Source organism: Scyliorhinus torazame, unplaced genomic scaffold (assembly GCF_047496885.1).
Source record: "Scyliorhinus torazame isolate Kashiwa2021f unplaced genomic scaffold, sScyTor2.1 scaffold_305, whole genome shotgun sequence".
NCBI classification, from domain to species: Eukaryota; Metazoa; Chordata; class Chondrichthyes; order Carcharhiniformes; family Scyliorhinidae; genus Scyliorhinus; species Scyliorhinus torazame.
This window is the reverse complement of record NW_027308032.1, coordinates 92,703-164,791: the sequence shown is the minus strand read 5'-3', so window position 1 is coordinate 164,791 and position 72,089 is coordinate 92,703.

The following is a 72,089-nucleotide window of genomic DNA, read 5'->3' as shown; positions in this document are numbered from 1 at the left end:
CATAAACAGTGACTCTGTACAGGTACAGTGAGTGATCCTCACCCTGCTGAATAAACAGTGACTCTGTACAGTTACACAGTGAGTGATCCTCACCCTGCTGAATAAACAGTGACTCTGACAGTTACACAGTGAGTGATCCTCACCCTGAATAAACAGTGACTCTGTACAGTTACACAGTGAGTGATCCTCACCCTGCTGAATAAACAGTGACTCTGTACAGTTACACAGTGAGTGATCCTCACCCTGCTGAATAAACAGTGACTCTGTACAGTTACACAGTGAGTGACCCTCACCCTGCTGAATAAACAGTGACTCTGTACAGTTACACAGTGAGTGATCCTCACCCTGCTGAATAAACAGTGACTCTGTACAGTTGCACAGTGAGTGATCCTCACCCTGAATAAACAGTGACTCTGTGCAGTTACACAGTGAGTGACCCTCACCCTGAATAAACAGTGACTCTGTACAGTTACACAGTGAGTGATCCTCACACTGCTGAATAAACAGTGACTCTGTACAGTTACACAGTGAGTGATCCTCACCCTGCTGAATAAACAGTGACTCTGTACAGTTACACAGTGAGTGACCCTCACCCTGCTGAATAAACAGTTACTCTGTACAGTTACACAGTGAGTGATCCTCACCCTGCTGAATAAAAAGTGACTCTGTACAGTTACACAGTGAGTGATCCTCACCCTGAATAAACAGTGACTCTGTACAGTTACACAGTGAGTGATCCTCACCCTGCTGAATAAACTGTGACTCTGTACAGTTATACAGTGAGAGATCCTCACCCTGAATAAACAGTGACTCTGTACAGTTACACAGTGAGTGATCCTCACCCTGAATAAACAGTGACTCTGTACAGTTACACAGTGAGTGATCCTCACCCTGCTGAATAAACAGTGACTCTGTACAGTTACACAGTGAGTGATCCTCACCCTGAATAAACAGTGACTCTGTACAGTTACACAGTGAGTGATCCTCGCCCTGCTGAATAAACAGTGACTCTGTACAGTTACACAGTGAATGATCCTCACCCTGAATAAACAGTGACTCTGTACAATTACACAGTGAGTGATCCTCACCCTGCTGAGTAAACAGTGACTCTACAGTTACACAGTGAGTTATCCTCATCCTGAATAAACAGTGACTCTGTCCAGTTGCACAGTGAGTGATTCTCACACTGAATAAGCAGTGACTCTGTACAGTTACACAGTGAGTGATCCTCATCCTGAATAAACAGTGACTCTGTACAGTTACACAGTGAGTGACCCTCACCCTGAATAAACAGTGACTCTGTACAATTACACAGTGAGTGATCCTCACCCTGCTGAGTAAACAGTGACTCTACAGTTACACAGTGAGTGATCCTCACCCTGCTGAATAAACAGTGACTCTGTACAGTTACACAGTGAGTGATCCTCATCCTGAATAAACAGTGACTCTGTCCAGTTACACAGTGAGTGATTCTCACACTGAATAAGCAGTGACTCTACAGTTACACAGTGAGTGATCCTCACCCTGCTGAATAAACAGTGACTCTGTACAGTTACACAGTGAGTGATCCTCACTCTACAGAATAAACAGTGACTCTGTACAGTGACACAGTGAGTGACCCTGACCCTGCTGAATAAACAGTGACTCTGTACAGTTACACAGTGAGTGATCCTCACCCTGAATAAACAGTGACTCTGTACAGTTACACAGTGAGTGACCCTCACCCTGAATAAACAGTGACTCTGTACAGTTACACAGTGAGTGACCCTCACCCTGAATAAACAGTGACTCTGTACAGTTACACAGTGAGTGACCCTCACCCTGAATAAACAGTGACTCTGTACAATTACACAGTGAGTGATCCTCACCCTGCTGAATAAACAGTGACTCTGTACAGTTACACAGTGAGTGATCCTCACCCTGCTGAATAAACAGTGACTCTGTACAGTTACACAGTGAGTGATCCTCACCCTGAATAAACAGTGACTCTGTACAGTGACACAGTGAGTGATCCTCACTCTGAATAAACAGTGACTCTGTACAGTTACACAGTGAGTGATCCTCACCCTGAATAAACAGTGACTCTGTACAATTACACAGTGAGTCATCCTCACCCTGCTGAGTAAACAGTGAATCTACAGTCACACAGTGAGTGATCCCCACCCTGCTGAATAAACAGTGACTGTACAGTTACACAGTGAGTGATCCTCATCCTGAATAAACAGTGACTCTGTACAGTTACACAGTGAGTGATTCTCACACTGAATAAGCAGTGACTCTGTACAGTTACACAGTGAGTGATCCTCACCCTGCTGAATAAACAGTGACTCTGTACAGTTACACAGTGAGTGATCCTCACCCTGCTGAATAAACAGTGACTCTGTACAGTTACACAGTGAGTGATCCTCACACTGAATAAACAGTGACTCTGTACAGTTACACAGTGAGTGACCCTCACCCTGCTGAATAAACAGTGACTCTGTACAGTTACACAGTGAGTGATCCTCACCCTGCTGAATAAACAGTGACTCTGTACAGTTACACAGTGAGTGACCGTCACCCTGAATAAACAGTGACTCTGTACAGTTACACAGTGAGTGATCCTCACACTGCTGAATAAACAGTGACTCTGTACAGTTACACAGTGAGTGATCCTCACCCTGCTGAATAAACAGTGACTCTGTACAGTTACACAGTGAGTGACCCTCACCCTGCTGAATAAACAGTTACTCTGTACAGTTACACAGTGAGTGATCCTCACCCTGCTGAATAAACAGTGACTCTGTACAGTTACACAGTGAGTGATCCTCACCCTGCTGAATAAACTGTGACTCTGTACAGTTATACAGTGAGTGATCCTCACCCTGAATAAACAGTGACTCTGTACAGTTACACAGTGAGTGATCCTCTCCAAAATAAACAGTGACTCTGTACAGTTACACAGTGAGTGATCCTCACCCTGCTGAATAAACAGTGACTCTGTACAGTTACACAGTGAGTGATCCTCACCCTGAATAAACAGTGACTCTGTACAGTTACACAGTGAGTGATCCTGACGCTGCTCAATACACAGTGACTCTGTACAGTTACACAGTGAGTGATCCTCACCCTGCTGCATAAACAGTGACTCTGTACAGGTACAGTGAGTGATCCTCACCCTGCTGAATAAACAGTGACTCTGTACAGTTACACAGTGAGTGATCCTCACCCTGCTGAATAAACAGTGACTCTGACAGTTACACAGTGAGTGATCCTCACCCTGAATAAACAGTGACTCTGTACAGTTACACAGTGAGTGATCCTCACCCTGCTGAATAAACAGTGACTCTGTACAGTTACACAGTGAGTGATCCTCACCCTGCTGAATAAACAGTGACTCTGTACAGTTACACAGTGAGTAATCCTCACCCTGCTGAATAAACAGTGACTCTGTACAGTTACACAGTGAGTGATCCTCACCCTGCTGAATAAACAGTGACTCTGTACAGTTACACAGTGAGTGATCCTCACCCTGAATAAACAGTGACTCCGTACAGTTACACAGTGAGTGATTCTCACCCTGAATAAACAGTGACTCTGTACAGTTACACAGTGAGTGATCCTCACCCTGAATAAACAGTGACTCTGTACAGTTACACAGTGAGTGATCCTCACCCTGCTGAATAAACAGTGACTCTGTACAGTTACACAGTGAGTGATCCTCACCCTGAATAAACAGTGACTCTGTACAGTAACACAGTGAGTGATCCTCACTCTGAATAAACAGTGACTCTGTACAGTTACACAGTGAGTGATCCTCACCCTGAATAAACAGTGACTCTGTACAATTACACAGTGAGTGATCCTCACCCTGCTGAGTAAACAGTGACTCTACAGTCACACAGTGAGTGATCCTCACCCTGCTGAATAAACAGTGACTGTACAGTTACACAGTGAGTGATCCTCATCCTGAATAAACAGTGACTCTGTACAGTTACACAGTGAGTGATTCTCACACTGAATAAGCAGTGACTCTGTACAGTTACACAGTGAGTGATCCTCACCCTGCTGAATAAACAGTGACTCTGTACAGTTACACACTGAGTGATCCTCACCCTGCTGAATAAACAGTGACTCTGTACAGTTACACAGTGAGTGATCCTCACACTGAATAAACAGTGACTCTGTACAGTTACACAGTGAGTGACCCTCACCCTGCTGAATAAACAGTGACTCTGTACAGTTACACAGTGAGTGATCCTCACCCTGCTGAATAAACAGTGACTCTGTACAGTTACACAGTGAATGACCCTCACCCTGAATAAACAGTGACTCTGTACAGTTACACAGTGAGTGATCCTCACACTGCTGAATAAACAGTGACTCTGTACAGTTACACAGTGAGTGATCCTCACCCTGCTGAATAAACAGTGACTCTGTACAGTTACACAGTGAGTGACCCTCACCCTGCTGAATAAACAGTTACTCTGTACAGTTACACAGTGAGTGATCCTCACCCTGCTGAATAAACAGTGACTCTGTACAGTTACACAGTGAGTGATCCTCACCCTGCTGAATAAACTGTGACTCTGTACAGTTATACAGTGAGTGATCCTCACCCTGAATAAACAGTGACTCTGTACAGTTACACAGTGAGTGATCCTCACCCTGCTGAATAAACAGTGACTCTGTACAGTTACACAGTGAGTGACCCTCACCCTGCTGAATAAACAGTGACTCTGTACAGTTACACAGTGAGTGACCCTCACCCTGCTGAATAAACAGTGACTCTGTACAGTTACTCAGTGAGTGACCCTCACCCTGAATAAACAGTGACTCTGTACAGTTACACAGTGAGTGATCCTCACTCTGCTGAATAAACAGTGACTCTGTACAGTTACACAGTGAGTGATCCTCACCCTGTATAAACAGTGACTCTGTACAGTTACACAGTGAGTGATCCTCACCCTGCTGAATAAACAGTGACTCTGTACAGTTACACAGTGAGTGATCCTCACCCTGCTGAATAAACAGTGACTCTGTACAGTTACACAGTGAGTGATCCTCACCCTGAATAAACAGTGACTCTGTACAGTTACACAGTGACTGATCCTCACCCTGAATAAACAGTGACTCTGTACAGTTACACAGTGAGTGACCCTCACCCTGCCGAATAAACACTGACTCTGTACAGTTACACAGAGAGTGATCCTCACCCTGCTGAATAAACAGTGACTCTGTGGAGTTACACAGTGAGTGACCCTCACCCTGAATAAACAGTGACTCTGTACAGTTACACAGTGAGTGATCCTCACCCTGCTGAATAAACAGTGACTCTGTACAGTTACACAGTGAGTGACCCTCACCCTGAATAAACAGTGACTCTGTTCAGTTACACAGTGAGTGATCCTCGCCCTGCTGAATAAACAGTGACTCTGAACAGTTACACAGTGAGTGATCCTCACCCTGCTGAATAAACAGTGACTCTGTACAGTTACACAGTGAGTGATCCTCACCCTGCTGAATAAACAGTGACTCTGTACAGTGACACAGTGAGTGATCCTCGCCCTGCTGAATAAACAGTGACTCTGTACAGTTACACAGTGAGTGACCCTCACCCTGAATAAACAGTGACTCTGTACAGTTACACAGTGAGTGACCATCACCCTGCTGAATAAACAGTGACTCTGTACAGTTACACAGTGAGTGATCCTCTCCCTGCTGAATAAACAGTGACTCTGTACAGTTACACAGTGAGTGATCCTCACGCTGAATAAACAGTGACTCTGTGCAGTTACACAGTGAGTGACCCTCACCCTGCTGAATAAAAAGTGACTCTGTGCAGTGACACAGTGAGTGACCCTCACCCTGCTGAATAAACAGTGACTCTGTACAGTTACACAGTGAGTGATCCTCACCCTGAATAAACAGTGACTCTGTACAGTTACACAGTGAGTGACCCTCACCCTGAATAAACAGTGACTCTGTACAGTTACACAGTGAGTGACCCTCACCCTGCTGAATAAACAGTGACTCTGGACAGTTACACAATGAGTGATCCTCTCCCTGCTGAATAAACAGTGACTCTGTACAGTTACACAGTGAGTGATCCTCACCCTGAATAAACAGTGACTGTGTACAGTTACACAGTGAGTGACCCTCACCCTGAATAAACAGTGACTCTGTACAGTTACACAGTGAGTGACCCTCACCCTGCTGAATAAACAGTGACTCTGTACAGTTACACAGTGAGAGATCCTCACCCTGCTGAATAAACAGTGACTGTACAGTTACACAGTGAGTGATCCTCACCCTGCAGAATAAACAGTGACTCTGTACAGTTACACAGTGAGTGATCCTCACCCTGAATAAACAGTGACTCTGTACAGTTACACAGTGAGTGACCCTCACCCTGAATAAACAGTGACTCTGTACAGTTACACAGTGAGTGATCCTCACCCTGCTGAATAAACAGTGACTCTGTACAGTTACACACTGAGTGTTCCTCACCCTGAATAAACAGTGACTCTGTACAGTTACACAGTGAGTGATCCTCACCCTGAATAAACAGTGACTCTGTACAGTTACACAGTGAGTGATCCTCACCCTGAATAAACAGTGACTCTGTACAGTGACATAGTGAGTGATCCTCACCCTGAATAAACAGTGACTCTGTACAGTTACACAGTGAGTGATCCTCACCCTGAATAAACAGTGACTCTGTATAGTTACCCAGTGAGTGATGCTCACCCTGCTGAATAAACAGTGACTCTGTACAGTGACACAGTGAGTGATCCTCACCCTGAATAAACAGTGACTCTGTACAGTTATTCAGTGAGTGACCCTCACCCTGCTGAATAAACAGTGACTCTGTACAGTTACACAGTGAGTGATCCTTACCCTGAATAAACAGTGACTCTGTACAGTTACACAGTGAGTGACCCTCACCCTGCTGAATAAACAGTGACTCTGTACAGTTACACAGTGAGTGACCCTCACCCTGCTGAATAAACAGTGACTCTGTACAGTTACACAGTGAGTGATCCTCACCCTGAATAAACAGTGACTCTGTACAGTTAAACAGTGAGTGATCCTCACCCTGCTGAATAAACAGTGTCTCTGTACAGTTACACAGCGAGTGTTCCTCACCCTGCCGAATAAACAGTGACTCTGTACAGTTAAACAGTGAGTGATCCTCACCCTGAATAAACAGTGACTCTGTACAGTTACACAGTGAGTGATCCTCACCCTGAATAAACAGTGACTCTGTACAGTTACACAGTGAGTGACCCTCACCCTGCTGAATAAACAGTGACTCTGTACAGTTACACACTGAGTGATCCTCACCCTGCTGAATAAACAGTGACTCTGTACAGTGACACAGTGAGTGATCCTCACCCTGAATAAACAGTGACTCTGTACAGTTATTCAGTGAGTGACCCTCACCCTGCTGAATAAACAGTGACTCTGTACAGTTACACAGTGAGTGATCCTTACCCTGAATAAACAGTGACTCTGTACAGTTACACAGTGAGTGATCCTCACCCTGCTGAATAAACAGTGACTCTGTACAGTTACACACTGAGTGATCGTCACCCTGCTGAATAAACAGTGACTCTGTACAGTTACACAGTGAGTGATCCTCACTCTGCTGAATAAACAGTGACTCTGTACAGTTACACAGTGAGTGATCCTCACCTTGAATAAACAGTGACTCTGTACAGTTACACAGTGAGTGATCCTCACCCTGCTGAATAAACAGTGACTCTGTACAGTTACACAGTGAGTGATCCTCACCCTGCTGAATAAACAGTGACTCTGTACAGTTACACAGTGAGTGATCCTCACCCTGAATAAACTGTGACTCTGTACAGTTACACAGTGAGTGATCCTCACCCTGCTGAATAAACAGTGACTCTGTACAGTTACACAGTGTGTGATCCTCACCCTGAATAAACAGTGACTCTGTACAATTACACAGTGAGTGATCCTCACCCTGCTGAGTAAACAGTGACTCTACAGTTACACAGTGAGTGATCCTCACCCTGCTGAATAAACAGTGACTCTGTACAGTTACACAGTGAGTGATCCTCATCCTGAATAAACAGTGACTCTGTCCAGTTACACAGTGAGTGATTCTCACACTGAATAAGCAGTGACTCTACAGTTACACAGTGAGTGATCCTCACCCTGCTGAATAAACAGTGACTCTGTACAGTTACACAGTGAGTGATCCTCACTCTACAGAATAAACAGTGACTCTGTACAGTGACACAGTGAGTGACCCTGACCCTGCTGAATAAACAGTGACTCTGTACAGTTACACAGTGAGTGATCCTCACCCTGAATAAACAGTGACTCTGTACAGTTACACAGTGAGTGACCCTCACCCTGAATAAACAGTGACTCTGTACAGTTACACAGTGAGTGACCCTCACCCTGAATAAACAGTGACTCTGTACAGTTACACAGTGAGTGACCCTCACCCTGAATAAACAGTGACTCTGTACAATTACACAGTGAGTGATCCTCACCCTGCTGAATAAACAGTGACTCTGTACAGTTACACAGTGAGTGATCCTCACCCTGCTGAATAAACAGTGACTCTGTACAGTTACACAGTGAGTGATCCTCACCCTGAATAAACAGTGACTCTGTACAGTGACACAGTGAGTGATCCTCACTCTGAATAAACAGTGACTCTGTACAGTTACACAGTGAGTGATCCTCACCCTGAATAAACAGTGACTCTGTACAATTACACAGTGAGTCATCCTCACCCTGCTGAGTAAACAGTGAATCTACAGTCACACAGTGAGTGATCCCCACCCTGCTGAATAAACAGTGACTGTACAGTTACACAGTGAGTGATCCTCATCCTGAATAAACAGTGACTCTGTACAGTTACACAGTGAGTGATTCTCACACTGAATAAGCAGTGACTCTGTACAGTTACACAGTGAGTGATCCTCACCCTGCTGAATAAACAGTGACTCTGTACAGTTACACACTGAGTGATCCTCACCCTGCTGAATAAACAGTGACTCTGTACAGTTACACAGTGAGTGATCCTCACACTGAATAAACAGTGACTCTGTACAGTTACACAGTGAGTGACCCTCACCCTGCTGAATAAACAGTGACTCTGTACAGTTACACAGTGAGTGATCCTCACCCTGCTGAATAAACAGTGACTCTGTACAGTTACACAGTGAGTGACCGTCACCCTGAATAAACAGTGACTCTGTACAGTTACACAGTGAGTGATCCTCACACTGCTGAATAAACAGTGACTCTGTACAGTTACACAGTGAGTGATCCTCACCCTGCTGAATAAACAGTGACTCTGTACAGTTACACAGTGAGTGACCCTCACCCTGCTGAATAAACAGTTACTCTGTACAGTTACACAGTGAGTGATCCTCACCCTGCTGAATAAACAGTGACTCTGTACAGTTACACAGTGAGTGATCCTCACCCTGCTGAATAAACTGTGACTCTGTACAGTTATACAGTGAGTGATCCTCACCCTGAATAAACAGTGACTCTGTACAGTTACACAGTGAGTGATCCTCTCCAAAATAAACAGTGACTCTGTACAGTTACACAGTGAGTGATCCTCACCCTGCTGAATAAACAGTGACTCTGTACAGTTACACAGTGAGTGATCCTCACCCTGAATAAACAGTGACTCTGTACAGTTACACAGTGAGTGATCCTGACGCTGCTCAATACACAGTGACTCTGTACAGTTACACAGTGAGTGATCCTCACCCTGCTGCATAAACAGTGACTCTGTACAGGTACAGTGAGTGATCCTCACCCTGCTGAATAAACAGTGACTCTGTACAGTTACACAGTGAGTGATCCTCACCCTGCTGAATAAACAGTGACTCTGACAGTTACACAGTGAGTGATCCTCACCCTGAATAAACAGTGACTCTGTACAGTTACACAGTGAGTGATCCTCACCCTGCTGAATAAACAGTGACTCTGTACAGTTACACAGTGAGTGATCCTCACCCTGCTGAATAAACAGTGACTCTGTACAGTTACACAGTGAGTAATCCTCACCCTGCTGAATAAACAGTGACTCTGTACAGTTACACAGTGAGTGATCCTCACCCTGCTGAATAAACAGTGACTCTGTACAGTTACACAGTGAGTGATCCTCACCCTGAATAAACAGTGACTCCGTACAGTTACACAGTGAGTGATTCTCACCCTGAATAAACAGTGACTCTGTACAGTTACACAGTGAGTGATCCTCACCCTGAATAAACAGTGACTCTGTACAGTTACACAGTGAGTGATCCTCACCCTGCTGAATAAACAGTGACTCTGTACAGTTACACAGTGAGTGATCCTCACCCTGAATAAACAGTGACTCTGTACAGTAACACAGTGAGTGATCCTCACTCTGAATAAACAGTGACTCTGTACAGTTACACAGTGAGTGATCCTCACCCTGAATAAACAGTGACTCTGTACAATTACACAGTGAGTGATCCTCACCCTGCTGAGTAAACAGTGACTCTACAGTCACACAGTGAGTGATCCTCACCCTGCTGAATAAACAGTGACTGTACAGTTACACAGTGAGTGATCCTCATCCTGAATAAACAGTGACTCTGTACAGTTACACAGTGAGTGATTCTCACACTGAATAAGCAGTGACTCTGTACAGTTACACAGTGAGTGATCCTCACCCTGCTGAATAAACAGTGACTCTGTACAGTTACACACTGAGTGATCCTCACCCTGCTGAATAAACAGTGACTCTGTACAGTTACACAGTGAGTGATCCTCACACTGAATAAACAGTGACTCTGTACAGTTACACAGTGAGTGACCCTCACCCTGCTGAATAAACAGTGACTCTGTACAGTTACACAGTGAGTGATCCTCACCCTGCTGAATAAACAGTGACTCTGTACAGTTACACAGTGAATGACCCTCACCCTGAATAAACAGTGACTCTGTACAGTTACACAGTGAGTGATCCTCACACTGCTGAATAAACAGTGACTCTGTACAGTTACACAGTGAGTGATCCTCACCCTGCTGAATAAACAGTGACTCTGTACAGTTACACAGTGAGTGACCCTCACCCTGCTGAATAAACAGTTACTCTGTACAGTTACACAGTGAGTGATCCTCACCCTGCTGAATAAACAGTGACTCTGTACAGTTACACAGTGAGTGATCCTCACCCTGCTGAATAAACTGTGACTCTGTACAGTTATACAGTGAGTGATCCTCACCCTGAATAAACAGTGACTCTGTACAGTTACACAGTGAGTGATCCTCACCCTGCTGAATAAACAGTGACTCTGTACAGTTACACAGTGAGTGACCCTCACCCTGCTGAATAAACAGTGACTCTGTACAGTTACACAGTGAGTGACCCTCACCCTGCTGAATAAACAGTGACTCTGTACAGTTACTCAGTGAGTGACCCTCACCCTGAATAAACAGTGACTCTGTACAGTTACACAGTGAGTGATCCTCACTCTGCTGAATAAACAGTGACTCTGTACAGTTACACAGTGAGTGATCCTCACCCTGTATAAACAGTGACTCTGTACAGTTACACAGTGAGTGATCCTCACCCTGCTGAATAAACAGTGACTCTGTACAGTTACACAGTGAGTGATCCTCACCCTGCTGAATAAACAGTGACTCTGTACAGTTACACAGTGAGTGATCCTCACCCTGAATAAACAGTGACTCTGTACAGTTACACAGTGACTGATCCTCACCCTGAATAAACAGTGACTCTGTACAGTTACACAGTGAGTGACCCTCACCCTGCCGAATAAACACTGACTCTGTACAGTTACACAGAGAGTGATCCTCACCCTGCTGAATAAACAGTGACTCTGTGGAGTTACACAGTGAGTGACCCTCACCCTGAATAAACAGTGACTCTGTACAGTTACACAGTGAGTGATCCTCACCCTGCTGAATAAACAGTGACTCTGTACAGTTACACAGTGAGTGACCCTCACCCTGAATAAACAGTGACTCTGTTCAGTTACACAGTGAGTGATCCTCGCCCTGCTGAATAAACAGTGACTCTGAACAGTTACACAGTGAGTGATCCTCACCCTGCTGAATAAACAGTGACTCTGTACAGTTACACAGTGAGTGATCCTCACCCTGCTGAATAAACAGTGACTCTGTACAGTGACACAGTGAGTGATCCTCGCCCTGCTGAATAAACAGTGACTCTGTACAGTTACACAGTGAGTGACCCTCACCCTGAATAAACAGTGACTCTGTACAGTTACACAGTGAGTGACCATCACCCTGCTGAATAAACAGTGACTCTGTACAGTTACACAGTGAGTGATCCTCTCCCTGCTGAATAAACAGTGACTCTGTACAGTTACACAGTGAGTGATCCTCACGCTGAATAAACAGTGACTCTGTGCAGTTACACAGTGAGTGACCCTCACCCTGCTGAATAAAAAGTGACTCTGTGCAGTGACACAGTGAGTGACCCTCACCCTGCTGAATAAACAGTGACTCTGTACAGTTACACAGTGAGTGATCCTCACCCTGAATAAACAGTGACTCTGTACAGTTACACAGTGAGTGACCCTCACCCTGAATAAACAGTGACTCTGTACAGTTACACAGTGAGTGACCCTCACCCTGCTGAATAAACAGTGACTCTGGACAGTTACACAATGAGTGATCCTCTCCCTGCTGAATAAACAGTGACTCTGTACAGTTACACAGTGAGTGATCCTCACCCTGAATAAACAGTGACTGTGTACAGTTACACAGTGAGTGACCCTCACCCTGAATAAACAGTGACTCTGTACAGTTACACAGTGAGTGACCCTCACCCTGCTGAATAAACAGTGACTCTGTACAGTTACACAGTGAGAGATCCTCACCCTGCTGAATAAACAGTGACTGTACAGTTACACAGTGAGTGATCCTCACCCTGCAGAATAAACAGTGACTCTGTACAGTTACACAGTGAGTGATCCTCACCCTGAATAAACAGTGACTCTGTACAGTTACACAGTGAGTGACCCTCACCCTGAATAAACAGTGACTCTGTACAGTTACACAGTGAGTGATCCTCACCCTGCTGAATAAACAGTGACTCTGTACAGTTACACACTGAGTGTTCCTCACCCTGAATAAACAGTGACTCTGTACAGTTACACAGTGAGTGATCCTCACCCTGAATAAACAGTGACTCTGTACAGTTACACAGTGAGTGATCCTCACCCTGAATAAACAGTGACTCTGTACAGTGACATAGTGAGTGATCCTCACCCTGAATAAACAGTGACTCTGTACAGTTACACAGTGAGTGATCCTCACCCTGAATAAACAGTGACTCTGTATAGTTACCCAGTGAGTGATGCTCACCCTGCTGAATAAACAGTGACTCTGTACAGTGACACAGTGAGTGATCCTCACCCTGAATAAACAGTGACTCTGTACAGTTATTCAGTGAGTGACCCTCACCCTGCTGAATAAACAGTGACTCTGTACAGTTACACAGTGAGTGATCCTTACCCTGAATAAACAGTGACTCTGTACAGTTACACAGTGAGTGACCCTCACCCTGCTGAATAAACAGTGACTCTGTACAGTTACACAGTGAGTGACCCTCACCCTGCTGAATAAACAGTGACTCTGTACAGTTACACAGTGAGTGATCCTCACCCTGAATAAACAGTGACTCTGTACAGTTAAACAGTGAGTGATCCTCACCCTGCTGAATAAACAGTGTCTCTGTACAGTTACACAGCGAGTGTTCCTCACCCTGCCGAATAAACAGTGACTCTGTACAGTTAAACAGTGAGTGATCCTCACCCTGAATAAACAGTGACTCTGTACAGTTACACAGTGAGTGATCCTCACCCTGAATAAACAGTGACTCTGTACAGTTACACAGTGAGTGACCCTCACCCTGCTGAATAAACAGTGACTCTGTACAGTTACACACTGAGTGATCCTCACCCTGCTGAATAAACAGTGACTCTGTACAGTGACACAGTGAGTGATCCTCACCCTGAATAAACAGTGACTCTGTACAGTTATTCAGTGAGTGACCCTCACCCTGCTGAATAAACAGTGACTCTGTACAGTTACACAGTGAGTGATCCTTACCCTGAATAAACAGTGACTCTGTACAGTTACACAGTGAGTGATCCTCACCCTGCTGAATAAACAGTGACTCTGTACAGTTACACACTGAGTGATCGTCACCCTGCTGAATAAACAGTGACTCTGTACAGTTACACAGTGAGTGATCCTCACTCTGCTGAATAAACAGTGACTCTGTACAGTTACACAGTGAGTGATCCTCACCTTGAATAAACAGTGACTCTGTACAGTTACACAGTGAGTGATCCTCACCCTGCTGAATAAACAGTGACTCTGTACAGTTACACAGTGAGTGATCCTCACCCTGCTGAATAAACAGTGACTCTGTACAGTTACACAGTGAGTGATCCTCACCCTGAATAAACTGTGACTCTGTACAGTTACACAGTGAGTGATCCTCACCCTGCTGAATAAACAGTGACTCTGTACAGTTACACAGTGTGTGATCCTCACCCTGAATAAACAGTGACTCTGTACAGTTACACAGTGAGTGATCCTCACCCTGAATAAACAGTGACTCTGTACAGTTACACAGTGTGTGATCCTCACCCTGAATAAACAGTGACTCTGTACAGTTACACAGTGAGTGATCCTCACCCTGCTGAATAAACAGTGACTCTGTACAGTTACACAGTGAGTGATCCTCACCCTGAATAAACAGTGACTCTGTACAGTTACACAGTGAGTGATCCTGACCCTGCTCAATAAACAGTGACTCTGTACAGTTACACAGTGAGTGATCCTCACCCTGCTGCATAAACAGTGACTCTGTACAGGTACAGTGAGTGATCCTCACCCTGCTGAATAAACAGTGACTCTGTACAGTTACACAGTGAGTGATCCTCACCCTGCTGAATAAACAGTGACTCTGACAGTTACACAGTGAGTGATCCTCACCCTGAATAAACAGTGACTCTGTACAGTTACACAGTGAGTGATCCTCACCCTGCTGAATAAACAGTGACTCTGTACAGTTACACAGTGAGTGATCCTCACCCTGCTGAATAAACAGTGACTCTGTACAGTTACACAGTGAGTGACCCTCACCCTGCTGAATAAACAGTGACTCTGTACAGTTACACAGTGAGTGATCCTCACCCTGAATAAACAGTGACTCTGTACAGTTACACAGTGAGTGACCCTCGACCTGAATAAACAGTGACTCTGTACAGTTACACAGTGAGTGATCCTCACCCTGAATAAACAGTGACTGTACAGTTAAACAGTGAGTGATCCTCACCCTGAATAAACAGTGACTCTGTACAGTTACATAGTGAGTGGCCCTCACCCTGCTGAATAAACAGTGACTCTGTACAGTTACACAGTGAGTGATCCTCACCCTGAATAAACAGTGACTCTGTACAGTTAAACAGTGAGTGATCCTCACCCTGCTGAATAAACAGTGTCTCTGTACAGTTACACAGCGAGTGTTCCTCACCCTGCCGAATAAACAGTGACTCTGTACAGTTAAACAGTGAGTGATCCTCACCCTGAATAAACAGTGACTCTGTACAGTTATACACTGAGTGACCCTCACCCTGCTGAATAAACAGTGACTCTGTACAGTTACACACTGAGTGATCCTCACCCTGCTGAATAAACAGTGACTCTGTACAGTGACACAGTGAGTGATCCTCACCCTGAATAAACAGTGACTCTGTACAGTTATTCAGTGAGTGACCCTCACCCTGCTGAATAAACAGTGACTCTGTACAGTTACACAGTGAGTGATCCTTACCCTGAATAAACAGTGACTCTGTACAGTTACACAGTGAGTGATCCTCACCCTGCTGAATAAACAGTGACTCTGTACAGTTACACACTGAGTGATCCTCACCCTGCTGAATAAACAGTGACTCTGTACAGTTACACAGTGAGTGATCCTCACTCTGCTGAATAAACAGTGACTCTGTACAGTTACACAGTGAGTGATCCTCACCTTGAATAAACAGTGACTCTGTACAGTTACACAGTGAGTGATCCTCACCCTGCTGAATAAACAGTGACTCTGTACAGTTACACAGTGAGTGATCCTCACCCTGCTGAATAAACAGTGACTCTGTACAGTTACACAGTGAGTGATCCTCACCCTGAATAAACAGTGACTCTGTACAGTTACACAGTGAGTGATCCTCACCCTGAATAAACTGTGACTCTGTACAGTTACACAGTGAGTGATCCTCACCCTGCTGAATAAACAGTGACTCTGTACAGTTACACAGTGTGTGATCCTCACCCTAAATAAACAGTGACTCTGTACAGTTACACAGTGAGTGATCCTCACCCTGAATAAACAGTGACTCTGTACAGTTACACAGTGTGTGATCCTCACCCTGAATAAACAGTGACTCTGTACAGTTACACAGTGAGTGATCCTCACCCTGCTGAATAAACAGTGACTCTGTACAGTTACACAGTGAGTGATCCTCACCCTGAATAAACAGTGACTCTGTACAGTTACACAGTGAGTGATCCTGACCCTGCTCAATAAACAGTGACTCTGTACAGTTACACAGTGAGTGATCCTCACCCTGCTGCATAAACAGTGACTCTGTACAGGTACAGTGAGTGATCATCACCCTGCTGAATAAACAGTGACTCTGTACAGTTACACAGTGAGTGATCCTCACCCTGCTGAATAAACAGTGACTCTGACAGTTACACAGTGAGTGATCCTCACCCTGAATAAACAGTGACTCTGTACAGTTACACAGTGAGTGATCCTCACCCTGCTGAATAAACAGTGACTCTGTACAGTTACACAGTGAGTGATCCTCACCCTGCTGAATAAACAGTGACTCTGTACAGTTACACAGTGAGTGACCCTCGCCCTGAATAAACAGTGACTCTGTACAGTTACACAGTGAGTGATCCTCACCCTGAATAAACAGTGACTGTACAGTTAAACAGTGAGTGATCCTCACCCTGAATAAACAGTGACTCTGTACAGTTACATAGTGAGTGGCCCTCACCCTGCTGAATAAACAGTGACTGTACAGTTACACAGTGAGTGACCCTCACCCTGAATAAACAGTGACTCTGTACAGTTACACAGTGAGTGATCCTCACCCTGCTGAATAAACAGTGACTCTGTACAGTTACACAGTGAGTGATCCTCACCCTGCTGAATAAACAGTGACTCTGTACAGTTACACACTGAGTGATCCTCACCCTGAATAAACAGTGACTCTGTACAGTTACACAGTGAGTGATCCTCACCCTGAATAAACAGTGACTCTGTACAGTTACACAGCGAGTGTTCCTCACCCTGCCGAATAAACAGTGACTCTGTACAGTTAAACAGTGAGTGATCCTCACCCTGAATAAACAGTGACTCTGTACAGTTATACACTGAGTGACCCTCACCCTGCTGAATAAACAGTGACTCTGTACAGTTACACACTGAGTGATCCTCACCCTGCTGAATAAACAGTGACTCTGTACAGTGACACAGTGAGTGATCCTCACCCTGAATAAACAGTGACTCTGTACAGTTATTCAGTGAGTGACCCTCACCCTGCTGAATAAACAGTGACTCTGTACAGTTACACAGTGAGTGATCCTTACCCTGAATAAACAGTGACTCTGTACAGTTACACAGTGAGTGATCCTCACCCTGCTGAATAAACAGTGACTCTGTACAGTTACACACTGAGTGATCCTCACCCTGCTGAATAAACAGTGACTCTGTACAGTTACACAGTGAGTGATCCTCACTCTGCTGAATAAACAGTGACTCTGTACAGTTACACAGTGAGTGATCCTCACCTTGAATAAACAGTGACTCTGTACAGTTACACAGTGAGTGATCCTCACCCTGCTGAATAAACAGTGACTCTGTACAGTTACACAGTGAGTGATCCTCACCCTGCTGAATAAACAGTGACTCTGTACAGTTACACAGTGAGTGATCCTCACCCTGAATAAACAGTGACTCTGTACAGTTACACAGTGAGTGATCCTCACCCTGAATAAACTGTGACTCTGTACAGTTACACAGTGAGTGATCCTCACCCTGCTGAATAAACAGTGACTCTGTACAGTTACACAGTGTGTGATCCTCACCCTAAATAAACAGTGACTCTGTACAGTTACACAGTGAGTGATCCTCACCCTGAATAAACAGTGACTCTGTACAGTTACACAGTGTGTGATCCTCACCCTGAATAAACAGTGACTCTGTACAGTTACACAGTGAGTGATCCTCACCCTGCTGAATAAACAGTGACTCTGTACAGTTACACAGTGAGTGATCCTCACCCTGAATAAACAGTGACTCTGTACAGTTACACAGTGAGTGATCCTGACCCTGCTCAATAAACAGTGACTCTGTACAGTTACACAGTGAGTGATCCTCACCCTGCTGCATAAACAGTGACTCTGTACAGGTACAGTGAGTGATCATCACCCTGCTGAATAAACAGTGACTCTGTACAGTTACACAGTGAGTGATCCTCACCCTGCTGAATAAACAGTGACTCTGACAGTTACACAGTGAGTGATCCTCACCCTGAATAAACAGTGACTCTGTACAGTTACACAGTGAGTGATCCTCACCCTGCTGAATAAACAGTGACTCTGTACAGTTACACAGTGAGTGATCCTCACCCTGCTGAATAAACAGTGACTCTGTACAGTTACACAGTGAGTGACCCTCGCCCTGAATAAACAGTGACTCTGTACAGTTACACAGTGAGTGATCCTCACCCTGAATAAACAGTGACTGTACAGTTAAACAGTGAGTGATCCTCACCCTGAATAAACAGTGACTCTGTACAGTTACATAGTGAGTGGCCCTCACCCTGCTGAATAAACAGTGACTGTACAGTTACACAGTGAGTGACCCTCACCCTGAATAAACAGTGACTCTGTACAGTTACACAGTGAGTGATCCTCACCCTGCTGAATAAACAGTGACTCTGTACAGTTACACAGTGAGTGATCCTCACCCTGCTGAATAAACAGTGACTCTGTACAGTTACACACTGAGTGATCCTCACCCTGAATAAACAGTGACTCTGTACAGTTACACAGTGAGTGATCCTCACCCTGAATAAACAGTGACTCTGTACAGTTACACAGTGAGTGATCCTCACCCTGAATAAACAGTGACTCTGTACAGTTACACAGTGAGTGATCCTCACCCTGCTGAATTAACAGTGACTCTGTACAGTTACACAGTGAGTGATCCTCACTCTGCTGAAGAAACAGTGACTCTGTACAGTTACACAGTGAGTGATCCTCACACTGAATAAACAGTGACTCTGTACAGTTACACAGTGAGTGATCCTCACCCTGCTGAATAAACAGTGACTCTGTACAGTTACACAGTGAGTGACCCTCACCCTGCTGAATAAACAGTGACTGTACAGTTACACAGTGAGTGACCCTCACCCTGCTGAATAAACAGTGACTCTGTACAGTTACTCAGTGAGTGACCCTCACCCTGAATAAACAGTGACTCTGTACAGTTACACAGTGAGTGATCCTCACTCTGCTGAGTAAACAGTGACTCTGTACAGTTACACAGTGAGTGATCCTCACCCTGCTGAATAAACAGTGACTCTGTACAGTTACACAGTGAGTGATCCTCACCCTGAATAAACAGTGACTCTGTACAGTTACACAGTGACTGATCCTCACCCTGAATAAACAGTGACTCTGTACAGTTACACAGTGAGTGATCCTCACCCTGCTGAATAAACAGTTACTCTGTGGAGTTACACAGTGAGTGACCCTCACCCTGAATAAACAGTGACTCTGTACAGTTACACAGTGAGTGATCCTCACCCTGCTGAATAAACAGTGACTCTGTACAGTTACACAGTGAGTGACCCTCACCCTGAATAAACAGTGACTCTGTTCAGTTACACAGTGAGTGACCCTCACCCTGCCGAATAAACACTGACTCTGTACAGTTACACAGAGAGTGATCCTCACCCTGCTGAATAAACAGTGACTCTGTGGAGTTACACAGTGAGTGACCCTCACCCTGAATAAACAGTGACTCTGTACAGTTACACAGTGAGTGATCCTCACCCTGCTGAATAAACAGTGACTCTGTACAGTTACACAGTGAGTGACCCTCACCCTGAATAAACAGTGATTCTGTTCAGTTACACAGTGAGTGATCCTCGCCCTGCTGAATAAACAGTGACTCTGTGGAGTTACACAGTGAGTGACCCTCACCCTGAATAAACAGTGACTCTGTACAGTTACACAGTGAGTGATCCTCACCCTGCTGAATAAACAGTGACTCTGTACAGTTACACAGTGAGTGACCCTCACCCTGAATAAACAGTGACTCTGTACAGTTACACAGTGAGTGATCCTCACCCTGCTGAATAAACAGTGACTCTGTACAGTTACACAGTGAGTGATCCTCACCCTGCTGAATAAACAGTGACTCTGTACAGTTACACAGTGAGTGACCCTCACCCTGCTGAATAAACAGTGACTCTGTACAGTTACACAGTGAGTGATCCTCTCCCTGCTGAATAAACAGTGACTCTGTACAGTTACACAGTGAGTGATCCTCAGGCTGAATAAACAGTGACTCTGTGCAGTTACACAGTGAGTGACCCTCACCCTGCTGAATAAAAAGTGACTCTGTACAGTGACACAGTGAGTGACCCTCACCCTGCTGAATAAACAGTGACTCTGTACAGTTACACAGTGAGTGATCCTCACCCTGAATAAACAGTGACTCTGTACAGTTACACAGTGAGTGACCCTCACCCTGAATAAACAGTGACTCTGTACAGTTACACAGTGAGTGACCCTCACCCTGCTGAATAAACAGTGACTCTGTACAGTTACACAGTGAGTGATCCTCTCCCTGCTGAATAAACAGTGACTCTGTACAGTTACACAGTGAGTGATCCTCACCCTGAATAAACAGTGACTCTGTACAGTTACACAGTGAGTGACCCTCACCCTGAATAAACAGTGACTCTGTACAGTTACACAGTGAGTGACCCTCACCCTGCTGAATAAACAGTGACTCTGTACAGTTACACAGTGAGTGATCCTCACCCTGCTGAATAAACAGTGACTGTACAGTTACACAGTGAGTGATCCTCACCCTGCAGAATAAACAGTGACTCTGTACAGTTACACAGTGTGTGATCCTCACCCTGAATAAACAGTGACTCTGTACAGTTACACAGTGAGTGACCCTCACCCTGAATAAACAGTGACTCTGTACAGTTACACAGTGAGTGATCCTCACCCTGCTGAATAAACAGTGACTCTGTACAGTTACACACTGAGTGTTCCTCACCCTGAATAAACAGTGACTCTGTACAGTTACACAGTGAGTGATCCTCACCCTGAATAAACAGTGACTCTGTACAGTTACACAGTGAGTGATCCTCACCCTGAATAAACAGTGACTCTGTACAGTGACACAGTGAGTGATCCTCACCCTGAATAAACAGTGACTCTGTACAGTTACACAGTGAGTGATCCTCACCCTGAATAAACAGTGACTCTGTATAGTTACACAGTGAGTGATGCTCACCCTGCTGAATAAACAGTGACTCTGTACAGTGACACAGTGAGTGATCCTCACCCTGAATAAACAGTGACTCTGTACAGTTATTCAGTGAATGACCCTCACCCTGCTGAATAAACAGTGACTCTGTACAGTTACACAGTGAGTGATCCTTACCCTGAATAAACAGTGACTCTGTACAGTTACACAGTGAGTGACCCTCACCCTGCTGAATAAACAGTGACTCTGTACAGTTACACAGTGAGTGACCCTCACCCTGCTGAATAAACAGTGACTCTGTACAGTTACACAGTGAGTGATCCTCACCCTGAATAAACAGTGACTCTGTACAGTTAAACAGTGAGTGATCCTCACCCTGCTGAATAAACAGTGTCTCTGTACAGTTACACAGCGAGTGTTCCTCACCCTGCCGAATAAACAGTGACTCTGTACAGTTAAACAGTGAGTGATCCTCACCCTGAATAAACAGTGACTCTGTACAGTTATACACTGAGTGACCCTCACCCTGCTGAATAAACAGTGACTCTGTACAGTTACACACTGAGTGATCCTCACCCTGCTGAATAAACAGTGACTCTGTACAGTGACACAGTGAGTGATCCTCACCCTGAATAAACAGTGACTCTGTACAGTTATTCAGTGAGTGACCCTCACCCTGCTGAATAAACAGTGACTCTGTACAGTTACACAGTGAGTGATCCTTACCCTGAATAAACAGTGACTCTGTACAGTTACACAGTGAGTGATCCTCACCCTGCTGAATAAACAGTGACTCTGTACAGTTACACACTGAGTGATCCTCACCCTGCTGAATAAACAGTGACTCTGTACAGTTACACAGTGAGTGATCCTCACTCTGCTGAATAAACAGTGACTCTGTACAGTTACACAGTGAGTGATCCTCACCTTGAATAAACAGTGACTCTGTACAGTTACACAGTGAGTGATCCTCACCCTGCTGAATAAACAGTGACTCTGTACAGTTACACAGTGAGTGATCCTCACCCTGCTGAATAAACAGTGACTCTGTACAGTTACACAGTGAGTGATCCTCACCCTGAATAAACAGTGACTCTGTACAGTTACACAGTGAGTGATCCTCACCCTGAATAAACTGTGACTCTGTACAGTTACACAGTGACTGATCCTCACCCTGCTGAATAAACAGTGACTCTGTACAGTTACACAGTGTGTGATCCTCACCCTGAATAAACAGTGACTCTGTACAGTTACACAGTGAGTGATCCTCACCCTGAATAAACAGTGACTCTGTACAGTTACACAGTGTGTGATCCTCACCCTGAATAAACAGTGACTCTGTACAGTTACACAGTGAGTGATCCTCACCCTGCTGAATAAACAGTGACTCTGTACAGTTACACAGTGAGTGATCCTCACCCTGCTGAATAAACAGTGACTCTGTACAGTTACACAGTGAGTGATCCTCACCCTGCTGAATAAACAGTGACTCTGTACAGTTACACAGTGAGCGATCCTCACGCTGCTGAATAAACAGTGTCTCTGTACAGTTACACAGTGAGTGATCCTCACCCTGAATAAACAGTGACTCTGTACAGTTACACAGTGAGTGATCCTCACCCTGCTGAATAAACAGTGACTCTTTACAGTTACACAGTGAGTGATCCTCACCCTGCTGAATAAACAGTGACTCTGTACAGTTACACAGTGAGTGATCCTCACCCTGCTGAATAAACAGTGACTCTGTACAGTTACACAGTGAGTGACCCTCACCCTGAATAAACAGTGACTCTGTACAGTTACACAGTGAGTGATCCTCACCCTGCTGAATAAACAGTGACTCTGTACAGTTACACAGTGAGTGACCCTCACCCTGAATAAACAGTGTCTCTGTACAGTTACACAGTGAGTGATCCTCACCCTGAATAAACAGTGTCTCTGTACAGTTACACAGTGAGTGATCCTCACCCTGAATAAACAGTGACTCTGTACAGTTACACAGTGAGTGATCCTCACCCTGAATAAACAGTGTCTCTGTACAGTTACACAGTGAGTGATCCTCACCCTGAATAAACAGTGACTCTGTACAGTTACACAGTGAGTGACCCTCACCCTGAATAAACAGTGTCTCTGTACAGTTACACACTGAGTGATCCTCACCCTGAATAAACAGTGACTCTGTACAGTTACACAGTGAGTGATCCTCACCCTGAATAAACAGTGACTCTGTACAGTTACACAGTGAGTGATCCTCACCCTGAATAAACAGTGACTCTGTACAGTTACACAGTGAGTGATCCTCACCCTGCTGAATTAACAGTGACTCTGTACAGTTACACAGTGAGTGATCCTCACTCTGCTGAAGAAACAGTGACTCTGTACAGTTACACAGTGAGTGATCCTCACACTGAATAAACAGTGACTCTGTACAGTTACACAGTGAGTGATCCTCACCCTGCTGAATAAACAGTGACTCTGTACAGTTACACAGTGAGTGACCCTCACCCTGCTGAATAAACAGTGACTGTACAGTTACACAGTGAGTGACCCTCACCCTGCTGAATAAACAGTGACTCTGTACAGTTACTCAGTGAGTGACCCTCACCCTGAATAAACAGTGACTCTGTACAGTTACACAGTGAGTGATCCTCACTCTGCTGAATAAACAGTGACTCTGTACAGTTACACAGTGAGTGATCCTCACCCTGCTGAATAAACAGTGACTCTGTACAGTTACACAGTGAGTGATCCTCACACTGAATAAACAGTGACTCTGTACAGTTACACAGTGACTGATCCTCACCCTGAATAAACAGTGACTCTGTACAGTTACACAGTGAGTGATCCTCACCCTGCTGAATAAACAGTTACTCTGTGGAGTTACACAGTGAGTGACCCTCACCCTGAATAAACAGTGACTCTGTACAGTTACACAGTGAGTGATCCTCACCCTGCTGAATAAACAGTGACTCTGTACAGTTACACAGTGAGTGACCCTCACCCTGAATAAACAGTGACTCTGTTCAGTTACACAGTGAGTGACCCTCACCCTGCCGAATAAACACTGACTCTGTACAGTTACACAGAGAGTGATCCTCACCCTGCTGAATAAACAGTGACTCTGTGGAGTTACACAGTGAGTGACCCTCACCCTGAATAAACAGTGACTCTGTACAGTTACACAGTGAGTGATCCTCACCCTGAATAAACAGTGACTCTGTACAGTTACACAGTGAGTGATCCTCACCCTGCTGAATAAACAGTGACTCTGTACAGTTACACAGTGAGTGATCCTCACCCTGAATAAACAGTGACTCTGTACAGTTACACAGTGAGTGATCCTCACCCTGAATAAACACTGACTCTGTACAGTTACACAGTGAGTGATCCTCACCCTGCTGAATAAACAGTGACTCTGTACAGTTACACAGTGAGTGACCCTCACCCTGAATAAACAGTGACTCTGTTCAGTTACACAGTGAGTGATCCTCGCCCTGCTGAATAAACAGTGACTCTGAACAGTTACACAGTGAGTGATCCTCACCCTGCTGAATAAACAGTGACTCTGTACAGTTACACAGTGAGTGATCCTCACCCTGCTGAATAAACAGTGACTCTGTACAGTTACACAGTGAGTGATCCTCACCCTGCTGAATAAACACTGACTCTGTACAGTTACACAGCGAGTGACCCTCACCCTGAATAAACAGTGACTCTGTACAGTTACACAGTGAGTGATCCTCACCCTGAATAAACAGTGACTCTGTACAGTTACACAGTGAGTGCTCCTCACCCTGCTGAATAAACAGTGACTCTGTACAGTTACACAGTGAGTGATCCTCACCCTGCTGAATAAACAGTGACTCTGTACAGTTACACAGTGAGTGATCCTCACCCTGAATAAACAGTGACTCTGTACAGTTACACACTGAGTGATCCTCACCCTGCTGAATAAACAGTGACTCTGTACAGTTACACAGTGAGTGATCCTCACCCTGAATAAACAGTGACTCTGTACAGTGACACAGTGAGTGATCCTCACCCTGCTGATTAAACAGTGACTCTGTACAGTTACACAGTGAGTGATCCTCACCCTGAATAAACAGTGACTCTGTACAGTTACACAGTGAGTGACCCTCACCCTGAATAAACAGTGACTCTGTACAGTTACACAGTGAGTGATCCTCACCCTGCTGAATAAACAGTGACTCTGTACAGTTACACAGTGAGTGACCCTCACCCTGCTGAATAAACAGTGACTCTGTACAGTTACACAGTGAGTGACCCTCACCCTGAATAAACAGTGACTCTGTACAGTTACACAGTGAGTGACCCTCACCCTGCTGAATAAACAGTGACTCTGTACAGTTACACAGTGAGTGATCCTCACTCTGAATAAACAGTGACTCTGTACAGTTACACAGTGAGTGATCCTCACCCTGCTGAATAAACAGTGACTCTGTACAGTTACACAGTGAGTGATCCTCACTCTGCTGAATAAACAGTGACTCTGTACAGTTACACAGTGAATGACACTCACCCTGCTGAATAAACAGTGACTCTGTACAGTTACACAGTGAGTGATCCTCACCCTGAATAAACAGTGACTGTACAGTTACACAGTGAGTGATCCGCACTCTGAATAAACAGTGACTCTGTACAGTTACACAGTGAGTGATCCTCACCCTGCTGAATAAACAGTGACTCTGTACAGTTACACAGTGAATGACACTCACCCTGCTGAATAAACAGTGACTCTGTACAGTTACACAGTGAGTGACCCTCACCCTGAGTAAACAGTGACTCTGTACAGTTACACAGTGAGTGATCCTCACCCTGCTGAATAAACAGTGACTCTGTACAGTTACACAGTGAGTGACCCTCACCCTGCTGAATAAACCGTGACTCTGTACAGTTACACAGTGAGTGATCCTCACCCTGAATAAACAGTGACTCTGTGCAGTTACACGGTGAGTGATCCTCACCCTGAATAAACAGTGACTCTGTACAGTTACACAGTGAGTGACCCTCACCCTGCTGAATAAACAGTGACTCTGTACAGTTACACAGTGAGTGATCCTCACCCTGCTGAATAAACAGTGACTCTGTACAGTTACACAGTGAGTGATCCTCACCCTGAATAAACAGTGACTCTGTACAGTTACACAGTGAGTGACCCTCACCCTGCTGAATAAACAGTGACTCTGTACAGTTACACAGTGAGTGATCCTCACCCTGCTGAATAAACAGTGACTCTGTAGACTTACACAGTGAGTAATCCTCACCCTGCTGAATAAACAGTGACTCTGTACAGTTACACAGTGAGTGATCCTCACCCTGAATAAACAGTGTCTCTGTACAGTTACACAGTGAGTGATCCTCACCCTGCTGAATAAACAGTGACTCTGTACAGTTACACAGTGAGTGATCCTCGCCCTGCTGAATAAACAGTGACTCTGTACAGTTACACAGTGAATGATCCTCACCCTGAATAAACAGTGACTCTGTACAATTACACAGTGAGTGATCCTCACCCTGCTGAGTAAACAGTGACTCTACAGTTACACAGTGAGTTATCCTCACCCTGAATAAACAGTGACTCTGTACAGTTACACAGTGAGTGATCCTCATCCTGAATAAACAGTGACTCTGTACAGTTACACAGTGAGTGACCCTCACCCTGAATAAACAGTGACTCTGTACAATTACACAGTGAGTGATCCTCACCGTGCTGAGTAAACAGTGACTCTACAGTTACACAGTGAATGATCCTCACCCTGCTGAATAAACAGTGACTCTGTACAGTTACACAGTGAGTGATCCTCATCCTGAATAAACAGTGACTCTGTCCAGTTACACAGTGAGTGATTCTCACACTGAATAAGCAGTGACTCTACAGTTACACAGTGAGTGATCCTCACCCTGCTGAATGAACAGTGACTCTGTACAGTTACACAGTGAGTGATCCTCACTCGACAGAATAAACAGTGACTCTGTACAGTGACACAGTGAGTGACCCTCACCCTGCTGAATAAACAGTGACTCTGTACAATTACACAGTGAGTGATCCTCATCCTGAATAAACAGTGACTCTGTACAGTTACACAGTGAGTGACCCTCACCCTGAATAAACAGTGACTCTGTACAATTACACAGTGAGTGATCCTCACCCTGCTGAATAAACAGTGACTCTGTACAGTTACACAGTGAGTGATCCTCACCCTGCTGAATAAACAGTGACTCTGTACAGTTACACAGTGAGTGATCCTCACCCTGAATAAACAGTGACTCTGTACAGTGACACAGTGAGTGATCCTCACTCTGAATAAACAGTGACTCTGTACAGTTACACAGTGAGTGATCCTCACCCTGAATAAACAGTGACTCTGTACAATTACACAGTGAGTGATCCTCACCCTGCTGAGTCAACAGTGACTCTACAGTCACACAGTGAGTGATCCTCACCCTGCTGAATAAACAGTGACTGTACAGTTACACAGTGAGTGATCCTCATCCTGAATAAACAGTGACTCTGTACAGTTACACAGTGAGTGATTCTCACACTGAATAAGCAGTGACTCTGTACAGTTCCACAGTGAGTGATCCTCACCCTGCTGAATAAACAGTGACTCTGTACAGTTACACAGTGAGTGATCCTCACCCTGAATAAACAGTGACTCTGTACAGTGACACAGTGAGTGATCCTCACTCTGAATAAACAGTGACTCTGTACAGTTACACAGTGAGTGATCCTCACCCTGAATAAACAGTGACTCTGTACAATTACACAGTGAGTGATCCTCACCCTGCTGAGTCAACAGTGACTCTACAGTCACACAGTGAGTGATCCTCACCCTGCTGAATAAACAGTGACTGTACAGTTACACAGTGAGTGATCCTCATCCTGAATAAACAGTGACTCTGTACAGTTACACAGTGAGTGATTCTCACACTGAATAAGCAGTGACTCTGTACAGTTCCACAGTGAGTGATCCTCACCCTGCTGAATAAACAGTGACTCTGTACAGTTACACACTGAGTGATCCTCACCCTGCTGAATAAACAGTGACTCTGTACAGTTACACAGTGAGTGATCCTCACACTGAATAAACAGTGACTCTGTACAGTTACACAGTGAGTGACCCTCACCCTGCTGAATAAACAGTGACTCTGTACAGTTACACAGTGAGTGATCCTCACCCTGCTGAATAAACAGTCACTCTGTACAGTTACACAGTGAGTGATCCTCACCCTGAATAAACAGTGACTCTGTACAGTGACACAGTGAGTGACCCTCACCCTGAATAAACAGTGACTCTGTACAGTTACACAGTGAGTGATCCTCACACTGCTGAATAAACAGTGACTCTGTACAGTTACACAGTGAGTGATCCTCACCCTGCTGAATAAACAGTGACTCTGTACAGTTACACAGTGAGTGACCCTCACCCTGCTGAATAAACAGTTACTCTGTACAGTTACACAGTGAGTGATCCTCACCCTGCTGAATAAACAGTGACTCTGTACAGTTACACAGTGAGTGATCCTCACCCTGCTGAATAAACTGTGACTCTGTACAGTTATACAGTGAGTGATCCTCACCCTGAATAAACAGTGACTCTGTACAGTTACACAGTGAGTGATCCTCACCCTGAATAAACAGTGACTCTGTACAGTTACACAGTGAGTGATCCTCACCCTGCTGAATAAACAGTGACTCTGTACAGTTACACAGTGAGTGATCCTCACCCTGAATAAACAGTGACTCTGTACAGTTACACAGTGAGTGATCCTGACCCTGCTCAATAAACAGTGACTCTGTACAGTTACACAGTGAGTGATCCTCACCCTGCTGCATAAACAGTGACTCTGTACAGGTACAGTGAGTGATCCTCACCCTGCTGAATAAACAGTGACTCTGTACAGTTACACAGTGAGTGATCCTCACCCTGCTGAATAAACAGTGACTCTGACAGTTACACAGTGAGTGATCCTCACCCTGAATAAACAGTGACTCTGTACAGTTACACAGTGAGTGATCCTCACCCTGCTGAATAAACAGTGACTCTGTACAGTTACACAGTGAGTGATCCTTACCCTGCTGAATAAACAGTGACTCTGTACAGTTACACAGAGAGTAATCCTCACCCTGCTGAATAAACAGTGACTCTGTACAGTTACACAGTGAGTGATCCTCACCCTGCTGAATAAACAGTGACTCTGTACAGTTACACAGTGAGTTATCCTCACCCTGAATAAACAGTGACTCTGTACAGTTACACAGTGAGTGACCCTCACCCTGCTGAATAAACAGTGACTCTGTACAGTTACACAGTGAGTGATCCTCACCCTGCTGAATAAACAGTGACTCTGTAGACTTACACAGTGAGTAATCCTCACCCTGCTGAATAAACAGTGACTCTGTACAGTTACACAGTGAGTGATCCTCACCCTGAATAAACAGTGTCTCTGTACAGTTACACAGTGAGTGATCCTCACCCTGCTGAATAAACAGTGACTCTGTACAGTTACACAGTGAGTGATCCTCGCCCTGCTGAATAAACAGTGACTCTGTACAGTTACACAGTGAATGATCCTCACCCTGACTAAACAGTGACTCTGTACAGTTACACAGTGAGTGATCCTCACCCTGAATAAACAGTGACTCTGTACAGTTACACAGTGAGTGATCCTCACCCTGAATAAACAGTGACTCTGTACAATTACACAGTGAGTGATCCTCACCCTGCTGAGTAAACAGTGACTCTACAGTTACACAGTGAGTTATCCTCATCCTGAATAAACAGTGACTCTGTCCAGTTGCACAGTGAGTGATTCTCACACTGAATAAGCAGTGACTCTGTACAGTTACACAGTGAGTGATCCTCATCCTGAATAAACAGTGACTCTGTACAGTTACACAGTGAGTGACCCTCACCCTGAATAAACAGTGACTCTGTACAATTACACAGTGAGTGATCTTCACCGTGCTGAGTAAACAGTGACTCTACAGTTACACAGTGAGTGATCCTCACCCTGCTGAATAAACAGTGACTCTGTACAGTTACACAGTGAGTGATCCTCATCCTGAATAAACAGTGACTCTGTCCAGTTACACAGTGAGTGATTCTCACACTGAATAAGCAGTGACTCTACAGTTACACAGTGAGTGATCCTCACCCTGCTGAATGAACAGTGACTCTGTACAGTTACACAGTGAGTGATCCTCACTCGACAGAATAAACAGTGACTCTGTACAGTGACACAGTGAGTGACCCTCACCCTGCTGAATAAACAGTGACTCTGTACAATTACACAGTGAGTGATCCTCACCCTGCTGAATAAACAGTGACTCTGTACAGTTACACAGTGAGTGATCCTCACCCTGAATAAACAGTGACTCTGTACAGTGACACAGTGAGTGACCCTCACCCTGAATAAACAGTGACTCTGTACAGTTACACAGTGAGTGATCCTCACACTGCTGAATAAACAGTGACTCTGTACAGTTACACAGTGAGTGATCCTCACCCTGCTGAATAAACAGTGACTCTGTACAGTTACACAGTGAGTGACCCTCACCCTGCTGAATAAACAGTTACGCTGTACAGTTACACAGTGAGTGATCCTCACCCTGCTGAATAAACAGTGACTCTGTACAGTTACACAGTGAGTGATCCTCACCCTGCTGAATAAACTGTGACTCTGTACAGTTATACAGTGAGTGATCCTCACCCTGAATAAACAGTGACTCTGTACAGTTACACAGTGAGTGATCCTCACCCTGAATAAACAGTGACTCTGTACAGTTACACAGTGAGTGATCCTCACCCTGCTGAATAAACAATGACTCTGTAGAGTTACACAGTGAGTGACCCTTACCCTGCTGAATAAACAGTAACTCTGTACAGTTACACAGTGAGTGATCCTCACCCTGCTGCATAAACAGTGACTCTGTACAGGTACAGTGAGTGATCCTCACCCTGCTGAATAAACAGTGACTCTGTACAGTTACACAGTGAGTGATCCTCACCCTGCTGAATAAACAGTGACTCTGACAGTTACACAGTGAGTGATCCTCACCCTGAATAAACAGTGACTCTGTACAGTTACACAGTGAGTGATCCTCACCCTGCTGAATAAACAGTGACTCTGTACAGTTACACAGTGAGTGATCCTTACCCTGCTGAATAAACAGTGACTCTGTACAGTTACACAGAGAGTAATCCTCGCCCTGCTGAATAAACAGTGACTCTGTACAGTTACACAGTGAGTAATCCTCACCCTGCTGAATAAACAGTGACTCTGTACAGTTACACAGTGAGTGATCCTCACCCTGCTGAATAAACAGTGACTCTGTACAGTTACACAGTGAGTTATCCTCACCCTGAATAAACAGTGACTCCGTACAGTTACACAGTGAGTGATTCTCACCCTGAATAAACAGTGACTCTGTACAGTTACACAGTGAGTGATCCTCACCCTGCTGAATAAACAGTGACTCTACAGTTACACAGTGAGTGATCCACACTCTGAATAATTGTGACTCCAGGATCATGGAGCTGAAATCCTAGAGTATATACATCTACCCCCGAAAGTGCGGCGCTCCCCCAGTACTGGCCCCGGGGGGGAGTGTGGGCCTGGATTATGGAGCTCAACTTCTAGAGTATAGACATCTCCCTCCGACAGTGCAGTGCTCCCTCAGTACTGGCACCGGGGGGAGTGCCGGCCTGGATTATGGAGCTCAAAACCTAGAGTATATACACCTACCCCCGACAGTGCGGCGCTCCCTCAGTACTGACACCGGGGGGAGTGTGGGCCTGGATTAAGGAGCTCAAATCTTAGAGTAAATATATCTTCCTCCGACAGTGCAGCGCTCCCTCAAAACTGGCACTGGGGGGAGTTTCGGCCTGGATTATGGTGCTCCAATCCTAGAGTATAGACATCTACCTCCGACAGTGCAGCTATCCTTCAGTACTGGCACCGCGGGGAGTGTCGGCCTGGATTATGGAGCTCAAATCCTAGAGTATAGACATCTACCTCCGACAGTGCGGCGCTCCCTCAGTACTGGCACCGGGGGAAGTGTCGGCCTTGATTATGGAGCTCAAATCCTAGAGTATACACGTCTCCCTCCGACAGTGCAGCACTCCCTCAGTACTGGCACGGGGGTAAGTGTCGGCCTGGATTATGGAGCTCAAATCCTAGAGTATTTACATCTCCCTCCGACAGTGCAGCGCTCCCTCAGTCCTGGCACCGGGGGGCGTGTCGGCCTGGATTATGGAGCTCAAATCCTAGAGTATAGACATCTCCCTAACGACAGTGCGGCGCTCCCTCAGGACTGGCACCGGGGGGAGTGTTGGTCTGGATTATGGAGCTCAAGTCCTATAGTATATACATCTACCTCCGACAGTGCAGCGCTCCCTCAGTACTGGCACCGGGGGGAGTGCCGGCCTGGATTATGGAGCTCAAATCCTAGAGTATATACATCTACCCCCGTCAGTGCGGCGCTCCCTCAGTACTGGCACCGGGGGGAGTGTGGGCCTGGATTATGGAGCTCAAATCCTAGAGTATAGACATCTCCCTCCGACAGTGCGGCGCTCCCTCAGTACTGGCACCGGGGGGAGTGTGGGCCTGGATTATGGAGCTCAAATCCTAGAGTATAGACATCTCCCTCCGACAGTGCAGCGCTCCCTCAGAACTGGCACCGGGAGGAGTGTCGGCCTAGGTTATGGAGCTCAAATCCTAGAGTATAGACATCTACCTCCGACAGTGCGGCGCTCCCTCAGTACTGGCACCGGGGGGAGTGCCGGCCTGGATTATAGAGCTCAAATCCTAGAGTATAGACATCTTCCTCCGACAGTGCAGCGCTCCCTCAGAACTGGCACCGGGGGGAGTGTTGGCCTGGATTATGGAGCTCATATTCTAGAGTATATACATCTCCCTCAGACAGTGCAACGCTCCCTCAGTACTGGCACCGGGGGGGCGTGTCGGCCTGGATTATGGAGCTCAAATCCTCGAGTACAGACATCTCCCTCCGACAATGCAGCGCTCCTTCAGTACTGGCACCGGGGGAAGTGTGGGCCTGTATTAAGGAGCTCAAATCCTAGAGTATAGACATCTACCCCCGACAGTGCAGCGCTCCCTCAGTACTGGCACCGGGGGGAGTGTCGGCCTGGATTATGGAGCACAAATCCTAGAGTATAGACATCTCACTCCGACAGTGCAGCGCTCCCTCAGTACTGGCACCGGGGGGAGTGTCGGTCTGGATTATGGAGCTCAAATCCTAGAGTATTTACATCTCCCTCCGACAGTGCAGCGCCCCCTCAGTACTGGCACCGGGGGGCGTGTCGGCCTGGATTATGAAGCTCAAATCCTAGAGTATATACATCTCCCTCCGAAAGTGCAGCGCTCCCTCAGTACTGGCACCGGGGAGTGTGTGGGCCTGGATTATGGAGCTAAAATTCTAGAGTATAGACATCTACCTCCGACAGTGCAGCGCTCCCTCAGTACTGGCACCGGGGGGGGTGTTGGCCTGGATTATGGAGCTCAAATCCTAGAGTATAGACATCTACCTCCGACAGTGCGGCGCTCCCTCAGTACTGGCACCGGGGGGAGTGTGGGCCTGGATTACGTAGCTCAAATCCTAGAGCATAGACATCTACCTCCGACAGTGCGGCGCTCCCTCAGTACTGGCACCGGGGGGAGTGTGGGGCTGGATTATGGAGTTCAAATCCTAGAGTATAGACATCTACCTCCGACAGTGCGGTGCTCCCTCAGTACTGGCACCGGGAGGAGTGTGGGCCTGGATTATGGAGCTCAAATCCTAGAGTATAGACATCTCCCTCCGACAGTGCGGCGCTCCCTCAGTACTGGCACCGGGGGGAGTGTGGGCCTGGATTATGGAGCTCAAATCCTAGAGTATATACATCTCCCTCTGACAGTGCAGCGCTCCCTCAGTACTGGCACCGGGGGGAGTGTCGGCCTGGATTATGGAGCTCAAATCCGAGAGTATAGACATCTACCTCCGACAGTGCAGCGCTCCCTCAGTACTGGCACCGGGGGGAGTGTGGGCCTGGATTATGGAGCTCAAATCCTAGAGTATAGACATCTCCCTCCGACAGTGCAGTGCTCCCTCAGTACTGGCAACGGGGGAGGGTGTTGGCCTGGATTATGGAGCTCAAATCCTAGAGAATAGACATCTGCCTCCGACAGTGCAGCGCTCCTTCAGTACTGGCACCGGGGGAAGTGTGGGCCTGTATTAAGGAGCTCAAATCCTAGAGTACAGACATCTCCCTCCGACAGTGCAGCGCTCCCTCAGTACTGGCACCGGGGGGAGTGTCGGCCTTGATTATGGAGCTCAAATCCTAGAGTATACACATCTCCCTTCGACAGTGCAGCGCTCCCTCAGTACTGGCACCGGGGGAAGTGTAGGCCTGGATTAGGGAGCTCAAATCCTAGAGTATATGTATCTCCCTCCGACAGTGCAGCACTCCCTCAGTACTGGCACGGGGGGGAGTGTCGGCCTGGATTATGGAGCTCAAATCCCAGAGTATTTACATCTCCCTCCGACAGTGCAGCGCTCCCTCAGTACTGGCACCGGGGGGAGTGTGGGCCTGGATTATGGAGCTCAAATCCTAGAGTATATACATCTCCCTCCGACAGTGCGGTGCTCCCTCAGGACTGGCACCGGGGGGAGTGCTGGTCAGGATTATGGAGCTCAAGTCCTATAGTATATACATCTACCCCCGACAGTGCGGCGCTCCCTCAGTACTGGCACCGGGGGGAGTGTCGGTCTGGATTATGGAGCTCAAATCCTAGAGGATAGACATCTACCCCCGACAGTGCGGCGCTCCCCCAGTACTGGCACCGGGGGGAGTGTCGGCCTGGATTATGGAGCTGAAATCCTAGAGTATATACATCTACCTCCGACAGTGCAGCGCTCCCTCAGTACTGGCACCGGGGGGAGTGTCGGCCTGGATTATGGAGCTGAAATCCTAGAGTATATACATCTACCTCCGACAGTGCAGCGCTCCCTCAGTACTGGCACCGGGGGGAGTGCCGGCCTGGATTATGTAGCTCAAATGCTAGAGTACATACATCTATCCCCGACAGTGCGGCGCTCCCTCAGTACTGGCACCGGGGAAGTGTGGGCCTGGATTAAGGAGCTCAAATCTTAGAGTATATACATCTTCCTCCGACAGTGCAGCGCTCCCTCAGAACTGGCACTGGGGGGAGTTTCGGCCTGGATTATGGTGCTCCAATCCTAGAGTATAGACATCAACTCCGACAGTGCAGCGCTCCCTCAGTACTGGCACCGGGGGGAGTGTTGGCCTGGATTATGGAGCTCAAATCCTAGAGTATAGACATCTCCCTCCGACAGTGCGGCGCTCCCTCAGTACTGGCAACGGGGGGAGTGTGGGCCTGGATTATGGAGCTCAAATTCTAGAGTATATACATCTCCCTCAGACAGTGCAGCGCTCCCTCAGTACTGGCACCGGGGGGAGTGTGGGCCTTGATTATGGAGCTCAAATTCTAGAGTATATACATCTCCCTCAGACAGTGCAGCGCTCCCTCAGTACTGGCACCGGGGGGAGTGTGGGCCTGGATTATGGAGCTCAAATCCTAGAGTATTTACATCTCCCTCCGACAATGCAGGGCTCCCTCAGTACTGGCACCGGGGGGAGTGTGGGCCTGGATTATGGAGCTCAAATTCTAGAGTATATACATCTCCCTCAGACAGTGCAGCGCTCCCTCAGTACTGGCACCGGGGGGAGTGTCGGCCTGGATTATGGAGCTCAAATCCTAGAGTATAGACATCTCCCTCCGACAGTGCGGCGCTCCCTCAGTACTGGCACCGGGGGGCGTGTCGGCCTGGATTATGGAGCTCAAATCCTCGAGTATAGACATCTCCCTCCGACAGTGCAGCGCTCCTTCAGTACTGGCACCGGGGGAAGTGTGGGCCTGTATTAAGGAGCTCAAATCCTAGAGTATAGACATCTACCCCCGACAGTGTAGCGCTCCCTTACAACTGGCACCGGGGGGGAGTGTCGGCCTTGATTATGGAGCTCAAATCCTAGAGTATACACGCTTCCCTCCGTGAGTGCAGCGCTCCCTCAGTACTGGCACTGGGGGGAGTGTCGGCCTGGATTATGGAGCTCAAATCCTAGAGTATAGACATCTCCCTCCGACAGTGCGGCGCTCCCTCAGTACTGGCACTGGGGGGAGTGTCGGCCTTGATTATGGAGCTCAAATCCTAGAGTATACACATCTCCCTTCGAAGTGCAGCGCTCCCTCAGTACTGGCACCGGGGGAAGTGTGGGCCTGGATTAGGGAGCTCAAATCCTAGAGTATATACATCTCCCTCCGACAGTGCAGCACTCCCTCAGTACTGGCACGGGGGGTAGTGTCGGCCTGGATTATGGAGCTCAAATCCTAGAGTATTTACATCTCCCTCCGACAGTGCAGCGCTCCCTCAGTACTGGCACCGGGGGGGCGTGTAGGCCTGGATTATGAAGCTCAAATCCTAGACTATATACATCTCCCTCCGACAGTGCAGCGCTCCCTCAGTACTGGCACCGGGGAGAGTGTGGGCCTGGATTATGGAGCTAAAGTCCTAGAGTATAGACATCTACCTCCGACAGTGCAGCGCTCCCTCAGTACTGGCACCGGGGGGAGTGTCGGCCTGGATTATGGAGCTCAGATCCTAGAGTATAGATATCTCCCTCCGACAGTGCGGCGCTCCCTCAGTACTGGCACCGGGTGGAGTGTCGGCCTGGATTATGGAGCTCAAATCCTAGAGCATAGACATCTACCTCCGACAGTGCGGCGCTCCCTCAGTACTGGCATCGGGGGGAGTGTGGGCCTGGATTATGGAGTTCAAATCCTAGAGTTTAGACATCTACCTCCGACAGTGCGGCGCTCCCTCAGTACTGGCACTGGGAGGAGTGTCGGCCTGGATTATGGAGCTCAAATCCTAGAGTATAGACAGCTCCCTCTGACAGTGCAGCGCTCCCTCAGTACTGGCACCGGGGGGAGTGTCGGCCTGGATTATGGAGCTCAAATCCTAGAGTATATACATCTCCCTCCGACAGTGCAGCGCTCCCTCAGTACTGGCACCGGGGGGACTGTCGGCCTGGATTATGGAGCTCAAATCCTAGAGTATAGACATCTACCTCCGACAGTGCAGCGCTCCCTCAGTACTGGCACCGGGGGGAGTGTTGGCCTGGATTATGGAGCTCAAATCCTAGAGTATAGACAGCTCCCTCCGACAGTGCAGCGCTCCTTCAGTACTGGCACCGGGGGGAGTGTGGGCCTGGATTATGGAGCTCAAATCCTAGAGTATAGACAGCTCCCTCCGACAGTGCGGCGCTCCCTCAGTACTGGCACCGGGGGGAGTGTGAGCCTGGATTATAGCGCTCAAATCCTAGAGTATAGACAGCTCCCTCCGACAGTGCAGCGCTCCTTCAGTACTGGCACCGGGGGAAGTGTGGGCCTGTATTAAGGAGCTCAGATCCTAGAGTATAGACATCTACCTCCGACAGTGCGGCGCTCCCTCAGTACTGGCACCGGGTGGAGTGTCGGCCTGGATTATGGAGCTCAAATCCTAGAGCATAGACATCTACCTCCGACAGTGCGGCGCTCCCTCAGTACTGGCACCGGGGGGAGTGTGGGCCTGGATTATGGAGTTCAAATCCTAGAGTATAGACATCTACCTCCGACAGTGCGGCGCTCCCTCAGTACTGGCACCGGGAGGAGTGTCGGCCTGGATTATGGAGCTCAAATCCTAGAGCATTGACATCTACCTCCGACAGTGCGGCGCTCCCTCAGTACTGGCACCGGGGGGAGTGTGAGCCTGGATTATGGAGCTGAAATCCTAGAGTATAGACATCTCCCTCCGACAGTGCGGCGCTCCCTCAGTACTGGCACCGGGGAGAGTGTCGGCCTGGATTATGGAGCTCAAATCCTAGAGTATATACATCTACCTCCGAAAGTGCAGCGCTCCCTCAGTACTGGCACCGGGGGGAGTGCCGGCCTGGATTATGGAGCTCAAATGCTAGAGTATATACATCTACCCCCGACAGTGCGGCGCTCCCTCAGTACTGGCACCGGGGGGAGTGTGAGCCTGGATTATGGTGCTCCAATCCTAGAGTATAGACATCAACTCCGACAGTGCAGCGCTCCCTCAGTACTGGCACCGGGGGGAGTGTTGGCCTGGATTATGGAACTCATATTCTAGAGTATATACATCTCCCTCCGACAGTGCAGCGCTCCCTCAGTACTGGCACCGGGGGGAGTGTCGGCCTTGATTATGGAGCTCAAATCCTAGAGTATACACGTCCCCCTCCGACAGTGCGGCGCTCCCTCAGTACTGGCACCGGGTGGAGTGTGGGCCTGGATTATGGAGCTCAAATCCTAGAGTAAAGACAGCTCCCTCCGACAGTGCAGCGCTCCTTCAGTACTGGCACCGGGGGAAGTGTGGGCCTGTATTAAGGAGCTCAAATCCTAGAGTATATACATCTCCCTCCGACAGTGCGGCGCTCCCTCAGTACTGGCACTGGGAGGAGTGTCGGCCTGGATTATGGAGCTCAAATCCTAGAGCATAGACATCTACCTCCGACAGTGCGGCGCTCCCTCAGTACTGGTACCGGGGGGAGTGTGGGCCTGGATTATGGAGCTCAAATCCTAGAGTATAGACATCTCCCTCTGACAGTGCAGCGCTCCCTCAGTACTGGCACCGGGGGGAGTGTCGGCCTGGATTATGGAGCTCAAATCCTAGAGTATATACATCTCCCTCCGACAGTGCAGCGCTCCCTCAGTACTGGCACCGGGGGGACTGTCGGCCTGGATTATGGAGCTCAAATCCTAGAGTATAGACATCTACCTCCGACAGTGCAGCGCTCCCTCAGTACTGGCACCGGGGGGAGTGTTGGCCTGGATTATGGAGCTCAAATCCTAGAGTATAGACAGCTCCCTCCGACAGTGCAGCGCTCCTTCAGTACTGGCACCGGGGGGAGTGTGGGCCTGGATTATAGCGCTCAAATCCTAGAGTATAGACAGCTCCCTCCGACAGTGCGGCGCTCCCTCAGTACTGGCACCGGGGGGAGTGTGAGCCTGGATTATAGCGCTCAAATCCTAGAGTATAGACAGCTCCCTCCGACAGTGCAGCGCTCCTTCAGTACTGGCACCGGGGGAAGTGTGGGCCTGTATTAAGGAGCTCAGATCCTAGAGTATAGACATCTACCTCCGACAGTGCGGCGCTCCCTCAGTACTGACACCAGGGGGAGTGTCGGCCTGGATTATGGAGCTCAAATCCTAGAGCATAGACATCTACCTCCGACAGTGCGGCGCTCCCTCAGTACTGGCACCGGGGGGAGTGTGGGCCTGGATTATGGAGTTCAAATCCTAGAGTATAGACATCTACCTCCGACAGTGCGGCGCTCCCTCAGTACTGGCACCGGGAGGAGTGTCGGCCTGGATTATGGAGCTCAAATCCTAGAGCATTGACATCTACCTCCGACAGTGCGGCGCTCCCTCAGTACTGGCACCGGGGGGAGTGTGAGCCTGGATTATGGAGCTGAAATCCTAGAGTATAGACATCTCCCTCCGACAGTGCGGCGCTCCCTCAGTACTGGCACCGGGGAGAGTGTCGGCCTGGATTATGGAGCTCAAATCCTAGAGTATATACATCTACCTCCGAAAGTGCAGCGCTCCCTCAGTACTGGCACCGGGGGGAGTGCCGGCCTGGATTATGGAGCTCAAATGCTAGAGCATATACATCTACCCCCGACAGTGCGGCGCTCCCTCAGTACTGGCACCGGGGGGAGTGTGAGCCTGGATTATGGTGCTCCAATCCTAGAGTATAGACATCAACTCCGACAGTGCAGCGCTCCCTCAGTACTGGCACCGGGGGGAGTGTTGGCCTGGATTATGGAACTCATATTCTAGAGTATATACATCTCCCTCCGACAGTGCAGCGCTCCCTCAGTACTGGCACCGGGGGGAGTGTCGGCCTTGATTATGGAGCTCAAATCCTAGAGTATACACGTCCCCCTCCGACAGTGCGGCGCTCCCTCAGTACTGGCACCGGGTGGAGTGTGGGCCTGGATTATGGAGCTCAAATCCTAGAGTAAAGACAGCTCCCTCCGACAGTGCAGCGCTCCTTCAGTGCTGGCACCGGGGGAAGTGTGGGCCTGTATTAAGGAGCTCAAATCCTAGAGTATATACATCTCCCTCCGACAGTGCAGCGCTCCCTCAGTACTGGCACCGGGGGGAGTGTCGGCCTTGATTATGGAGCTCAAATCCTAGAGTATACACGTCTCCCTCCGACAGTGCGGCGCTCCCTCAGTACTGGCACCGGGGGAAGTGTGGGCGTGGATTAGGGAGCTCAAACCCTAGAGTATATACATCTCCCTCCGACAGTGCGGCGCTCCCTCAGTACTGGCACCGGGGGGAGTGTTGGTCAGGATTATGGAGCTCAAATCCTATAGTATATACATCTACGTCCGACAGTGCAGCGCTCCCTCAGTACTGGCACCGGGGGGAGTGTCGGTCTGGATTATGGAGCTCAAATCCTAGAGTATATACATCTCCCTCCGACAGTGCAGCGCTCCTTCAGTACTGGCACCGTGGGGAGTGTGGGCCTGGATTAAGGAACTCAAATCCTCGAGTATAGACATCTACCCCCACAGTGCAGCGCTCCCTCAGTACTGGCACCGGGGGGAGTGTGGGCCTGGATTATGGAGCTCAAATTCTAGAGTATAGACATCTCCCTCCGACAGTGCAGCGCTCCCTCAGTACTGGCACCGGGGGGAGTATCAGCCTGGATTATGGAGCTCAAATCCTAGAGTACATACATCTCCCTCCGACAGTGCAGCGCTCCCTCAGTACTGGCACCGGGGGGGGGGCGGGGAGGGGTGCCGTCCTGGATTATGGAGCTCAAATCCTAGAGTATAGACATCTCCCTCCGACAGTGCAGCGCTCCCTCAGTACTGGCACCGCGGGGAGTGTCGGCCTGGATTATAGAGCTCAAATCCTAGAGTATAGACATCTCCCTCCGACAGTGCAGCGCTCCCTAAATACTGGCACCGGGGGAAGTGTGGGCCTGGATTATGGAGCTCAGATCCTAGAGTATACACGTATCCCTCCGACAGTGCAGCGCTCCCTCAGTACTGGCACTGGGGGGAGTGTCGGCCTCGATTATGGAGCTCAAATCCTAGAGTATACACACCCCCATTCGACAGTGCGGCGCTCCCTCAGTACTGGCACCGGGGGGAGTGTGGGCCTGGATTAGGGAGCTCAAATCCTAGAGTATAGACATCTCCCTCCGACATTGCAGCACTTCCTCAGTACTGGCACGGGGGGGAGTGTCGGCCTGGATTATGGAGCTCAAATCCTGGAGTATTTACATCTCCCTCCGACAGTGCAGCGCTCCCTCAGTACTGGCACCGGGGGGCGTGTCGGCCTGGATTATGGAGCTCAAATCCTAGAGTATAGACATCTACCCCCGACAGTGCGGCGCTCCCCCAGTACTGGACCCGGGGGGAGTGTCGGCCTGGATTATGGAGCTCAAATCCTAGAGTATAGACATCTCCCTCCGACAGTGCGGCGCTCCCTCAGTACTGGCACCGGGGGGCGTGTCGGCCTGGATTATGGAGCTCAAATCCTCGAGTATAGACATCTCCCTCCGACAGTGCAGCGCTCCTTCAGTACTGGCACCGGGGGAAGTGTGGGCCTGTATTAAGGAGCTCAAATCCTAGAGTATAGACATCTACCCCCGACAGTGTAGCGCTCCCTTACAACTGGCACCGGGGGGAGTGTCGGCCTTGATTATGGAGCTCAAATCCTAGAGTATACACGCTTCCCTCCGAGAGTGCAGCGCTCCCTCAGTACTGGCACTGGGGGGAGTGTCGGCCTGGATTATGGAGCTCAAATCCTAGAGTATAGACATCTCCCTCCGACAGTGCGGCGCTCCCTCAGTACTGGCACTGGGGGGAGTGTCGGCCTTGATTATGGAGCTCAAATCCTAGAGTATACACATCTCCCTTCGAAGTGCAGCGCTCCCTCAGTACTGGCACCGGGGGAAGTGTGGGCCTGGATTAGGGAGCTCAAATCCTAGAGTATATACATCTCCCTCCGACAGTGCAGCACTCCCTCAGTACTGGCACGGGGGGTAGTGTGGCCTGGATTATGGAGCTCAAATCCTAGAGTATTTACATCTCCCTCCGACAGTGCAGCGCTCCCTCAGTACTGGCACCGGGGGGGCGTGTAGGCCTGGATTATGAAGCTCAAATCCTAGACTATATACATCTCCCTCCGACAGTGCAGCGCTCCCTCAGTACTGGCACCGGGGAGAGTGTGGGCCTGGATTATGGAGCTAAAGTCCTAGAGTATAGACATCTACCTCCGACAGTGCAGCGCTCCCTCAGTACTGGCACCGGGGGGAGTGTCGGCCTGGATTATGGAGCTCAGATCCTAGAGTATAGATATCTCCCTCCGACAGTGCGGCGCTCCCTCAGTACTGGCACCGGGTGGAGTGTCGGCCTGGATTATGGAGCTCAAATCCTAGAGCATAGACATCTACCTCCGACAGTGCGGCGCTCCCTCAGTACTGGCATCGGGGGGAGTGTGGGCCTGGATTATGGAGTTCAAATCCTAGAGTATAGACATCTACCTCCGACAGTGCGGCGCTCCCTCAGTACTGGCACTGGGAGGAGTGTCGGCCTGGATTATGGAGCTCAAATCCTAGTGCATAGACATCTACCTCCGACAGTGCGGCGCTCCCTCAGTACTGGCACCGGGGGGAGTGTGGGCCTGGATTATGGAGCTCAAATCCTAGAGTATAGACATCTCCCTCTGACAGTGCAGCGCTCCCTCAGTACTGGCACCGGGGGGAGTGTCGGCCTGGATTATGGAGCTCAAATCCTAGAGTATAGACATCTACCTCCGACAGTGCAGCGCTCCCTCAGTACTGGCACCGGGGGGAGTGTTGGCCTGGATTATGGAGCTCAAATCCTAGAGTATAGACAGCTCCCTCCGACAGTGCAGCGCTCCTTCAGTACTGGCACCGGGGGGAGTGTGGGCCTGGATTATAGCGCTTAAATCCTAGAGTATAGACAGCTCCCTCCGACAGTGCGGCGCTCCCTCAGTACTGGCACCGGGGGGAGTGTGAGCCTGGATTATGGAGCTCAAATCCTAGAGTATAGACAGCTCCCTCCGACAGTGCAGCGCTCCTTCAGTACTGGCACCGGGGGAAGTGTGGGCCTGTATTAAGGAGCTCAGATCCTAGAGTATAGACATCTACCTCCGACAGTGCGGCGCTCCCTCAGTACTGGCACCGGGTGGAGTGTCGGCCTGGATTACGTAGCTCAAATCCTAGAGCATAGACATCTACCTCCGACAGTGCGGCGCTCCCTCAGTACTGGCACCGGGGGGAGTGTGGGCCTGGATTATGGAGTTCAAATCCTAGAGTATAGACATCTACCTCCGACAGTGCGGCGCTCCCTCAGTACTGGCACCGGGAGGAGTGTCGGCCTGGATTATGGAGCTCAAATCCTAGAGCATTGACATCTACCTCCGACAGTGCGGCGCTCCCTCAGTACTGGCACCGGGGGGAGTGTGAGCCTGGATTATGGATCTGAAATCCTAGAGTATAGACATCTCCCTCCGACAGTGCGGCGCTCCCTCAGTACTGGCACCGGGGAGAGTGTCGGCCTGGATTATGGAGCTCAAATCCTAGAGTATATACATCTACCTCCGAAAGTGCAGCGCTCCCTCAGTACTGGCACCGGGGGGAGTGCCGGCCTGGATTATGGAGCTCAAATGCTAGAGTATATACATCTACCCCCGACAGTGCGGCGCTCCCTCAGTACTGGCACCGGGGGGAGTCTGAGCCTGGATTATGGTGCTCCAATCCTAGAGTATAGACATCAACTCCGACAGTGCAGCGCTCCCTCAGTACTGGCACCGGGGGGAGTGTTGGCCTGGATTATGGTACTCATATTCTAGAGTATATACATCTCCCTCCGACAGTGCGGCGCTCCCTCAGTACTGGCACCGGGTGGAGTGTGGGCCTGGATTATGGAGCTCAAATCCTAGAGTAAAGACAGCTCCCTCCGACAGTGCAGCGCTCCTTCAGTACTGGCACCGGGGGAAGTTTGGGCCTGTATTAAGGAGCTCAAATCCTAGAGTATATACATCTCCCTCCGACAGTGCGGCGCTCCCTCAGTACTGGCACCGGGGGGAGTGTCGGCCTTGATTATGGAGCTCAAATCCTAGAGTATACACGTCTCCCTCCGACAGTGCGGCGCTCCCTCAGTACTGGCACCGGGGGAAGTGTGGGCGTGGATTAGGGAGCTCAAACCCTAGAGTATATACATCTCCCTCCGACAGTGCGGCGCTCCCTCAGTACTGGCACCGGGGGGAGTGTTGGTCAGGATTATGGAGCTCAAATCCTATAGTATATACATCTACGTCCGACAGTGCAGCGCTCCCTCAGTACTGGCACCGGGGGGAGTGTCGGTCTGGATTATGGAGCTCAAATCCTAGAGTATATACATCTCCCTCCGACAGTGCAGCGCTCCTTCAGTACTGGCACCGTGGGGAGTGTGGGCCTGGATTAAGGAACTCAAATCCTCGAGTATAGACATCTACCCCCACAGTGCAGCGCTCCCTCAGTACTGGCACCGGGGGGAGTGTGGGCCTGGATTATGGAGCTCAAATCCTAGAGTATAGACATCTCCCTCCGACAGTGCAGCGCTCCCTCAGTACTGGCACCGGGGGGAGTATCAGCCTGGATTATGGAGCTCAAATCCTAGTGTACATACATCTCCCTCCGACAGTGCAGCGCTCCCTCAGTACTGGCACCGGGGGGGGGGGGGGGGCGGGGAGGGTGCCGTCCTGGATTATGGAGCTCAAATCCTAGAGTATAGACATCTCCCTCCGACAGTGCAGCGCTCCCTCAGTACTGGCACCGCGGGGAGTGTGGGCCTGGATTATAGAGCTCAAATCCTAGAGTATAGACATCTCCCTCCGACAGTGCAGCGCTCCCTAAATACTGGCACCGGGGGAAGTGTGGGCCTGGATTATGGAGCTCAGATCCTAGAGTATAGACATCTACCCCCGACAGTGCGGCGCTCCCCCAGTACTGGCCCCGGGGGGAGTGTCGGCCTGGATTATGGAGCTCAAATCCTAGAGTATATACATCTACCCCCGACAGTGCAGCGCTCCCTCAGTACTGGCACCGGGGGGCGTGTCGGCCTGGATTATGGAGCTCAAATCCTAGAGTATAGACATCTACCCCCGACAGTGCGGCGCTCCCCCAGTACTGGCCCCGGGGGGAGTGTCGGCCTGGATTATGGAGCTCAAATCCTAGAGTATATACACCTACCTCCGACAGTGCAGCGCTCCCTCGGTACTGGCACCGGGGGCAGTGTCGGCCTGGATTATGGAGCTCAAATCCTAGAGTATAGACATCTACCCCCGACAGTGCAGCGCTCTCTCAGTATTGGCACCGGGGGGAGTGTGGGCCTGGATTATGGAGCTCAAATCCTTGAGTATAGACATCTCCCTCCGACAGTGCAGCGTTCCCTCAGTACTGGCACCGGGGAGAGTGTCGGCCTGGATTATGGAGCTCAAATCCTAGAGTATAGACATCTCCCTCCGACAGTGCGGCGCTCCCTCAGTACTGGCACCGGGGGGAGTGTCGGCCTGGATTATGGAGCTCAAATCCTAGAGGATAGACATCTACCTCCGACAGTGCAGCGCTCCCTCAGTACTGGCACCGGGGGGAGTGTCGGCCTGGATTATGGAGCTCAAATCCTAGAATATAGACATCTCCCTCCGACAGTGCAGCGCTCCCTCAGTACTGGCACCGGGGGGAGTGTGGGCCTGGATTATGGAGCTCAAATCCTAGAGTATAGACATCTCCCTCCGACAGTGCAGCGCTCCCTCAGTACTGGCACCGGGGGGAGTGTCGGCCTGGATTATGGAGCTCAAATCCTAGAGTATAGACATCTCCCTCCGACAGTGCAGCGCTCCCTCAGTACTGGCACCGGGGGCAGTGTCGGCCTGGATTATGGAGCTCAAATCCTAGAGTATAGACATCTCCCTCCGACAGTGCAGCGCTCCCTCAGTACTGGCACCGGGGGGGAGTGTGGGCCTGGATTAATGAGTTTAAATTCACATCAAACACAGCTCTGTATTTTACAGAGGGTGACCTGGGGTAGGATGTTTCGTAATTAGAACATAGATTGATCAACTGTTGAATCTCAGGAGGGCCTGTTATAGAACAAGTGATGAGCCAAGTAAACAATCGGGATCCTGGAAACACCAGGAATAACATTCGGAACAACTGGTCCTGCCTCGATTTTACCTAGGAGATTGACCATCTCCCGTCCGTGAAAACAGATCTCAGCTCAGTGTCCAGGTGTGGAATTCACAGGGTTAGATACAGAGTAAAGCTCCCTCTGCACTGTCCCCATCAAACACTCCCAGGACAGGTACAGCACGGGGTTAGATACAGAGTAAAGCTCCCTCTACACTGTCCCCATCAAACACTCCCAGGACAGGTACAGCACAGGGTTAGATACAGAGTAAAGCTCCCTCCACACTGTCCCCATCAAACACTCCCAGGACAGGTACAGCACGGGGTTAGATACAGAGTAAATCTCCCTCCACACTGTCCCCATCAAACACTCCCAGGACAGGTACAGCACGGGGTTAGATACAGAGTAAAGCTCCCTCCACACTGTCCCCATCGAACACTCCCAGGACAGCTACAGCACGGGGTTAGATACAGAGTAAAGCTCCCTCCACACTGTCCCCATCAAACACTCCCAGGACAGGTACAGCACGGGGTTAGATACAGAGTAAAGCTCCCTCTACACTGTCCCCATCAAACACTCCCAGGACAGGTACAGCACGGGGTTAGATACAGAGTAAAGCTCCCTCTACACTGTCCCCATCAAACACTCCCAGGACAGGTACAGCACGGGGTTAGATACAGAGTAAAGCTCCCTCTACACTGTCCCCATCAAACACTCCCAGAACAAGTACAGCACGGGGTTAGATACAGAGTAAAGCTCCCTCTACACTGTCCCCATCAAACACTCCCAGGACAAGTACAGCACGGGGTTAGATACAGAGTAAAGCTCCCTCTACACTGTCCTCATCAAACACTCCCAGGACAGGTACAGCACGGGGTTAGATACAGAGCAAAGCTCCTTCTACACTGTCCCCATCAAACACTCCCAGGACAGGTACAGCACGGTGTTAGATACAGAGTAAAGCTCCCTCTACACTGTCCCCGTCAAACACTCCCAGGACAGGTACAGCACGGTGTTAGATACAGAGTAAAGCTCCTTCTACACTGTCCCCATCAAACACTCCCAGGACAGGTACAGCACGGGGTTAGATACAGAGTAAAGCTCCTTCTACACTGTCCTCATCAAACACTCCCAGGACAGGTACAGCGCGGGGTTAGATACAGAGTAAAGCTCCTTCTACACTGTCCCCATCAAACACTCGCAGAACAGGTACAGCACGGGGTTAGATACAGAGTAAAGCTCCCTCTACACTGTCCCCATTAAACACTCCCAGGACAGGTACAGCACGGGGTTAGACACAGAGTAAAGCTCCCTCTACACTGTCCCCATCAAACACTCCCAGAGACAGAGAGGGAGACAGACAGAGACATATTGGAAGACAGAGGGAGAGAGTTTGTGCAAGAATGAGAGAGAGACAGAGAGAGACAGAGTTAGAAGGAGAGGAAAATACAGTGAATGTGAGAGACATTGAGAGAGAGAGTCAGAGAGTGAGATAGTATCGGCCCCCTTTTGATACCAAACGAAAGATTCAAACATCAATTTTCATTTGATTTTCAGGCGGCACGGTAGCATTGTGGATAGCACAGTTGCTTCACAGCTCCAGGGTCCCGGGTTCGATTCCCGGCTTGGGTCACTGTCTGTGCGGAGTCTGCACGTCCTCCCCGTGTCTGCGTGGGTTTCCTCCGGGTGCTCCGGTTTCCTCCCACAGTCCAAAGACGGGCGGGTTGGGTGGATTGGCCGCGATAAGTTGCCCCTTCGTGACCCCAAAAAAGGTTAGGAGGGGTCATTGGGTTACGGGGATGGGGTGGAGGTGAGGGCTTAAGTGGTTCGGTGCAGACTCGATGGGCCGAATGGCCTCCTTCTGGGACTGTATGTTCCATCTTCTAGCACCCTTTTCCGTGTTAATAGAAAAAACATATGCATGCTTGATCCTGTGTAACTGTTTGCTCCCCAAGTATCCCAGGATAGACCCACTCATAGCCTGGATTAACAATATATTGCCCTGCTGGTCAGAGTGTGTACTGCACTGCACACACAATTATTAAACTGCGCTAGCCTCTAAAATAAACGTGTGCCTGTTGCCATTGGCTGTTCACGCGACCTTTGCGCCGCCGTCTGAAACTTGTTCGGTCTGGTCCCGCTTGGCGTGCTGCATTGGCGACTTTGGCGGATCATTCGGTTTCAAAGGTATATACTCAGCTGGAATCTGGCCCGTCAAAATCCAGCGCCGAGGCGAATCTCTTTCTGAGCAAGTGCTTCAGAATATCGCGCCTGGCCTGCTCTGTCATGCTGAGGCTGATGTTTCACATCTTCCACATTTAGAGACACGTCTATCGCTCTCTTTGGTCTCAGTTTCTCATTTGTTAACCAACGTCCTCTCGATCAGCTGTCACCCTGTCTTGGACTAATCGACCTTCAGTCAGATCATCTTTTAGCTGGAGCTACAGGGGTCACTGAGGTAATCCAACAGTGCGGTGCTCCCTCAGTACTGGCACCGGGGGGAGTGTCGGCCTGGATTATGGAGCTCAAATCCTAGAGTATAGACATCTACCTCCGACAGTGCAGCGCTCCCTCAGTACTGGCACCGGGGGGAGTGTCGGCCTGGATTATGGAGCTCAGATCCTAGAGTATAGACATCTACCTCCGACAGTGCGGTGCTCCCTCAGTACTGGCACCGGGGGGAGTGTGGGCCTGGATTATGGAGCTCAAATCCTAGAGTATAGACATCTCCCTCCGACAGTGCAGCGCTCCCTCAGTACTGGCACCGGGGGAGTATTGGCCTGGATTATGGAGCTGAAATCCTAGAATATAGACATCTCCCTCCGACAGTGCAGCGCTCCCTCAGTACTGGCACCGGGGTGAGTGTCAGCCTGAATTATGGAGCTCAAATCCTAGAGTATAGACATCTACCTCCGACAGTGCAGCGCTCCCTCAGTACTGGCACCGGGGGGAGTGTCGGCCTGGATTATAGTGCTCAAATCCTAGAGTATAGACATCTCCCTCCGACAGTGCAGCGCTCCCTCAGTACTGACACCGGGGGGAGTGTCGGCCTGGATTATAGTGCTCAAATCCTAGAGTATAGACATCTCCCTCCGACAGTGCAGCGCTCCCTCAGTACTGGCACCGGGGGGAGTGTGGGCCTGGATTATGGAGCTCAAATCCTAGAGTATAGACATCTCCCTCCGACAGTGCAGCGCTCCCTCAGTACTGGCACCGGGGGAGCGTGTCGGCCTGGATTGTGGAGCTCAAATCCTAGAGAATAGACATCTACCTCCGACAGTGCAGCACTCCCTCAGAACTGGCACCGGAGGGAGTGTGGGCCTGGATTATGGAGCTCAAATCCTAGAGTATAGACATCTCCCTCCGACAGTGCAGCCCTCCCTCAGTACTGGCACCGGGGGGAGTGTGGGCCTGGATTATGGTGCTCAAATCCTAGAGTACATACATCTCCCTCCGACAGTGCAGCGCTCCCTCAGTACTGGCACCGGGGGGCGTGTCGGCCTGGATTATGGAGCTCAAATCCTAGAGTATAGACATCTCCCTCCGACAGTGCAGCGCTCCCTCAGTACTGGCACCGGGGGGAGTGTCGGCCTGGATTATGGAGCTCAAATCCTAGAGTATAGACATCTCCCTCCGACAGTGCAGCGCTCCCTCAGTACTGGCACCGGGGGGAGTGTCGGCCTGGATTATGGAGCTCAAATCCTAGAGTATAGACATCTCCCTCCGACAGTGCGGCGCTCCCTCAGTACTGGCACCGGGGGGAGTGTGGGCCTGGATTATGGAGCTCAAATCCTAGAGTATAGACATCTCCCTCCGACAGTGCAGCGCTGCCTCAGAACTGGCACCGGGGAGAGTGTTTGCCTGGATTATGGAGCTCAAATCCTAGAGTATATACATCTACCTCCGACAGTGCAGCGCTCCCTCAGTACTGGCACCGGGGGAAGTGCCGGCCTGGATTATGGAGCTCAAATCCTAGAGTATAGACATCTACCCCCGACAGTGCGGCGCTCCCTCAGTACTGGCACCGGGGGGAGTGTCGGCCTGGATTATGGAGCTCAAATCCTAGAGTATAGACATCTCCCTCCGACAGTGCAGCGCTCCCTCAGTACTGGCACCGGGGGGAGTGTGGGCCTGGATTAAGGAGCTCAAATCTTAGAGTATATACATCTTCCTCCAACAGTGCAGTGCTCCCTCAGAACTGGCACTGGGGGGAGTTTCGGCCTGGATTATGGAGCTCCAATCCTAGAGTATTGACATCAACTCTGACAGTGCAGCGCTCCCTCAGTACTGGCACCGGGGGGAGTGTTGGCCTGGATTATGGAGCTCATATTCTAGAGTATATACATCTCCCTCCGACAGTGCAGCGCTCCCTCAGTACTGGCACCGGTGGTGGAGTGTGGGCCTGGATTATGGAGCTCAAATTCTAGAGTATATACATTTCCCTCAGACAGTGCAGCGCTCCCTCAGTACTGGCACCGGGGGGAGTGTGGGCCTGGATTATGGAGCTCAAATCCTAGAGTATTTACATCTCCCTCCGACAATGCAGCGCTCCCTCAGTACTGGCACCGGGGGGCGTGTCGGCCTGGATTATGGAGCTCAAATCCTCGAGTATAGACATAATCCTCCGACAATGCAGTGCTCCTTCAGTACTCGCACCGGGGGAAGTGTGGGCCTGTATTAAGGAGCTCAAATCCTAGAGTATAGACATCTACCTCCGACAGTGCAGCGCTCCCTCAGTACTGGCACCGGGGGGAGTGTCGGCCTTGATTATGGAGCTCAAATCCTAGAGTATACACGTTTCCCTCCGACAGTGCAGCGCTCCCTCAGTCCTGGCACTCGTGGGAGTGTCGGCCTTGATTATGGAGCTCAAATCCTAGAGTATAGACATCTACCTCCGACAGTGCAGCGCTCCCTCAGTACTGGCACCGGGGGGAGTGTGGGCCTGGATTATGGAGCTCAAATCCTAGAGTATAGACATCTACCTCCGACAGTGCAGCGCTCCCTCAGTACTGGCTCCGGGGGGAGTGTCGGCCTGGATTATGGAGCTCAAATCCTAGAGTATACACATCTCCCTCCGACAGTGCAGCGCTCCCTCAGTACTGGCACCGGGGGGAGTGTCGGCCTGGATTATGGCGCTCATATCCTAGAGTATAGACATCTACCCCCGACAGTGCAGCGCTCCCTCAGTACTGGCACCGGGGGGAGTGTGGGCCTGGATTAGGGAGCTCAAATCCTAGAGTATATACATCTCCCTCCGACAGTGCAGCACTCCCTCAGTACTGGCACTGGGGGGCGTGTCGTCCTGGATTATGGAGCTCAAATCCTAGAGAATAGACATCTCCCTCCGACAGTGCAGCGCTCCTTCAGTACTGGCACCGGGGGGAGTGTGGGCCTGGATTATGGAGCTCAAATCCTATAGTATAGACATCTCCCTCCGACAGTGCAGCCCTCCCTCAGTACTGGCATCGGGGGGAGTGTGGGCCTGGATTATAGCACTCAAATCCTAGAGTATAGACATCTCCCTCCGACAGTGCAGCCCTCCCTCAGTACTGGCATCGGGGGGAGTGTGGGCCTGGATTATAGCACTCAAATCCTAGAGAATAGACATCTCCCTCCGACAGTGCAGTGCTCCCTCAGTACTGGCACCGGGGGGGGAGTGTGGGCCTGGATTATGGAGCTCAAATCCTAGAGTATAGACATCTACCTCCGACAGTGCAGCGCTCCCTCAGTACTGGCATCGGGGGGAGTGTGGGCCTGGATTACATCGCTCAAATCCTAGAGTATAGACATCTCCCTCCGACAGTGCAGCGCTCCCTCAGTACTGGCACCGGGGGGAGTGTGGGCCTGGATTATGGAGCTCAAATCCTAGAGTATAGACATCTCCCTCCGACAGCGCAGCGCTCCCTCAGTACTGGCACCGGGGGGAGTGTGGGCCTGGATTATATCGCTCAAATCCTAGAGAATAGACATCTACCTCCGACAGTGCAGCGCTCCCTCAGTACTGGCACCGGGGGGGAGTGTCGGCCTGGATTAATGAGTTTAATTTCACATCAAACACAGCTCTGTATTTTTCAGAGGGTGACCTGGGGTAGGTTGTTTCGTAATTAGAACACAGATTGATCAACTGCTGAATCTCAGGAGGGCCTGTTATAGAACAAGTGATGAGCCAAGTAAACAATAGGGATCCTGGAAACACCAGGAATAACATTCGGAACAACTGGTCCTGCCTCGATTTTACCCAGGAGATTGACCATCTCCCGTCCGTGAAAACAGATCTCAGCTCAGTGTCCAGGTGTTGAATTCACAGTGTTTGATACAGAGTAAAGCTCCCTCTGCACTGTCCCCATCAAACACTCCCAGGACAGGTACAGCACGGGGTTAGATACAGAGCAAAGCTCCCTCTGCACTGTCCCCATCAAACACTCCCAGGACAGACACAGCACGGGGTTAGATACAGAGTAAAGCTCCCTCTACACTGTCCCCATCAAACACTCCCAGGACAGACACAGCACGGGGTTAGATACAGAGTAAAGCTCCCTCTACACTGTCCCCATCAAACACTCCCAGGACAGGTACAGCACGGGGTTAGATACAGAGTAAAGCTCCCTCTACACTGTCCCCATCAAACACTCCCAGGGCAGGTACAGCACGGGGTTAGTTACAGAGTAAAGCTCCCTCTACACTGTCCCCATCAAACACTCCCAGGACAGGTACAGCACGGGGTTAGATACAGAGTAAAGCTCCCTCTACACTGTCCCCATCAAACACTCCCAGGACAGGTACAGCACGGGGTTAGATACAGAGTAAAGCTCCCTCTGCACTGTCCCCATCAAACACTCCCAGGACAGACACAGCACGGGGTTAGATACAGAGTAAAGCTCCCTCTACACTGTCCCCATCAAACACTCCCAGGGCAGGTACAGCACGGGGTTAGATACAGAGTAAAGCTTCCTCTGCACTGTCCCCAACAAACACTCCCAGGACAGGTACAGCGAGGGGTTAGATACAGAGTAAAGCTCCCTCTACACTGTCCCCATCAAACACTCCCAGGGCAGGTACAGCACGGGGTTAGATACAAAGAAAAGCTCCCTCTACTCTGTCCCCATCAAACACTCCCAGGACAGGTACAGCACGGGGTTAGATACAAAGTAAAGCTACCTCTACACTGTCCCCATCAAACACTCCCATGACAGGTACAGCACGGGGTTAGATACAGAGTAAAGCTCCCTCTACACTGTCCCATCAAACACTCCCAGGACGGGTACAGAACGGGGTTAGATACAGAGTAAAGCTCCCTCAACACTGTCCCCATCAAACACTCCCAGGACAGGTACAGCACGGGGTTAGATACAGAGTAAAGCTTCCTCTGCACTGTCCCCATCAAACACTCCCAGGGCAGGTACCGCACGGGGTTAGATACAGAGTAAAGCTCTCTCGACACTGTCCCCATCAAACACTCCCAGGACAGGTACAGCACGGGGTTAGATACAGAGTAAAGCTCCCTCTACACTGTCCCCATCAAACACTCCCAGGACAGGTACAGCACGGGGTTAGATACAGAGTAAAGCTCCCTCTACACTGTCCCCATCAAACACTCCCAGGGCAGGTACAGCACGGGGTTAGATACAGAGTAAAGCTCCCTCTACACTGTCCCCATCAAACACTCCCAGGACAGGTACAGCACGGGATTAGATACAGAGTAAAGCTCTCTCGACACTGTCCCCATCAAACACTCCCAGGACAGGTACAGCACGGGGTTAGATACAGAGTAAAGCTCCCTCTACACAGTCCCCATCAAACACTCCCATGACAGGTACAGCACGGGGTTAGATACAGAGTAAAGCTCCCTCTACACTGTCCCATCAAACACTCCCAGGACGGGTACAGCACGGGGTTAGATACAGAGTAAAGCTCCCTCTACACTGTCCCCATCAAACACTCCCAGGACAGGTACAGCACGGGGTTAGATTCAGAGTAAAGCTTCCTCCGCACTGTCCCCATCAAACACTCCCAGGACGGGTACAGCACGGGGTTAGATACAAAGTAAAGCTCCCTCTACACTGTCCCCATCAAACACTCCCATGACAGGTACAGCACGGGGTTAGATACAGAGTAAAGCTCCCTCTACACTGTCCCATCAAACACTCCCAGGACGGGTACAGCACGGGGTTAGATACAGAGTAAAGCTCCCTCTACACTGTCCCCATCAAACACGCCCAAGACAGGTACAACATGGGGTTAGATACAGAGTAAAGTTCCCTCTACATTGTCCCCATCAAACTCTCCCAGGACAGGTACAGCACAGGGTTAGATACAGAGTAAATCTCCATCTACACTGTCCCCATCAAACACTCCCAGGGCAGGTACAGCACGGGGTTAGATACAGAGTAAAGCTTCCTCTGCACTGTCCCCATCAAACACTCCCAGGGCAGGTACCGCACGGGGTTAGATACAGAGTAAAGCTCTCTCGACACTGTCCCCATCAAACACTCCCAGGGCAGGTATCGCTCGGGGTTAGATACAGAGTAAAGCTCTCTCGACACTGTCCCCATCAAACACTCCCAGGACAGGTACAGCACGGGGTTAGATACAGAGTAAAGCTCCCTCTACACTGTCCCCATCAAACACTCCCAGGGCAGGTACAGCACGGGGTTAGATACAAAGAAAAGCTCCCTCTACTCTGTCCCCATCAAACACTCCCAGGACAGGTACAGCACGGGGTTAGATACAAAGTAAAGCTCCCTCTACACTGTCCCCATCAAACACTCCCATGACAGGTACAGCACGGGGTTAGATACAGAGTAAAGCTCCCTCTACACTGTCCCATCAAACACTTCCAGGACGGGTACAGCACGGGGTTAGATACAGAGTAAAGCTCCCTCTACACTGTCCCCATCAAACACTCCCAGGATAGGTACAGCACGGGGTTAGATACAGAGTAAAGCTCCCTCTACACTGTCCCCATCAAACACTCCCAGGACAGGTACAGCACGGGGTTAGATACAGATTAAAGCTTCCTCTGCACTGTCCCCATCAAACACTCCCAGGGCAGGTACCGCACGGGGTTAGATACAGAGTAAAGCTCTCTCGACACTGTCCCCATCAAACACTCCCAGGACAGGTACAGCACGGGGTTAGATACAGAGTAAAGCTCCCTCTACACTGTCCCCATCAAACACTCCCAGGGCAGGTACAGCACGGGGTTAGATACAGAGTAAAGCTCCCTCTACACTGTCCCCATCAAACACTCCCAGGACAGGTACAGCACGCGGTTAGATACAGAGTAAAGCTCCCTCTACACTGTCCGCATCAAACACTCCCAGGACAGGTACAGCACGGTGTTAGATACAGAGTAAAGCTCCCTCTACACTGTCCCCATCAAACACTCCCAGGACAGGTAGAGCACGGGGTTAGATACGTAGTAAAGCTCCCTCTACACTGTCCCCATCAAACACTCCCAGGACAGGTACAGCACGGGGTTAGATACAGAGTAAAGAGTCCTCTACACTGTCCCCGTCAATCACTCCCAGAGACAGAGAGGGAGACAGACAGAGACATATTGGAAGACAGAGGGAGAGAGTTTGTGCAAGAATGAGAGAGAGACAGACAGAGACAGAGTTAGAAGGAGAGGAAAATACAGTGAATGTGAGAGACATTGAGAGAGAGAGTCAGAGAGTGAGATAGTATCGGCCCCCTTTTGATACCAAACGAAAGATTCAAACATCAATTTTCATTTGATTTTCAGGCGGCACGGTAGCATTGTGGATAGCACAGTTGCTTCACAGCTCCAGGGTCCCGGGTTCGATTCCCGGCTTGGGTCACTGTCTGTGCGGAGTCTGCACGTCCTCCCCGTGTCTGCGTGGGTTTCCTCCGGGTGCTCCGGTTTCCTCCCACAGTCCAAAGACGGGCGGGTTGGGTGGATTGGCCGCGATAAGTTGCCCCTTCGTGACCCCAAAAAAGGTTAGGAGGGGTCATTGGGTTACGGGGATGGGGTGGAGGTGAGGGCTTAAGTGGTTCGGTGCAGACTCGATGGGCCGAATGGCCTCCTTCTGGGACTGTATGTTCCATCTTCTAGCACCCTTTTCCGTGTTAATAGAAAAAACATATGCATGCTTGATCCTGTGTAACTGTTTGCTCCCCAAGTATCCCAGGATAGACCCACTCATAGCCTGGATTAACAATATATTGCCCTGCTGGTCAGAGTGTGTACTGCACTGCACACACAATTATTAAACTGCGCTAGCCTCTAAAATAAACGTGTGCCTGTTGCCATTGGCTGTTCACGCGACCTTTGCGCCGCCGTCTGAAACTTGTTCGGTCTGGTCCCGCTCGGCGTGCTGCATTGGCGACTTTGGTGGATCATTCGGTTTCAAAGGTATATACTCAGCTGGAATCTGGCCCGTCAAAATCCAGCGCCGAGGCGAATCTCTTTCTGAGCAAGTGCTTCAGAATATCGCGCCTGGCCTGCTCTGTCATGCTGAGGCTGATGTTTCACATCTTCCACATTTAGAGACACGTCTATCGCTCTCTTTGGTCTCAGTTTCTCATTTGTTAACCAACGTCCTCTCGATCAGCTGTCACCCTGTCTTGGACTAATCGACCTTCAGTCAGATCATCTTTTAGGTGCAGCTACAGGGGTCACTGAGGTAATCCAACAGTGCAGTGCTCCCTCAGCACTGGCACCGGGGGGAGTGGCGGCCTGGATTATGGAGCTCAAATCCTAGAGTATAGACATCTCCCTCCGACAGTGCAGCGCTCCCTCAGTACTGGCACCGGTGGGAGTGTGGGCCTGGATTATGGAGCTCAAATCCTAGAGTATAGACATCTCCCTCCGACAGTGCAGTGCTCCCTCAGTACTGGCACCGGGGGGAGTGTCAGCCTGGATTATGGAGCTCAAATCCTAGAGTATAGACATCTCCCTCCGACAGTGCAGTGCTCCCTCAGTACTGGCACCGGGTGGAGTGTGGGCCTGGATTATGGAGCTCAAATCCTAGAGTATAGACATCTCCCTCCGACAGTGCAGTGCTCCCTCAGTACTGGCACCGGGAGGAGTGTCGGCCTGGATTATGGAGCTCAGATCCTAGAGTATAGACATCTACCTCCGACAGTGCGGCGCTCCCTCAGTACTGGCACCGGGGGGAGTGTCGGACTGGATTATGGAGCTCAAGTCCTAGAGCATAGACATCTACCTCCGACAGTGCGGCTCTCCCTCAGTACTGGCACCGGGGGGAGTGTGGGCCTGGATTATGGAGTTCAAATCCTAGAGTATAGACATCTACCTCCGACAGTGCGGCGCTCCCTCAGTACTGGCACCGGGGGGAGTGTGGGCCTGGATTATGGAGCTCAAATCCTAGAGTATAGACATTTCCCTCCGACGGTGCAGCGCTCCCTCAGTCCTGGCACCGGGGGGGAGTGTCGGCTTGGATTAATGAGTTTAAATTCACATCAAACACAGCTCTGTATTTTACAGAGGGCGACCTGGGGTAGGTTGTTTCGTAATTAGAACACAGATTGATCAACTGTTGAATCTCAGGAGGGCCTGTTATAGAACAAGTGATGAGCCAAGTAAACAATAGGGATCCTGGAAACACCAGGAATAACATTCGGAACAACTGGTCCTGCCTCGATTTTACCCAGGAGATTGACCATCTCCCGTCCGTGAAAACAGATCTCAGCTCAGTGTCCAGGTGTGGAATTCACAGGGTTAGATACAGAGTAAAGCTCCCTCTGCACTGTCCCCATCAAACACTCCCAGGACAGGTGCAGCACGGGGTTAGATACAGAGTAAAGCTCCCTCTACACTGTCCCCATCAAACACTCTCAGGACAGGGACATCACGGGGTTAGATACAGAGTAAAGCTCCCTCTGCACTGTCCCCATCGAACACTCCCAGGACAGGTACAGCACGGGGTTAGATACAGAGTAGAGCTCCCTCTACACTGTCTCCATCAAACACTCCCAGGACAGGTACAGCACGGGGTTAGATACAGAGTAAAGCTCCCTCTACACTGTCCCCATTAAACACTCCCAGGACAGGTACAGCACGGGGTTAGATACAGAGTAAAGCTCACGCTACACTGTCCCCATCAAACATTCCCAGAGCAGGTACAGCACGGGGTTAGATACAGAGTAAAGCTCCCTCTACACTGTCCCCATCAAACACTCCCAGGACAGGTACAGCACGGGGTTAGATACAGAGTAAAGCTCCCTCTACACTGTCCTCATCAAACACTCCCAGGACAGATAATGCACGGGGTTAGATACAGAGTAAAGCTCCCTCTAAACTGTCCCCATCAAACACTCCTAGGACAGGTACAGCACGGGGTTAGATACAGAGTAAAGCTCCCTCTACACTGTCCTCATCAAACACTCCCAGGACAGGTACAGCGAGGGGTTAGATACAGAGTAAAGCTCCCTCTACACTGTCCCCATCAAACACTCCCAGGACAGGTACAGCACGGGGTTAGATACAGAGTAAAGCTCCTTCTACACTGTCCCCATCAAACACTCCCAGGACAGGTACAGCACGGGGTTAGATACAGAGTAAAGCTCCCTCTGCACTGTCCCCATCAAACACTCCCAGGACAGGTGCAGCACGGGGTTAGATACAGAGTAAAGCTCCCTCTACACTGTCCCCATCAAACACTCTCAGGACAGGGACATCACGGGGTTAGATACAGAGTAAAGCTCCCTCTGCACTGTCCCCATCGAACACTCCCAGGACAGGTACAGCACGGGGTTAGATACAGAGTAGAGCTCCCTCTACACTGTCTCCATCAAACACTCCCAGGACAGGTACAGCACGGGGTTAGATACAGAGTAAAGCTCCCTCTACACTGTCCCCATTAAACACTCCCAGGACAGGTACAGCACGGGGTTAGATACAGAGTAAAGCTCACGCTACACTGTCCCCATCAAACATTCCCAGAGCAGGTACAGCACGGGGTTAGATACAGAGTAAAGCTCCCTCTACACTGTCCCCATCAAACACTCCCAGGACAGGTACAGCACGGGGTTAGATACAGAGTAAAGCTCCCTCTACACTGTCCTCATCAAACACTCCCAGGACAGATACAGCACGGGGTTAGATACAGAGTAAAGCTCCCTCTAAACTGTCCCCATCAAACACTCCCAGGACAGGTACAGCACGGGGTTAGATACAGAGTAAAGCTCCCTCTACACTGTCCTCATCAAACACTCCCAGGACAGGTACAGCGAGGGGTTAGATACAGAGTAAAGCTCCCTCTTCACTGTCCCCATCAAACACTCCCAGGACAGGTACAGCACGGGGTTAGATACATAGTAAAGCTCCTTCTACACTGTCCCCATCAAACACTCCCAGGACAGGTACAGCACGGGGTTAGATACAGAGTAAAGCTCCCTCTGCACTGTCCCCATCAAACACTCCCAGGACAGGTACAGCACGGGGTTAGATACAGAGTAAAGCTCCCTCGACACTGTCCCCATCAAACACTGCCAGGACAGGGACAGCACGGGGTTAGATACAGAGTAAAGCTCCCTCTACACTGTCCCCATCAAACACTCTGAGGACAGGTACATCACGGGGTTAGATACAGAGTAAAGCTCCCTCTACACTGTCCCCATCAAACACTCTCAGGACAGGGACATCACGGGGTTAGATACAGAGTAAAGCTCCCTCTGCACTGTCCCCATCGAACACTCCCAGGACAGGTACAGCACGGGGTTAGATACAGAGTAGAGCTCCCTCTACACTGTCTCCATCAAACACTCCCAGGACAGGTACAGCACGGGGTTAGATACAGAGTAAAGCTCCCTCTACACTGTCCCCATTAAACACTCCCAGGACAGGTACAGCACGGGGTTAGATACAGAGTAAAGCTCACGCTACACTGTCCCCATCAAACATTCCCAGAGCAGGTACAGCACGGGGTTAGATACAGAGTAAAGCTCCCTCTACACTGTCCCCATCAAACACTCCCAGGACAGGTACAGCACGGGGTTAGATACAGAGTAAAGCTCCCTCTACACTGTCCTCATCAAACACTCCCAGGACAGATACAGCACGGGGTTAGATACAGAGTAAAGCTCCCTCTAAACTGTCCCCATCAAACACTCCCAGGACAGGTACAGCACGGGGTTAGATACAGAGTAAAGCTCCCTCTACACTGTCCTCATCAAACACTCCCAGGACAGGTACAGCGAGGGGTTAGATACAGAGTAAAGCTCCCTCTACACTGTCCCCATCAAACACTCCCAGGACAGGTACAGCACGGGGTTAGATACAGAGTAAAGCTCCTTCTACACTGTCCCCATCAAACACTCCCAGGACAGGTACAGCACGGGGTTAGATACAGAGTAAAGCTCCCTCTGCACTGTCCCCATCAAACACTCCCAGGACAGGTACAGCACGGGGTTAGATACAGAGTAAAGCTCCCTCGACACTGTCCCCATCAAACACTGCCAGGACAGGGACAGCACGGGGTTAGATACAGAGTAAAGCTCCCTCTACACTGTCCCCATCAAACACTCTGAGGACAGGTACATCACGGGGTTAGATACAGAGTAAAGCTCCCTCTACACTGTCCCCATCAAACACTCCCAGGACAGGTACAGCATGGGGTTAGATACAGAGTAAAGCTCCCTCCACACTGTCCCCATCAAACACTCACAGGACAGGTACAGCTCGGGGTTAGATACAGAGTAAAGCTCCCTCTACACTGTCCGCATCAAACACTCCCAGGACAGGTACAGCACGCGGTTAGATACAGAGTAAAGCTCCCTCTACTCTGTCCCCATCAAACACTCCCAGGACAGGTACAGCACGGGGTTAGATACAGAGTAAAGCCTCCTCTGCACTGTCCCCATCAAACACTCCCAGGACAGGTACAGTACGGGGTTAGATACAGAGGAAAGCTCCCTCTACACTGTCCCCATCAAACACTCCCAGGACAGGTACAGCTCGGGGTTAGATACAGAGTAAAGCTCCCTCTGCACTGTCCCCATAAAACACTCCCAGAACAGGTACAGCACGGGGTTAGATACAGAGTAAAGCTCCCTCTACACTGTCCCCATCAAAAACTCCCAGGACAGGTAGAGCACGGGGTTCGATACAGAGTAGAGCTCCCTCTACACTGTCTCCATCAAACACCCCCAGGACAGGTACAGCACGGGGTTAGATACAGAGTAAAGCTCTCTCTACACTGTCCCCATTAAACACTCCCAGGACAGGTACAGCACGGGGTTAGATACAGAGTAAAGCTCACGCTACACTGTCCCCATCAACATTCCCAGGGCAGGTACAGCACGGGGTTAGATACAGAGTAAAGCTCCCTCTACACTGTCCCCATCAAACACTCCCAGGACAGGTACAGCACGGGGTTAGATACAGAGTAAAGCTCCCTCTACACTGTCCTCATCAAACACTCCCAGGACAGATACAGCACGGGGTTAGATACAGAGTAAAGCTCCCTCTAAACTGTCCCCATCAAACACTCCCAGGACAGGTACAGCACGGGGTTAGATACAGAGTAAAGCTCCCTCTACACTGTCCTCATCAAACACTCCCAGGACAGGTACAGCGAGGGGTTAGATACAGAGTAAAGCTCCCTCTACACTGTCCCCATCAAACACTCCCAGGACAGGTACAGCACGGGGTTAGATACAGAGTAAAGCTCCTTCTACACTGTCCCCATCAAACACTCCCAGGACAGGTACAGCACGGGGTTAGATACAGAGTAAAGCTCCTTCTACACTGTCCCCATCAAACACTCCCAGGACAGGTACAGCACGGGGTTAGATACAGAGTAAAGCTCCCTCTGCACTGTCCCCATCAAACACTCCCAGGACAGGGACAGCACGGGGTTAGATACAGAGTAAAGCTCCCTCTACACTGTCCCCATCAAACACTCTGAGGACAGGTACATCACGGGGTTAGATACAGAGTAAAGCTCCCTCTAAACTGTCCCCATCAAACACTCCCAGGACAGGTACAGCACGGGGTTAGATACAGAGTAAAGCTCCCTCCACACTGTCCCCATCAAACACTCACAGGACAGGTACAGCTCGGGGTTAGATACAGAGTAAAGCTCCCTCTACACTGTCCGCATCAAACACTCCCAGGACAGGTACAGCACGGGGTTAGATACAGAGTAAAGCCTCCTCTGCACTGTCCCCATCAAACACTCCCAGGACAGGTACAGTACGGGGTTAGATACAGAGGAAAGCTCCCTCTACACTGTCCCCATCAAATACTCCCAGGACAGGTACAGCTCGGGGTTAGATACAGAGTAAAGCTCCCTCTGCACTGTTCCCAACAAAGACTCCCAGGACAGGTACAGCACGCGGTTAGACACAGAGTAAAGCTCCCTCTACACTGTCCCCATCAAAGACTCCCAGGACAGGTACAGCACGGGGTTAGATACAGAGTAAAGCTCCCTCTACACTGTCCCCATCAAACACTCCCAGGACAGGCACAGCACGGGGTTAGATACAGAGTAATACTCCCTCTACACTGTCCCCATCAAACACTCCCAGGACAGGTACAGCACGGGGTTAGATACAGAGTAAAGCTCCCTCTACACTGTCCCCATCAAACACACCCAGGACAGGTACAGCATGGGGTTAGATACAGAGTAAAGCTCCCTTTACACTGTCCCCATCAAACACTCCCAGGACAGGTACAGCACGCGGTTAGATACAGAGTAAAGCTCCCTCTACACTGTCCCCATCAAACACTCCCAGGACAGGTACAGAACGGGGTTAGATACGTAGTAATGCTCCCTCTACACTGTCCCCATCAAACACTCCCAGGACAGGTACAGCACGGGGTTAGATACAGAGTAAAGAGTCCTCTACACTGTCCCCGTCAATCACTCCCAGAGACAGAGAGGGAGACAGACAGAGACATATTGGAAGACAGAGGGAGAGAGTTTGTGCAAGAATGAGAGAGAGACAGACAGAGACAGAGTTAGAAGGAGAGGAAAATACAGTGAATGTGAGAGACATTGAGAGAGAGAGTCAGAGAGTGAGATAGTATCGGCCCCCTTTTGATACCAAACGAAAGATTCAAACATCAATTTTCATTTGATTTTCAGGCGGCACGGTAGCATTGTGGATAGCACAATTGCTTCACAGCTCCAGGGTCCCGGGTTCGATTCCCGGCTTGGGTCACTGCCTGTGCGGAGTCTGCACGTCCTCCCCGTATGTGCGTGGGTTTCCTCCGGGTGCTCCGGTTTCCTCCCACAGTCCAAAGACAGGCTGGTTGGGTGGATTGGCCGCGATAAATTGCCCCTTCATGACCCCAAAAGAGGTTAGGAGGGGTCATTGGGTTACGGGGATGGGGTGGAGGTGAGGGCTTAAGTGGTTCGGTGCAGACTCGATGGGCCGAATGGCCTCCTTCTGGGACTGTATGTTCCATCTTCTAGCACCCTTTTCCGTGTTAATAGAAAAAACATATGCATGCTTGATCCTGTGTAACTGTTTGCTCCCCAAGTAACCCAGGATAGACCCACTCATAGCCTGGATTAACAATAGATTGCCCTGCTGGTCAGAGTGTGTACTGCACTGCACACACAATTATTAAACTGCGCTAGCCTCTAAAATAAACGTGTGCCTGTTGCCATTGGCGGTTCACGCGACCTTTGCGCCGCCGTCTGAAACTTGTTCGGTCTGGTCCCGCTTGGCGTGCTGCATTGGCGACTTTGGCGGATCATTCGGTTTCAAAGGTATATACTCAGCTGGAATCTGGCCCGTCAAAATCCAGCGCCGAGGCGAATCTCTTTCTGAGCAAGTGCTTCAGAATATCGCGCCTGGCCTGCTCTGTCATGCTGAGGCTGATGTTTCACATCTTCCACATTTAGAGACACGTCTATCGCTCTCTTTGGTCTCAGTTTCTCATTTGTTAACCAACGTCCTCTCGATCAGCTGTCACCCTGTCTCGGACTAATCGACCTTCAGTCAGATCATCTTTTAGCTGCAGCTACAGGGGTCACTGAGGTAATCCAACAGTGCAGTGCTCCCTCAGTACTGGCACCGGGGGGAGTGTGGGCCTGGATTATAGCGCTCAAATCCTAGAGTATAGACATTTCCCTCCGACAGTGCAGCGCTCCCTCAGTACTGGCACCGGGGGGAGTGTTGGCCTGGATTATGGAGCTCAAATCCTAGAGTATAGACATCTTCCTCCGACAGTGCAGCGCTCCCTAAGTACTGGCGCCGGGGGGAGTGTTGGCCTGGATTATGGAGCTCAAATCCTAGAGTACATACATCTCCCTCCGACAGTGCGGCGCTCCCTCAGTACTGGCACCGGGGGGAGTGTGGGCCTGGATTATAGCGCTCAAATCCTAGAGTATAGACATTTCCCTCCGACAGTGCAGCGCTCCCTCAGTACTGGCACCGGGGGGAGTGTTGGCCTGGATTATGGAGCTCAAATCCTAGAGTATAGACATCTCCCTCCGACAGTGCAGCGCTCCCTCAGTACTGGCGCCGGGGGGAGTGTTGGCCTGGATTATGGAGCTCAAATCCTAGAGTACATACATCTACCTCCGACAGTGCAGCGCTCCCTCAGTACTGGCACCGGGGTGAGTGTCAGCCTGGATTATGGAGCTCAAATCCTAGAGTATAGACATCTATCTCCGACAGTGCAGCGCTCCCTCAGTACTGGCACCGGGGGGAGTGTCGGCCTGGATTATAGTGCTCAAATCCTAGAGTATAGACATCTCCCTCCGACAGTGCAGCGCTCCCTCAGTACTGGCACCGGGGGGAGTGTGGGCCTGGATTATGGTGCTCAAATCCTAGAGTATATGCATCTACCTCCGACAGTGCAGCGCTCCCTCAGTACTGGCACCGGGGGGAGTGTGGGCCTGGATTATGGAGCTCAAATCCTAGAGTATAGACATCTCCCTCCGACAGTGCAGCGCTCCCTCAGTACTGGCACCGGGGGGAGTGTCGGCCTGGATTATGGAGCTCAAATCCTAGAGTATATACATCTCCCTCCGACAGTGCAGCGCTCCCTCAGTACTGGCACCGGGGGGAGTGTTGGCCTGGATTATGGAGCTCAAATCCTAGCGTATATACATCTCCCTCCGACAGTGCAGCGCTCCCTCAGTACTGGCACCGGGGGAGTGTCGGCCTGGATTATGGTGCTCAAATCCTAGAGTGTAGACATCTCCCTCTGACAGTGCGGCGCTCCCTCAGTACTGGCACCGGGGGGAGTGTTGGCCTGGATTATGGAGCTCAAATCCTAGAGTATATACATCTCCCTCCGACAGTGCAGCGCTCGCTCAGTGCTGGCACCGGGGGGAGTGTGGGCCTGGATTATAGCGCTCAAATCCTAGAGTATAGACATCTCCCTCCGACAGTGCAGCGCTCCCTCAGTACTGGCACCGGGGGCAGTGTCGGCCTGGATTGTGGAGCTCAAATCCTAGAGTATAGACATCTCCCTCCGACAGTGCAGCGCTCCCTCAGTACTGGCACCGGGGGGAGTGTCGGCCTGGATTATGGAGCTCAAATCCTAGAGTATAGACATCTCCCTCCGACAGTGCAGCGCTCCCTCAGTACTGGCACCGGGGGCAGTGTCGGCCTGGATTGTGGAGCTCAAATCCTAGAGTATAGACATCTCCCTCCGACAGTGCAGCGCTCCCTCAGTACTGGCACCGGGGGGAGTGTCGGCCTGGATTATGGAGCTCAAATCCTAGAGTATATACATCTCCCTCCGACAGTGCAGCGCTCCCTCAGTACTGGCACCGGGGGGAGTGTAGGCCTGGATTATGGAGCTCAAATCCTAGAGTATAGACATCTACCCCCGACAGTACGGCGCTCCCTCAGTACTGGCGCCGGGGGGAGTGTTGGCCTGGATTATGGAGCTCAAATCCTAGAGTACATACATCTACCTCCGACAGTGCAGCGCTCCCTCAGTACTGGCACCGGGGTGAGTGTCAGCCTGGATTATGGAGCTCAAATCCCAGAGTATAGACATCTATCTCCGACAGTGCAGCGCTCCCTCAGTACTGGCACCGGGGGGAGTGTCGGCATGGATTATAGTGCTCAAATCCTAGAGTATAGACATCTCCCTCCGACAGTGCAGCGCTCCCTCAGTACTGGCACCGGGGGGAGTGTGGGCCTGGATTATGGTGCTCAAATCCTAGAGTATATGCATCTACCTCCGACAGTGCAGCGCTCCCTCAGTACTGGCACCGGGGGGAGTGTGGGCCTGGATTATGGAGCTCAAATCCTAGAGTGTAGACATCTCCCTCTGACAGTGCAGCGCTCCCTCAGTACTGGCACCGGGGGGAGTGTGGGCCTGGATTATAGCGCTCAAATCCTAGAGTATAGACATCTTCCTCCGACAGTGCAGCGCTCCCTCAGTACTGGCACCGGGGGTAGTGTCGGCCTGGATTGTGGAGCTCAAATCCTAGAGTATAGACATCTCCCTCCGACAGTGCAGAGCTCCCTCAGTACTGGCACCGGGGGGAGTGTCGGCCTGGATTATGGAGCTCAAATCCTAGAGTATATACATCTCCCTCCGACAGTGCAGCGCTCCCTCAGTACTGGCACCGGGGGGAGTGTGGGCCTGGATTATGGAGCTCAAATCCTAGAGTATAGACATCTACCCCCGACAGTGCGGCGCTCCCTCAGTACTGGCACAAGGGGGAGTGTGGGCCTGGATTATGGAGCTCAAATCCTAGAGTATAGACATCTCCCTCCGACAGTGCAGCGCTCCCTCAGTACTGGCACGGGGGGGGGGGAGTGTCGGCCTGGATTATGGAGCTCAAATCCTAGAGTATAGACATCTCCCTCCGACAGTGCAGCGCTCCCTCAGTACTGGCACCGGGGGGAATGTGGGCCTGGATTATGCAGCTCAAATCCTAGAGTATATACATCTACCCCCGACAGTGCAGCGCTCCCTCAGTACTGGCACCGGGGGGAGTGTGGGCCTGGATTATAGCGCTCAAATCCTAGAGTATAGACATCTCCCTCCGACAGTGCAGCGCTCCCTCAGTACTGGCACCGGGGGGAGTGTCGGCCTGGATTATGGAGCTCAAATCCTAGAGTATAGACATCTCCCTCCGACAGTGCGGCGCTCCCTCAGTACTGGCACCGGGGGAGTGTCGGCCTGGATTATGAAATTGTGAGACAGAGAGAGTTGGTTCGAATAGGCCTTTATTGTAAATGATGTTTACAGATTCCATACTAAATTTTTGATTACGAAACACACGTTATAAACCTCGTCGACAGTCATTAAGTGGAAGGTGGGATCGCAGACACCTGGGGCCGTGTAGACGTTGAATTCAGCAGAGATGTTTGGATGGCGGTTCTTGGCTTAGCCAGTGATACGTGCAGCCGGGAGGTAGGCTCTCGGGAGGGTACCGAGAGGCAAACGGAAGGGATCGGATCAGGTCAGGTCGATGGGTGGGCCAGCAGGAGGCAGGTCGAGTTTAATTCGGGGGGGGGGCGGGGGGAGGGTGTTGGGGGGTACATAGACACTCAACAACCCTGTCTCGAAGGAAGATGTTCTTTCAAATTGGGGGGGTTTCTGTCTGCACGGGGCAGAGGGATTCGGAGCCTTCGTCATTCGTGTTGGTTGAAAGGTCAGGGTTTCGGTCTTCCGGTTGCGGCCATGTTCGGCAGCTCCCGCCGGGAACGGACCTTGGGGCTCTTCAGACGGCTTCCAGTGTGGGAAGGTGACAGCAAGGTCCCCCCCCGGCAGTATATGGATTGGACCAGGAGTGGAGCGGCTGAAGAAATGTGATCCTGGGGCAGCGGAAAGTGCGAGGGAGGAGAAACAAGATGGCGGCGAGCGGAGACCAAGCAGCGTGGGAGTTTCTTAAACACTGCTTTGAGGAGCTGAGGACAGAAATGCTGGCGCCAATGAATGCGGCGATTGAGAAGCTCGTGGAGACAAGAACAAAGAACAAAGAAAAGTACAGCACAGGAACAGGCCCTTCGGCCCTCCAAGCCCGTGCCGACCATGCTGCCCGACTAAACTACAATCTTCTACACTTCCTGGGTCCGTATCCCTCTATTCCCATCCTATTCATATATTTGTCAAGATGCCCCTTAAATGTCACTATCGTCCCTGCTTCCACCACCTCCTCCGGTAGCGAGTTCCAGGCACCCACTACCCTCTGCGTAAAAAACTTGCCTCGTACATCTCCTCTAAACCTTTCCCCTCTCACCTTAAACCTATGCCCCCTAGTAATTGACCCCTCTACCCTGGGGAAAAGCCTCTGACTATCCACTCTGTCTATGCCCCTCATAATTTTGTATACCTCTATCAGGTCGCCCCTCAACCTCCGTCGTTCCAGTGAGAACAAACCGAGTTGATTCAACCGCTCCTCATAGCTAATGCCCTCCATACCAGGCAACATCCTGGTAAATCTCTTCTGCACCCTCTCTAAAGCCTCCACATCCTTCTGGTAGTGTTGCGACCAGAATTGAACACTATACTCCAAGTGTGGCCTAACTAAGGTTCTATACAGCTGCAACATGACTTGCCAATTCTTATACTCAATGCCCCGGCCAATGAAGGCAAGCATGCCGTATGCCTTCTTGACTACCTTCTCCACCTGTGTTGCCCCTTTCAATGACCTGTGGACCTGTACTCCTAGATCTCTTTGACTTCGACCCAGAAGGCCCAAGGGGCGGCGATCCGGGGGGTGCGGCAAAAAGCCTCGGAGAACGAGGCCGAGATCTTGGGCCTGGCGGCGAAGGGGGGGGCGCACGAGGCGCTGCGCAAGAGGGGGGCGGAAAGATTCGAGGACCTGGAGAACAGGTCGAGGGGGAAGAATCTTCGGATTCTGGGTCTCCCTGAAGGAGTGGAGGACAGAGAGTGCGTCACGAGATGGGCCAAGAAAGAGCGGAGCAGCAGGTGGGAGAACACGGAGATCCAAATCGACCAGGACTGGAGTGCGGAGGTGTCTAAGAAGAGGGTTGGTTTTAACCGGGCTAAGGCGGTTCTCCGTCGGAAGGGGGGGGTGAAGTTCGGGATGCTGCAGCCAGCGCGATTGTGGGTGGCGTTCCAAGATCGACACCGCTACTTCGAAACGCCTGAGGAGGCGCGGAACTTTATCCAGTCTGAAGAGTTGGACTCGGATTGAGGGTTTGTCGTGGGGGGGGGGGATGTTTACCGTGTTTACCGCGTTTGGGGAACGTTCTTTTTGTTTGCGCGCTGGGTGGGGATGGGCGAATGGATTTGACGTGGGGGCTGTGGGAGAGTGCGGGCGTTGGCGTTGGAGGGCCCCCAGGGAGGAAGAGGGTGGAGCGGAGCGCGCGCTGACTGCCAAGGGGTGGGGGGGGGAAGGGGGATTCTCACGCTGGGGGGGGGGGGGGGTCGATGGAACGGCGGGAGAGGCCGGGTTCAGCAGGAGTCAGCTGACTTAGGGGAGCGTCATGGGGGGGGGAGCAAAATGGCGAGATGTGGATCTAGCGGGGGGGGGGGGGCGGGACTGGGTTGCCGCTGCGTTGGCCAAAGGGGAGCTGGAAGTAGGAGAGGGGGTCGGGGCGGGGGTCCCCCGCCTGGTGGACTGGAGGGTGCGGGAGGCGCGGGCACGTGGCTGGCCTAGAAAAGGAGATGGCTAGTCGGCAGGGGGGGGGGCGTTTAGCCCCCCCAAATCCGGCTGATAACTTGCCCGGATGTTCGCGCACTTAAAGGAACTGAAGGCGGACGTGGTCATGCTCCAGGAGGCGCCTCCGAAGGTGGCGAAATTCTCCGGAAACGGTGCGATGCCCGCCGACCGGCGCCCAAAACGGCGCCAATCAGACGGGCATCGCGCCGCCCCAAAGGTGCGGAATCCTCCGCATCTTTGGGGGCCGAGCCCCGACAATGGGGGGGCTAGGCCGGCGCCGGAGGGATTCCCGCCCCGCCAGCTGGCGCGGGAATGACATCCCCGGGCGGCGCGTGCGCGGGAGCGTCAGCGGCCGCTGACAGTTTCCCGCGCATGCGCAGTGGGGAGAGTCTCTTCCGCCTCCGCCATGGTGGAGGCCGTGGCGGAGGCGGAAGGGGAAGAGCGGCCCCCCCCCCGGGGAGAGATCGCTCCCCCCCCCTCCCCCGAATATCCGGTGCCGGAGACTTCGGCAACCGACGGGGGCGGGATTCACGCCTGCCCCTCCGACCCGGCGGGGGGGGGCGGAGAATGTCGCCCCAGGTCAGGCTGAGAAAGGGATGGGTAGGGCAGGTATTCCATTCAGGGCTGGATGCGAAGAACAGAGGGGTGGCAATACTGGTGGGGAAGCGGGTGTCGTTCGAGGCACTGAATATCGTAGCGGATAATGGAGGTCGATACGTGATGGTGAGCGGTGGGTTGCAGGGGGTGCGGTTGGTACTGGTAAACGTATAGGCCCCGCATTGGGATAATGACGGATTTATGAAACGCATGCTGGGTCGGATTCCGGATCTGGGGGCAGGAAGCTTGATAATGGCGGCGGGGGGGGGACTTCAACACGGTGCTGGACCCAACACTGGACCGCTCTAGGTCCAGGACGGGTAAGAGGCCGGCTGCGGCCAAGGTGCTCAGGGGGTTTATGGACCAGATGGGGGGAGTGGATCCACGGAGGTTTGCCAGGCCGCTGGCCAGGGAATTTTCCTTCTTTTCCCCCACGTCCATAGAGCCTACTCCCAGAGAGATTTTTTCATTTTGAGTCGGGCGCTAATCCCGAAAGTGGAGGGAACGGAATATTTGGCCATAGCCATCTCGGACCACGCCCCACATTGGGTGGAGCTGGAGTTGGGGGAGGAGAGGGACCAGCGCCCGCTGTGGCGCCTCGATGTGGGACTGTTGGCGGAGGAGGGGGTGCGCGGGCGGGTACGGGGGTGCATTGAAAGATACTTGGAGGCCAACGACAACGGGGAGGTGCAGGGGGGCGTAGTCTGGGAGGCGCTGAAGGCGGCGGTCAGGGGAGAGCTAATCTCCATTAGGGCCCACAGGGAGAAGAGAGAGGGGAGGGAGAGGGAGAGGTTGGTGGGGGAGATATTAAGGGTGGACAGGAGGTATGCAGAGGCCCCCCGAGGAGGGGCTACTTCGGGAGCGACAGAACCTCCAGACGGAATTCGACCCGATGACCACGGGGAAAGCAGAGGCACAGTGGAGTAAAGCGCAGGGGGCGACGTATGAGTATGGGGAGAAGGCGAGTCGGATGCTGGCACATCAGCTCCGTAAGAGGGAGGCAGCGAGGGAGAT